This window comes from Heterodontus francisci, unplaced genomic scaffold (assembly GCF_036365525.1).
Source record: "Heterodontus francisci isolate sHetFra1 unplaced genomic scaffold, sHetFra1.hap1 HAP1_SCAFFOLD_124, whole genome shotgun sequence".
In the NCBI taxonomy this organism is placed as follows: domain Eukaryota; kingdom Metazoa; phylum Chordata; class Chondrichthyes; order Heterodontiformes; family Heterodontidae; genus Heterodontus; species Heterodontus francisci.
Window position 1 is genome coordinate 3,702,290 of NW_027140322.1, and position 72,089 is coordinate 3,774,378.

General features: G+C 43.9%; 2 protein-coding genes across 2 annotated transcripts; both read right to left on the reverse strand.

The window, feature by feature from the left end:
• Positions 1–14,388: 14,388 nt before the first annotated feature.
• On the reverse strand, positions 14,389–30,110 carry LOC137359231 (deleted in malignant brain tumors 1 protein-like). The gene is made up of 6 exons (XM_068025290.1): positions 29,807–30,110; positions 29,643–29,723; positions 29,303–29,554; positions 29,043–29,084; positions 14,737–14,853; positions 14,389–14,426 (listed from the first exon to the last, which is right to left on the reverse strand). The coding sequence occupies exons 1-6, from the start codon at positions 29,907–29,909 to the stop codon at positions 14,389–14,391; spliced, it is 633 nt and encodes a 210-aa protein (XP_067881391.1). The 5' UTR covers positions 29,910–30,110.
• Positions 30,111–30,629: 519 nt separating this feature from the next.
• On the reverse strand, positions 30,630–58,745 carry LOC137359232 (deleted in malignant brain tumors 1 protein-like). The gene is made up of 7 exons (XM_068025291.1): positions 58,612–58,745; positions 51,138–51,170; positions 49,972–50,286; positions 41,981–42,295; positions 37,275–37,589; positions 31,270–31,578; positions 30,630–30,670 (listed from the first exon to the last, which is right to left on the reverse strand). Exons 1-7 carry the CDS (start codon positions 58,655–58,657, stop codon positions 30,630–30,632), a joined length of 1,374 nt encoding a protein of 457 aa, XP_067881392.1. The 5' UTR covers positions 58,658–58,745.
• Between the last annotated feature and the right edge of the window lie 13,344 nt (positions 58,746–72,089).

A 72,089-nucleotide genomic window follows, 5' to 3' on the forward strand; every position in this document is an offset into this window, starting at 1 on the left:
ATCAGTCGGAAGAACGACGACACCGTGAATTACTCTCCAGCAGATTGTGATTTTTGTGATTGGTTGGCTTACTGAAGCACCCGTATCCACCAGCAGAGGGCGACCATTACTAGATTTGAAAACAGATTCTGCTGGAAACACTACTGGAAAAACAGGTCAGATGTCATCTGTGGAGAGAGACACAGAACGAACTTTGCATGTTAATACGATTTCTTCAGAAACATATAATATTAGAGACGAACTACATTTAGCAAATACAGAACCGGGAAAAGGGGGCATGAAGAGAGTTAAATAATTAAGGTTTGTGTTCAGATGGAAGCAGGTGTGATTAAATGAATCCCGCCCGCTTTACGCTCTCTGATCTATGTCCCTTTGCTCTGCAACACTTCATTCTCTCAACCCTGAAATTATCATTAAACTTGCTCACAATTGTTTTCTGAAAAGAACCCTGGGAGCCTAAGCTCTAACCCTCTGACATACCTTCCCACTTTCCCCTGGACTATGACCACACCAGCGAACATCAAGTCATCCTTTCCCATACTATCACTGCATATGGAGAGTAGACCTGCGTGAGAAGGGCAGCGGCGGCATGAGATAAAAATCGTTAACAGAGAGCCCCTTCTACCTCTCTCGACCTGGAAGAGCTGAGGTGTGACAGCTCAGGAAAACAGGTAGGTGATTGGTAGGTATCTCATCCGGGCCTTTTTTGATTAGCCAAGTGGTTTAAATCACGAGACGTTATTACAGATGATGAGTGCAGTTAAGAAATTCACTTTTAAAGTTTTTAGCATCCAAATTAATTAATTAAGTCGAATAGAGACGGCTGGGCAGGCGATGTGTTGCAGCTGTAGTATGTGGGAGCTGAGGGACGCCGGTGCGACCCACAGTGACCACATCTGCAGCAAGTGTTGGCTGCTCGAGGACCTTTGGCTCAGTGTTGATGAGCTGGAGTCCGAGTGGCGGACGGTGCAACAGATCAGGGAGCGGGGAGAGTTATCTGGACACTGTATTTCAGGAAATGGTCGCACCCCTTATATTAATTACATCAAAGTTTGAACATGGTTAGGGAAAGCAGGTGTGACTGCGAGTGAGGCAGTTATGGGGATCTGGAATTTAGCTTTGGAGGAGCCTCAGCCAATCCCCTTGTCCAATAGGTACGAGGTTCTTGCTCCCAGTGTGGACGAGGGCACAGACTGCTTGGAGGATGAGCGAACTGACCACTGCACCGTGGTTGAGTGTGTCATTCAAGTGCGGGGAGAAATGTAGTCGTAAAAGAGGATAGCATAGTTAAGGGAATAGATACTGTTCTCTGCAGCAAAGACAGGAAGTCCCGAAGGCTGTGTTGCCTACCTGATGCCAAGTTAAGGAGATCTCTTCTGGGCTAGAGAGAAACATGAAGTGGGAGGGGAATGATCCAATTGTTTTCGCCCACGTAGGTACCAATGACATAGATAGGAATCAGAAAGAGGTTCTGCTGAGGGACCATGAGCAGTTCGGGGCTAAATTAAAAAGCAGAACCACAAAGGTAATAATCTCCACATTACGACCTGAGCCACGTGCAAATTGGCGTAGGGTAAATAAGATTAGAGAGGTAAATGCGTGGCTCAAAGATTGGTGTGGGAGAAATGGGTTCCGATTCATGGGGCACTGACACCAGTACTGGGGAAGAAGAGAGCTGTTCCTTTGTAACGGGCTTCATTTGAACCAAGCTGGGACCAGTGTCATGCTGCAACGTATAACTAGGGTTGTAGATAGACTTTAAACTAATTGAAGGGAAGTTAAAAAAATCAAAAGGAAACGAGAGATCAGAGGTGCAGGGTAGTGAAGAGGCGAAAAGTAATCAAAGTGTGACAGGAAGGGGCAGAAAATATAAGCCGAAGATTGCAGCAGAAATTAGAAGCCAAATGAGTAATAATGGTAAAAAGTCTAAGCTTAAGGCTCTTTATCTGAATGGGCACACATTTATAACAAGATAGATGGTTTGATGGCACAAATAGAAATAAATGAATATAATTTTATAACAACTACAGAGACAATTTTGCAGAATGACAAAGACTGGAAACTCAAAATTCAAGGATTTCTGACATTCCGGATAAAAAAGGCAAAGCGGGAAAGGAGTTGAGGTAACTTTGTAAATAATGAAAGGTATCAGTGCAATATGTTGGGCTTGTTGACGCTTATTCAGACTGAACAAGCTCGGCATGGTGATCAGAATCCTGGGCTGATTGAACCACATTCAGATTGTACCAGCACGGCATGGCGATCAGTATCTGGGGCTGGCTGTCCCATATTCACACTGTACCAGCCGGGTAAAGTGATCAGTATCCTGGACTGGTTGACCCATATTCACACTGTACCAGCTCGGCATGGTGATCAGTATCCTGGGCTGGTTGACCCATATTCACACTGTACCAGCTCGGCATGGTGATCAGTATCCTGGGCTTGTTGACCCATATTCACACTGTACCAGCTCAGCATGGTGATCAGTATCCTATACTGGTTGACCCATATTCACACTGTAACAGCTCGGCATGGTGATTTGTATCTGGGGCTGGTTGAGCCATATTCACACTGTACCAGCTTGGCATGGTGATCAGAATCCTGTGCTGCTTGACCCATATTCACACTGTACCAGCTTCGCATGATGATCAGTATCTTGGGCTGTTTGACCCATATTCACACATTTACAGTTCAGCATAGTGATCAGTCTCTTGGGCTGGTTGACCCATGTTCACACACTGCCAGATCGGCATGGTGATCAGTATCTTGGGCTGGTTGACCTACATTTACATTGTACCAGCTCGGCATGGTGATCAGTATCCTGGGCTGGTTGACCCATATTCACACTGTCCCAGCTCAGCCTGGCGATCTGTAAACTGGGTTGGTTGACCATTATATGGGGGGAAAGCGGGAACAGGTTACTGAGTTGTATGATTAGCCATGATCATAATGAATGTTGAAGCATGCTCGAACGGCCGAATGGCCTTCTCCGCTCCTATTTTCGATGTTTCTATGTTCTATGCAGGGGTCTAACACTGCATTCTTAAAGGCAGGAGGATAGGACGATGCACAGGGATCTTCCTTTGCATTCTGAATGGGATGCGGCCTGGGATTACTGGGGGGAAAGTTGTGCTGGCATGAAGCGAATTAACATGTGCCAGCCCTCCGTTAACAGTGTGCTCTCTGTGTTTGTGAGGGGCCTATGGCACACTAGGCACCCTGTGTGAGTGGAGGGTGCCAGAAAGGGCAGGAGAATTAAGGTTATGTGGATGGTGGGGGCAATCGATTCAGCTGGTAGGATCTTGATGTTGTCATGCTGTGCCACTCTAAGTGTTGGCCAAGTTGGGAAATGCCATGGCACCCCACATAGTTGATCCAGGAAAGCATCTGATGTGCCTACCAACGCCAATCCTTGCCCTATTAGCAGCCTTCGAATCTATGAAGGGTGCAACTTTATTTATCACATGGCAACAGATTTGGCTCGTCCGCCATTGTGTGATCCACTGCACGTGAGGATCCGTATGTGCTGGAAGCAATACCAACAGGCAGGTGCGATCCGTGTAGAGGCCCCTGGTCATGAGCAGCAGCCATCAAGGGGACCTGGCCATTACGTTTGCCGTGCATCTACCAGGTCCCACATGATATACCAACAGATGTCAGATCACCAGTGTCAGAGGAGATTGTGCATATAGAGATGGTGGTGGCATGTCTCTGTGCCCTGCTCAAGGATGACCTGCAGCCCATGGGCTCCTGTGGACATCCCATGCCTTTGTTTCTCATCGTTACAGCGGTTCGCGAGCCTAATCCCTTTGAAGCCTCTTCGGGGCCCACCAGAGACCTTTGTTGGGTCGTGCAGTTAGAAGTGCACCGCTGCATCAGGGAGGTCACCAATGCCCGCACCGGATGGCCAGCGAGGATGTTCACTTCAGGCCGGAGACTCACAGTCAGACCCAGAGGGCTATTGGTTCTGGCATCATTGCCGGAGAACCATACGTTGTAATGTTCATAGACTGCACACAAGTGGTCATCAGGTCTACTGCCACGCTACCACCTGCAGACGCAATATTAAAGGAGCCCACTTAATCCAGGTGAAGCTGGTATGTGAACACCACAGTTGCTTGCAGTGAATGTGTGACCACCTCTCAGGAAACTGTCATGACACCTGGGTCTTGCACCCGTCCCGGCCACCACCACTGTTCACTAAACTGGCCCAGAGGGAGGGGTGGCTTCTTGGAGATAAGGGCTATCCATTGCAGACATGGCTCGCAACACCAGTGAGAGACTCCACCACTGCTGCAGAGGAGAAGTACAACGCCAGCCACTGAGGTACAAGAGCCACCATTGAGCAGCTGATCGGCATGCTGAAAGAACGCCTTCAATGGCTGTATGGATAGGGTAATGCCCTGTACTACAGGCCGAAAAGGCCAACTCTTTTCTTTGCTGGTCTGCACAAGTATGCACCCAATAGGGGCCAGGCCTGGTATGATGAGGAGAGACGTCAACAGATTCCTCCTCGGAATATGAGGACGCTGAGGACCGACAACATGAAAGATACATTGGAGGGCAGATGACACCCAGGCTCTGCACACAGGGCTAGCAGTGAGCGAGGGACGTACAGTGGTGTCATATCAGACAAAGGCTGTCTGCTCCATAGGAACCACCATGAGCTCTGCAAGCCACACTGATGCAATGTCCATGTCACTGAGTCCCTGGAGACGCTCATGAGTAGTCATGGCATGGTAATGATGTTATTGCATACGTTGGCTCTCCTGAAGTGCCAAAGGTGCAAAGGGATGTGACGTTGCCGCTACATGCTGGCACATATCACTCCCACAGAGAAAACGACACACATGTTGGTGAGGAACATTTAGTGAAAGGAGTCTTTACATTGCTGTGACACACGTGCATTCCCATTTGTATCAGTGTGTTCTCTGCAAACCTCTGTAATACATTTAATGGTCTATTTAAGTCTCACGTACTGGAATGTGCAAAATTAAGATTATTCACCCAGGTGCAGCTCGTCTACAAGAGGGAATGTTACACTTAAGTGGGTGAAGAGAATCACGACTTCACAGGACATTGGGACGCAGCAGGGTAAGTATGTGACAGCAACGCGGAATGTGTTAGGGTAACTGAGCAGGTCAGGCAGCATCTGCAGAGAGAGAAGCAGAGTTAACTTTCAGGTCTGTGAACTTGGACAAGTTAACTCTGCTTCTGTCTCCACAGATGCTGCCTGGCCTGCTGGACTTCTGCAGTACTTTCTGCTTTGCTGCCAGATTGACAGCAGCCCCACTCCGCAACAGTCATGTAAGTATTTCTCGGACGGCTGTCAGGAAACAGGTGCTACAGCGCTCTATATTAGTTATCAAGCGTAATTTAACAATTAACCAGAACAATAAACCCTGTGTATTCGGGATAACATCTAAGTTAGCAATTAACTGAAACGTTTTACACTCTACTTTAGTTATCAAGTCTAATTTTACAATTACCAAGAATTTTATACCCTGTGCATTAGGGATGAGATCTTATTTAACAATTAACTGGAACAATTCATGTTATGTATTAGATATCATGCCTAATTTAACAACTAACCGGAATATTATGCCTTGTGTATTATTGGTGACATCTAATTTAACAACCAACTGGAGCGTTTTACACTCCGTATTAGATACCATGTCTAAAAAAGCAATTAACCAGTATATTATTCCCTGTGCATTAGAGATGACATTTAACTTGATAATTTATTAGAATTTGAAGCACGCTATACTAGTTATCATGTATAATTTAACAATTAACTAGAATATTATAACTTGTGTGTTAGGGATGACATCTAATTTAACAATTAACTGGAACATTTTACAAACTATATTAGTTAGTTTGTCTAATTTAACAATTAGCAAGAATATTATACCCTGTGTTTTCGTGATGACATCTGATTTAACAAGTGGAACGATTTACGCTCTTTATTAGTTATACTGTCTAATTTAACCATTAACCAGAAGATCATTCCTTTTGTATTTGGGATGGCATCTAATTTGACAATATATTGGAATTTTATACACTCTTATTAATTACCATTACCCATTTAACAATTAACCAGAATATCATTCCTTTTGTATTAGGGATGGCATCTGACTTGACAATATATTGAAATTTTATACACTCTTATTAATTACCATGACCCATTTAACAATTAACCAGAATATTATACCCTGTGTATTCAGGATGACAGCTAATTTAACAATTCACTGAAACATTTTACACTCTACATTTATCATCATGCCCAATTTAACAATTAACCAGAATATTACACCCTGTGTATTCGCGATGACAACTAATGTAACAAATGCCTGGACGTTCTATACTCCGTATTAATCATCATGCCCCATTTCGCAATTAACCAGAATTTTATACCCTTTGTATTCGGGATGACATCTAATTCAACACCTAATGGGAACATTTTGCACTCTGTATTAGATATGATGTCTAATTTAACAATTAACCAAAATATTATCCACTACTTAATATGAATGACATCTGATTGAACAATGCCCGGAACGTTTTCGTCTCTATATTATTTTGTATGTCCATTCAAACAATTAACCTTAATATTATCCCCTGTGTGTTATGGATGGCATCGAATATAACAAATGCCTGGAACGTTTTACGCTCTATATTAGTTATCATGTCCATTTTAATAATTAACCAGAATATTATCCCCTGTGTATTATGGATGACATTTAATTTAGCTATTAATTGGAACATTTGCACTCTCTATCGGTTATTTTGATTTGATTTAGAGATACAGCATTGAAACAGACCATTCGGCCCACCGAGTCTGTGCAGACCATTAACCACCCATTTATACTAATCATACACTAATCCCATATTCCTACCACATCCTCACCTGTCCCGATATTCCCCTACCACCTACCTATACTAGAGGCAATTTATAATGGCCACTTTACCTATCAACCTGCAAGACTTTTGGCTGTGGGAGGAAACCGGAGCACCCGGAGGAAACCCACGCAGACACAGGGAGAACTTACAAACTCCACACAGGCAGTACCCAAAATTGAACCCGGGTCGCTGGAGCTGTGAGGCTGCAGTGCTAACCACTGCGCCACTGTGTGGAGTTTGCAAGTTTCCCCTGTGTCTGTGTGGGTTTTCTCCGGGTGCTCCGGTTTCCTCCCACAAGCCAAAAGACTTGAAGGATGGTAGGTAAATTGGCCATTATAAATTGCCCCTAGTATAGGTAGGTGGTAGGGAAATATAGGGACAGGTGGAGATGTGGTAGGAATATGGGATTAGTGTAGGATTAGTATAAATGGGTGGTTGATGGTCGGCATCTCGAAACTAAACTAAACTAATGTAACAATTAACCAGATTATCCCCTGTGTATTAGAGATGATATCTAATTTAAAAATTAACTGGAAAGTTTTACACTCTGTATTAGTTAGCTTGTCGAAGTTAACAATTAATCAGAATATTTTACACTGTGTATTAGACATGACATCAAATTTAACAATTAACTGGAACATTTTACACACTCTATTAGTTGTAATGTCTAATTTAACAAGGAACAAGAATATCATCACCTGTGTCTTAGGGATGACATTAAATTTGACAATATATTAGAATTTTAAGCACTCTACACTAGTTATCCTGTGTAATTTAACCATAAACCAGAATATTACAACTTGTGAATTAGGGATGATATCAAATTTGACAATTAGCTGGAACATTTTACACTTTATATTTGTTATGATGCCTAATTTAACAGTTAACAGGAATATTCTACCCTGTGTATTAGGGATGGTGTCCTATCTAACAATTAACAGGAACAATTCATGTCCTATATTAGTTAACATTCCTCCTTTTACAACTAACTAGGATATTCACCCTCTGTATTAGGGATGACATCTAATTTAACAATTAGCTGCGACGTTGTACTCTCTAAATTAGATATCATGCATAATTTAACACTTAATCAGAATATTATAGCCTGTGTATTAGTGATGGCATTTAATCTAACAATTAACTGGAACGATTTATGCTCTATATTAGTTGTCTTTCCCATTTGAGAATTAACCAGACTATAAGCTGTGTAATGGTGAGTTCATGTTGTTTAACAATTTGCTGGCATGTTTTATACTCTATATTAATCAAGTCTCTGTTGGAAGCTGCAGACGGAAGATCTCCAGAGGAGATGAGGTCAGTGACAGTCCCGGGGGAATCGGAAGAAGTGTCTGAGTGTTGGCACTGAGCGTCTGCAAGGTGGAGGTCGGTACACCGGACAATAACAGCACCACCCTTATCTGCAGGTTTGATGACAATGTCGGGGTTAGAACTGAGACCGGCATGTTCAGAGCAGGGATAGTTTAGAGTGAGTGTGGGAGGCAGAGAAATTATGATGACGCGCTGACAGTTTTTAATGAAAAGATAAAGAGCTGTTAAGAGGCCAGAGGGAAGGGTCCAGGTAGAGGGTGCATGCTGGAGGCGGGTGAATGGGTCTTCTGGCCGGGGAAGGACTCCTGTGCAAAGAAGTGAGCATGGACGTCAAGGCAATGGAAGAAGAAGTTAATGTCGTGCCAAGCACGGAATTCATTGATGTGGGGGTGTAAGGTGATTAAACTGAATCCTTTGCTGAGTACCAAAAGTTCAGCACCAGAGAGGGGAAGGTCAGAGGGTATAGTGAATACATGGAAAGGGGTCAGATCAGAAGGGGTTGGGTCAGAGGGAAGAGAAACGGAAGGAGGATCTGCAGGGGCATTAGTTCCCATCAGCTGTTGGAACTTGCATTCCATAGCACATGAAAGGAAGAAAAAAGACTAATATTAATGCGTAGGATAAGACGAAGGATGAAATGAAACTGAGGAATAGAACAGCTTTGAGATAACGTGAGGTGGTGCTTCTTGGTGGAGAGAGAGGTCCAGTGTGTACATGCGGAGGGCACATGCAGAAATCCAGAGTAGATCTCAGGATGCGGCAAGAACAGCTGTCCGACGAACGTTGTATTTCGTAGAGATGCCTGTAATCCTGCTGGATTAAAAAAAAGGATGCAAATTCAGTTGGAATCCACGTGGAATAAGTCGGAGTTGGAGACAGTCACTGAGGAAGGAAATGTTAATGTGAAAACATGTTTTGGTAGACACTTCAGCAAGCAGCACGACGGAAATAGAAAGCAATGAAAGTGAACAAGGTAAAAGAGGCAAACGAAAATCCCGTCGGAGAGAAGAGCAGAACTTCTTCAATGTAATTACTGGAAGAGAAGTGGCAGTGAATTAAACACTAAGATAAAAGCAAAATGCATCAGATGCTGGAAATCTGAAATAAAAGCAAGAAATTCTGGAAATACTCAGTGGGCCTGGCAGCAGTGAGAAGCAGCGTTATTGTTTCAGGTCAGTGACCGATTTTCAGAACTGACAGATATTAGAAATGTAAAAGGTTTTAAGCAACTAAAACGGGGTGGGCAAGAGATAACAAAGGAGAAGATGTTGATAGGACAGGGTCAGAGACTAATTGACCATATTGTCATGGAACAAAGGCAAATAATGTGCTAATGGTGTGCTGACATACAAAGCGTGAGGACAAAGAGGGTGAGAATTGACTGTTGAGCAGAACGCACTCCAGTCACTCACATTAAAAAAACAGTAGGTAAGCATAGTAGAAACAAACTGAAAAACCTAAAATAAAGTAAACAAATAAAAAAGGAAAAAGAAAACAAAAGAAAATATAACCAAAAATACAAAGGGGGGCGTCATGCTCTGAAATGATTTAACTCCGTGTTCAAGCCGTCAGGCTGTAGTGTGCCGAATAGGTAAATGAGATGTTGTTCCACGATGTTCTTGTGTTGATGTTCGCTGGAACACTGCAGCAATCCCAGGACAGAGATGTGAGCATGAGGGCAGGGGTGATGTACTGAAATGACCAGCAACCGGAAGCTCGGGGTCATTCTTATGGACTGACTGGAGATGATCACCATGCCGAGCTGGTACAATGTGAATATGCTTGAACGAGCTCAGGATGCTGATCGCCCAGTCAAGCTGGGGCAGTGTGAATATGGGTCAACCAAGCCAGGATACTGTTCACCATGTCGAGCTGGTGCAGTGTGAATATGGGTCAACCAGCCCAGGATATTGATCACTATGCCGAGCTGGTACAGTGTGAATATTGGTCAACCATCCCAGCATACTGATCACCATGCTGAGCTGGTACAGTGTGCATATGGGTCAACCAGCCCAGGATACTGATCACCATGTCGAGCTGGTGCAGTGTGAATATGGGTCAACCAGACCAGCATACTGATCACTATGCCGACCTGGTACAGTGTGAATATTGGTGAACCATCCCAGCATACTGAACACCATGCTGAGCTGGTACAGTGTTTATATGGGTCACCCAGCCCAGGATACTGATCACCATGTCAAGCTGGTGCAGTGTGAATATGGCTCAACCATCCCAGCATACTGATCACCATGCTGAGCTGGTACAGTGTGTATATGGGTCAACCAGCCCAGGATACTGATCACCATGCTGCGCTAGTACAGTGTGTATATGGGTCAACCAGTATTGGATCCTGATCACCATGCTGAGCTGGTACAGTGTTAACATGGGTCAACCAGCCCAGGATACTGATCACATGCAGAGCTGGTACAATGTGAATATGGGTCAACCATACCCAGGATACTGATCACTATGCCGAGCTGGTACAGTGTGAATATGGGTCAACCAGCCCAGGATACTGATCACTATGCCGAGCTGGTACAGTGTGAATATGGGTCAACCAGCCCAGGATACTGATCACATGCCGAACTGGTACAATATGAATATGGGTCAGCCATCCCAGGATATTGAGCACCATGTCGAGCTAGTGCAGTGTGGATATGGGTCAAACAGCCCAGCATTCTGATCGCTATGCCGAGCTGGTACAGTGTGAATATTGGTCAACCATCCCAGAATACTGATCACCATGCTGAGCTGGTACAGTGTGGAAATGGGTCAACCAGCCCAGAATACTGATCACCATGCCGAGCTGGTTCAGTGTGAATAAGCATCAACAAGCCCAGGATATCGCACTGATACCTTCCTTTATTAACAAAGTTCCAATTTTGCCTTTTTTCCCCGAATGTCAGATATCCTTGAATTTTGAATTCCAAGTCTTGGTCAGTCTGCAACCATCTCTCTGTGATTTCTCTCAAATCACATTCATTTATTTCTATTTGTGCTGGCAAATCATCTATCTTGTTGTAGATGCTGCGTCCATTCAGATAAAGAGCCTTAAGCTTAGACTTTTTTCCCATTACTACTCATTTTGTTTCTAATTTCTGCTGCAATATTTTGCTTATATTTTCTGCTCCTTCCTGTCACACCTTGATTACTGTTCACCTCTTCACTACCCTGCATCTCTGATCTCTCATTTCCTTTTGATTGTTTTTAAAACTTCCCTTGAATTGAAACCCCCCCACCCCCGTCCCCCGCACTAATTAGTTTGAAATCGAATCTACAACCCTAGTTATACGTATGGGCATATGGGCAGGACACTGGTCCCAGCATTGTTCAAATGAACCCCGTCCCAACGGAACAACTCTCTCCTTCCCTAGAACTGGTACCAGAGCACCATGAATCGGAACCCATTTCTTCCACACCAATCTTTGAGCCATGCATTTACCTCTGTAATCTTATTTACCCTGCGCTATTTTCCACGTTGCTCAGGTAGTATTGCGGAGATTATTGACTTTGTGGTTCTGCTTTTTAATTTAGCACGAGCTGCTCATAGTCCCTCAGCGGAACCTCTTTCCGAATCCTTCCTCTGTCGTTGGTACCTACATGGGCTACAATAACTGGATCCTTCCCCTTCCATTCCAAGTTCGTCTGAAGCCAAGAAGAGGTCTCCTCAACCTTGGCACCAGGTAGGCAACGCAGCCTTCAGGACTCTCTATCTTTGCTGCAGAGAACAGTACCTATTCCCCTAACTATCCTAACCCCTATTTGTACATTTGTCTTTTCTTACCCACTTGAATGGCGCTCTGAACCATGGTGCTGTGGTCAGTTCGCTCATCCTCCCTTCAGCCTGTGCCTTCGTCCACACTGGGAGCAGGAGCCTCATAACTATTGGATATGTCTCCTCCAAAGCTAAATTATAGATCCCCATACTTGCCTCACTCGCAATCACACCCTCCTGTCCCTAACTGCAGTCCAAAGTTGATGTAATTAATATAAGGGGCGCGACTGTCTCCGGAAGCACAGTGTCCAGGTAACTCTAACCCTCCGTGCTGTGTCACATTGTCCGCAACTCGGACTCCAGCTCATCAACTCTGAGCCGAATGTCCTCGAGCAGCCAACACTTGTTACAGATGTGGTCACCGTGGATCGCACTAGTGTCCACCAGCTCCCACATAATACAGCTACAACACATCGCCTCCCCAGCTATCTCTATTCTAATTAATTAATTTGGATGTTAAATACTTTAAATGTGAATTTCTTATCTGTACTCATCATCTGTAATCACGTCTCATCATTTAAACCACTTGGCTAATCAAAACAGGCACGGATGAGATACCCACCAATCACCTACCTGTTTTTCTGAGATGACACACCTCAGCTCTGACAGGTGGAGAGAGATAGAAGGGATTCTCTGCCACAGCTTTTTATCTCATGCCGCCGCTGCCCTTCTCATGCAGGTCCACTCTCCATGTGCAGTGATAGCATACGAAAGGATGACTTGATGTTCGCTGGTGTGATCATGGTCCAGGGAAATTGGGAAGATACGCCAGAGAGTTAGAGCTTAGGCGCCCCAAGGTTCTTTTCAGAAAACAACAACAGAGATTCCATTGTCAGCAGGTTTAATGACAATGTCATGGTTGAGAGAATGAAGTGTTGCAGATCACAGGGACATCGATCAGAGAGAGTAAAGGCGACGGGATTCATTTAATCATACCTGCCTCCATATTAACATAAACCTTAACTATTTTATTCCCTCCATGCCTCCTTAGATTAGATTTAGATTAGAGACGCAGCACTGAAACAGGCCCTTCGGCCCACCGAGTCTGTGCCGAACATCAACGACCTATTTATACTAATCCTACACTAATCGCATATTCCTACCAACCATCCCCACCTGTCCCGACATTTCCCTACCACCTACCTGTCCTAGTGACAATTTATAATGGCCAATTTACCTATCAACCTGCAAGTCTTTTGGCTTGTGGGAGGAAACCGGAGCACCCGGAGGAAACCCACGCAGACACAGGGAGAACTTGCAAACTCCGCTCAGGCAGTACCCGTAATCGAACCCGGGTCCCTGGAGCTGTGAGGCTGCGGTGCTCACCACTGCGCCACTATGCCGCTTTTCCCTGGTTCTGTCTTTGCTAAAAGTAATAATCTCAAGCATTACATGGTTCTGAAGAAATCGCATTAACGTGCAAAGCTGGTGCTCTTTCTCTCTCCACAGATGATACCAGACCTGCTCAGTGTTTCCAGCATTATCTGATTTCAAGTCTGATAATGCTCGCCTTCTGCTGGTGGTTACAGGTGTTTCAGTCAGCCGACCAAAAACAAAAATCACCATCAGCTGGAGAGTCAGCACGATGTAGTCGTTCTCCCGACTGAGTAACAATTGCACACCACTGATGACGAACTAAAATACTTAGAATTAAATTGCAAAAACACATTAATTTCTGATCAGATTCTCCTGCTCTACCGCCATACTCCGGGATAGTGCAGCACAGTAAAACAACATTGTATTGTATCTAGGAATTGGTGTATATTTAGAACTTGAATCATAATATTGGAATTAATATTGACAAAGACACACATTACAGCTAAAACATGAAATCAATGTTTTTATTAATTTTGCATTATTTCCATTGTACATCAACACTTACATTATAAACTGCAGTAATTTGTCCACATCGAGTAGATGGCGGTGGAGCAAGCCGATACAATAAATGCAGATAAAAGAGACAGAACATTTATTCTTCGACAGACGTATTCTAAACATTCCTTAATAGGATATGAACATGTGAAACGGTTACAGAACGAATTGCATACCAACTCTTTATTGATAAGCAATGGATTTAATCTCTGTGTCAGTGTTGGTAATTACATGTGGAGGAATGTATCTCAGTATTTGTACAGACAGAGAAATGATCCGAAATCAATTCTGTTTGGTATTTTAATTAAACAGATTACACACACTTTCAGAGAAAATATGGAGAAAAGCCAAATCTTGTTATTCCAACACCAAGTAATCTGGTGACTGATGAACGCAAAGTGATGCTTATATCGTGAAGTAAAGCACATTCAGCATGTTCACACTGTTGGAAATGTTCATGCCATTGTTTCAGATTTAACACAGAATATTTTCCACCAGTCTGTGATACACCTTTAGACATCATTTGCTGGATTTGAGGCTGACTTTTCAGCTGAAAGGATAACAGAAACGACTTGAGAGGGTTACAGCAATGCCAACCATCAAATAAACACATCAAATACAGTATATGTTCTCTACTCAGAATATTTCTGTTTCAATAATCCTCCTATTTCAATAGTAAGTACACAGAATGTTCTCTGCGATACTTTAGAATCACTGACTGCTGAAAACATCATTCATTATCATATTAATATAAGAACCAGCCGGGACTGTACACTGTCAGCACAAATAAATGGAACAAATAATACAGCATTGGTCTTACCGGGTTTATGCAGATGTAAGATGTTGAACCGCACAGTCACTGCCCGTCATTGGTGGAATGTCTGCTGCTGTGAACGTGTCACAGTGAACATCCTCATTGTTTTCAGGATTGGAGGGAACCAGCAAAGCTGTTTCAGTGCGGGTCTGGGAGTTGCATACTATGGAGAGAAAGATGATGGATTAATTATTGAACTAAAAGTGAGTTCAGTGCGGGTCATCTGTATAAGTGTCAATGAGGTGATGGGGACTGGAATTTGAATGGTTTCCAGCTCCATTCACCGTGTTGTTATTTTCCCGCTGGGTGATAGCAGATGAAGTGGATCTGCTGAGCCCGAATCAGGGTGTTTAGATTGAGCACCTGAAGGATTTCCAGTGAATGTGTTCATAACAGAGATAACGTCAGGATGTATTTTCTAAAATAAGTCCAGCATTTACTTTTGTTCAGAGATACAGCACTGAAACAAGCCCTTTGGCCCACCATCAACCACCCATTTTCGAGTAATCCTACACTAATCCCATATTTCTACCACATCCCCACTTGTCCCTATATTTCCCTACCACCTACCCATACTCGGAGCAATTTATAATGGCCAATTTACCGACCAGCCTGCAAGTCTTTTGGCTGTGGGAGGAAACCGGAGCACCCGGAGAAAACCCACGCAGACACAAGGAAAACTTGCAAACGCCACACAGACAGTACCCAGAATTGAACCCGGGTTGTTGGAGCTGTGGCTGCGGTGCTAACCACTGCACCACTGTGCAGCCCCATTGAGGAGACTAATTTGCTTTAATCACAACATGAATTTAAATCAATCAGCAGTCTGTGAGATCGCCGATTGGAATGAAATTCAAAGTAGAAACAGAGAGATGGTGACTGTGGGAGTTTAACTCACAGATAGTGGAGAGATCACCGCCGGCACTTGTCAGTGTGAAGAGATCATCAGGAACACTGTCCAGCAACAAGTGACCATCCTGAGTGTCAATGGCTCCAGTCTGAACATCATCATAATCACCGGGGACCAGACCTGAGAGGAAATAATGATTTTCACAAAAATCACATGGTAACACTGAATATTTAGAATGATATTGTTAGACGCCAATCTACTCAGGCTTGCCAGGTTTGACTGTGATCTTCAGCTGGAATGAGATTTGAGGCTGACGAATGGTAGGACCATGTCGTGCCGCGGCAGTTGAGTCATCATAGGCCCGTCATATATTTTAAACGGCAGCCAGCAATCGATTGAAAGACAGGAGCACTGTGGGACATTGGGTGGGAGGACTGACAACTGATCTGTTTGTAAGATGGCAGCAGTCAGAGCAAGGGTGGAGCCCATGTTTTCTCATGTCTCCCTGTACGTGTTCCTCCAAGCGGCAATGGCAGGAGGGAAGCGCTTTTCCCATCGGAACGGGTGGAGGAGGCCGGCTAGGCTGGCAGGCAGGGCCTGGCAGGAGATTGAGGAGGAGTTGAGCAGACGTGAGGTAGTCCCATGTAAGAGGCTTCAGTGCAGGAACAGGATCAATGCCCTGATGTAGTATGGCAAGGTGAGTGCAGTGCCTTACATTAAGCTGACAGCCTTAAATGTCACACAATATGAAAATGAAATTGGAGGAAGGGTGCCCCCACTCATTGGTTCAGATCCTCCTCCATCAGATCCTCCTCCAGCTCAGTGACCACCTCCCTGATATGGCACAATCTTCAGTGACACTGCTGCTCTGACATTTGCAGGAAGCAGAGCCTCTGATGGTAAACCCACTCGTGGGTAGCATCATCTGCACTCAAGAAGCTGCTTGCGTGCTACTGTGCTGCCCTGCTAATCCACACTCTGTTCCAGCCTCACGATTCCTGTCCCTCGCTGGGTGCAGCAGACCAACCCTGGGGACTGCTGTTCTCTCCATCTCTGATGCTCCTCCACAATGGGAGATCTCAAAACAGGAGTGGATGACACCTATTGTAAATTGCTGCACTCACTTCTCAAACCCTTCATTGTTTTCATTTTTTATACCTATCTTATAAGTCAGAGAGGATGCTCATTCTGAATACCTCTGTTGTGATCGCCAAGATCGGTCAGCCTCCAGATTGCCAATACCGTGATTCAATATCTCTCCCCCTCCCTCCAGTGCCACAATGCTTTTCACAGCCAAAACTGACCTTCCTCTGAACTTCCCCTTGGTTATCGATGGCGAGTCTCTGAAACTGTTAGTCTCGCCCGCCTTTCACTAAATTGTGAATAGTTTGGAAAATTGCCATGAATTTCCTGTTTTCTTTGCTCCGTTATCTGCCCAGTGTCTTAAAGTGGAGCCTCCACCCACGAGATCGGTCGACTCGGGGAATATCACCTAACCGTGTAAGGACGTCAGGTTTCCTTTGCACCGCTATCCAGCGGCATTTTCACTCCCAGACTGTGGTCACTGTGCAACAAAATTCTGCCCTCCATTTAAAAGTCACGTGTATCCCATTGAATCACCCATCCAACATACACGCAAATTTCACATTGCACCGCCAAGACAACAGTGTCAGAAAACATCATGAACTGAAAGTTTCATTCCATTATACTACTGGATACAATCGGGATGATTTTGTAGAAATCCAAATTATTTCTCAATTTTTTAAAACTAAACTCACTCAGCAAATCTCCATGTCTTCAGCAGCATCATTTTCGGGCGAGTGAGTTCTGATTGATTTAATTGTTGATTTTAGATATCAGACAGAGTGATGGATTAAAAAACGTGATGGTAACAAGTAAAAATGTACCCACCCCGAATTCTAGAGATGTTCCCTTCAGGATATTCTGATCCAGGATCCGTGTCACCCAAACTGTAACTGGTGTAATATTCAATCTGATTGAGGGACTCAATGGAATCAGTAACTGTTAAACACAAACATGGATGGTTATTGGAGAGATTGATTGGCACGTTCGAATAAATAACATAATACCGTCATCATCTGGTGACAACGTCCTGGGACTTTGTATCTGACGTGATTGTGGAAAATTCATCACAGGGACTGCAGTGGTTCAAGAGCAACTAGGGTTGGACCTTAAATGTTGGCTCATACAGCGAGCCGTTAAAACAATACGCAGTACAGCCGGTCGGTCAGATTTCAGACATCAGAGCAGAGACAATAGTGTAAAACATAGTCAGTGAGCACAGTTTCTTAATCCAAAATCCCTCCACCCTGTCTCTTTCCCTTTCAGAGTCTCAAACGGCAGGTGGTGGGGCTCCAAAACCGAGCCCCACCCCGGATAATGGGGTAGAAAAGTGTGCAAGGAGGGCAATAACGGATTTGAAATTCGAGTCATAGAGTCGCACAGCATAGAAACAGGCCCTTCGGCCCACAGCGTCCATGCCCACCATAATGCCTATCTATACTATTCCCCCTGCCTGCATTAATTCCACATCCCTCTATGCCTTGCTCATTCAAGTACCTGTCCAGATGCCTCTTAAATGTTACTACTGTTACACTCTCCACCACCTCCTCTGGCAGCTCATTCCAGATAAACACTATTCCTTGTGTGAAAAATTTTATCCCCTTTAAACCTCCTCCCTCTCACCTTAAATCAATGCCCTATAGTTTTAGTCATCCTTAACATGTAACTTCAAGATGGCTCCTGGGCTGGAAGCTCCCTAGGAAGCTCCCTTGCTGTTCAACTCTATCCATGGCCATCTGCTCCCATCCCTAACGTTTTCTCCCCCAATCTGCCCTCTTAAACTGTTTAAATTCCCCTGGCTCTTTAAATCAGTTCATTTTAGCCCTATCTAAAAGTTAACAGTTAGTTTAGTGTATGTTACCTGGGCCCACTGCCCTCCCCCAGCCACACCTGCTCTTTGTTTTCTCAATGAAATTGATCCGGATGAAACTGACGAGAACAGCTGCCGATACTTTAATCTCCGATCCTGCTGTCTTCACAGTCCAGAGTGTCTGCAGCCACGGCATGCGGTAAGTCCATTGAGGTGAAGAAGGAGCTGCGGGACCCGAGAGAAGTCCTGTGAAAAGGTGCCCCGAACACCCAAAACATCCACGAACGGCCCCCCCGGCCGCAACTTCAAAGCGCCCGCGGGAGATGGCTCGGAGAGCATCTGCAGCGCACTGTCGGCAATGCTGCATGCCTTTATTTAAACCACTGCAAAAAAAAAAAAAAACCCTTAGCAAATGTAATCACCTCTAAGTCTGCCAAATGATGCTTCACCTCCCGAAGGACGTGGATGAGCTTTCCGGACGTCGATGGTGGGCACTGAGGAAATGGCTTATTACCTGCACCAGATTCCACCCCCCCTCCCCCCCCCTTTACCCCCCTTCCACCCCCCCCACCCCCGTCCCCTTCCCTGCTCCACCCTCTCAGCTCACCCCCTCACAACCCCGTCCCAGCCCGCCCCCCCCCGCACCATCTTCACCCCGCACCCCCTTCCCCTGCACCCCCCCCACCCCCTCCCTCTACCCCTCCCCCTTGCATCCCCTCCTCCCACCGGCACCATCCTACACCTGTGTAGGGGCCCCAACAACCCCACTGCCTTGTGGGCGTCTCGGGAGAGACCAAGGCTAAGGGAGTAAACCCTAACAGAAAATCCGGAGCGGAACCCCGTAGGCGGTCATGTGTCACCTTTGGCATGTTTCCGGCAGTTCCTGCAGCCATACTGGTGCCAAACGTCGTGTCCTGCACTCCTTTGGACCCCACCAGAAAGGCCGAGAGGGGGGTTTTGACGACTGGGCAACTCTCAACCTCCATAAATTTGCCCAGGCATGCGCCATGGAGAGGTCACTCCATAGTTGCCTCACAGCGACTGAAACAACACGGAAGGCAGCAGTTACGGGTTATAAGTCCAGATAAATTGGCGTAGAAACTGGGCGCCACGGGTTGCCTTTGTCGGTGGGAGAGGTCATTGCACCTCACTGGACAGCTACCGCCCGCCTCAAACCGGGCAGCCCCCGGTCAATAAGGTTCTGTCCCGCCACAGTCTGCCTGCTTCAATGGGTGCTTGGAGCTCAGGGTCATTGCCCGAAAGGTGGACTGACACACCGCACCAAACAACATGAAAAAAGGAAAGAAGGTACCAGCCCTTCGCTTTGCAAGCTGGAACGTCAGAACTATGTGTCCTGGCCTGTCGGAAGACCTTACACAAATCAACGATTCTCGGAAGACCGCCATCATTAACAACGAGCTCAGTAGACTCAATGTGGGCATTGCAGCACTTCAGGAGACTCGCCTCCCCGCGAGTGGCTCTCTAGCAGAGCAAGACTACACCTTCTTCTGGCAGGGCAGGGATCCTGAAGAACCAAGACAGCATGGAGTGGGCTTCGCCATCAGAAACTCCTTGCTCAGCATGATAGAGCCTCCCTCAAATGGCTCGGAACGCATACTGTCCATCCGACTGCTCACCACCTCTGGTCCAGTACACCTACTCAGCATCTATGCTCCAACACTCTGTTCCGCACCTGAAGCTAAAGACCAGTTCTATGAACAACTCCATAACATCATTAGCAGCATCCCCAACACCGAACACCTATTCCTGCTGGGGGACTTTAATGCCAGGGTTGGGGCCGACCATGACTCATGGCCCTCCTGCCTTGGGCGCTATGGCGTTGGAAGGATGAATGAGAACGGGCAGAGACTGCTTGAGTTGTGTACCTATCATAACCTCTGCATCACCAACTCGTTCTTTCACACTAAACCCTGTCACCAGGTTTCATGGAGGCACCCAAGATCACGTCGTTGGCACCAGCTAGACCTCATTGTCACAAGGCGAGCCGCCTTAAACAGTGTTCAAATCACACGCAGCTTCCACAGTGCGGACTGCGACACCGACCACTCCCTGGTGTGCAGCAAGGTTAGACTCAGACCAAAGAAGTTGCATCATTCCAAGCAGAAGGGCCACCCGCGCATCAACACGAGCAGAATTTCTCACCCACAGCTGTTACAAAAATTTCTAAATTCACTTGTAACAGCCCTTCAAAACACTCCCACAGGGGATGCTGAGACCAAGTGGGCCCACATCAGAGACGCCATCTATGAGTCAGCTTTGACCACCTACGGCAAAAGTGCGAAGAGAAATGCAGACTGGTTTCAATCTCATAATGAAGAGCTGGAACCTGTCATAGCCGCTAAGCGCATTGCACTTTTGAACTACAAGAAAGCCCCCAGCGATTTAACATCCGCAGCACTTAAAGCAGCCAGAAGTACTGCACAAAGAACAGCTAGGCGTTGCGCAAACGACTACTGGCAACACCTATGCAGTCATATTCAGCTGGCCTCAGACACCGGAAACATCAGAGGAATGTATGATGGCATGAAGAGAGCTCTTGGGCCAACCATCAAGAAGATCACCCCCCTCAAATCTAAATCGGGGGACATAATCACTGACCAACGCAAACAGATGGACCGCTGGGTTGAGCACTACCTAGAACTGTACTCCAGGGAGAATGCTGTCACTGAGACTGCCCTCAATGCAGCCCAGCCTCTACCAGTCATGGATGAGCTGGACATACAGCCAACCAAATCGGAACTCAGTGATGCCATTGATTCCCTAGCCAGCGGAAAAGCCCCTGGGAAGGACAGCATTACCCCTGAAATAATCAAGAGTGCCAAGCCTGCTATACTCTCAGCACTACATGAACTGCTATGCCTGTGCTGGGACGAGGGAGCAGTACCCCAGGACATGCGCGATGCCAACATCATCACCCTCTATAAAAACAAAGGTGACCGCGGTGACTGCAACAACTACCGTGGAATCTCCCTGCTCAGCATAGTGGGGAAAGTCTTTGCTCGAGTCGCTCTGAACAGGCTCCAGAAGCTGGCCGAGCGCGTCTACCCTGAGGCACAGTGTGGCTTTCGTGCAGAGAGATCGACTATTGACATGCTGTTCTCCCTTCGTCAGATACAGGAGAAATGCCGTGAACAACAGATGCCCCTCTACATTGCTTTCATTGATCTCACCAAAGCCTTTGACCTCGTCAGCAGACGTGGTCTCTTCAGACTACTAGAAAAGATCGGATGTCCACCAAAGCTACTAAGTATCATCACCTCATTCCATGACAATATGAAAGGCACAATTCAACATGGTGGCTCCTCATCAGAGCCCTTTCCTATCCTGAGTGGTGTGAAACAGGGCTGTGTTCTCGCACCCACACTTTTTGGGATTTTCTTCTCCCTGCTGCTTTCACATGCGTTCAAATCCTCTGAAGAAGGAATTTTCCTCCACACAAGATCAGGGGGCAGGTTGTTCAACCTTGCCCGTCTAAGAGCGAAGTCCAAAGTACGGAAAGTCCTCATCAGAGAACTCCTCTTTGCTGACGATGCTGCTTTAACATCTCACACTGAAGAATGCCTGCAGAGTCTCATCGACAGGTTTGCGTCTGCCTGCAATGAATTTGGCCTAACCATCAGCCTCAAGAAAACGAACATCATGGGGCAGGATGTCAGAAATGCTCCATCCATCAATATTGGCGACCACGCTCTGGAAGTGGTTCAAGAGTTCACCTACCTAGGCTCAACTATCACCAGTAACCTGTCTCTAGATGCAGAAATCAACAAGCGCATGGGTAAGGCTTCCACTGCTATGTTCAGACTGGCCAAGAGAGTGTGGGAAAATGGCGCACTGACACGGAACACAAAAGTCCGAGTGTATCAGGCCTGTGTCCTCAGTACCTTGCTCTACGGCAGCGAGGCCTGGACAACGTATGCCAGCCAAGAGCGACGTCTCAATTCATTCCATCTTCGCTGCCTTCGGAGAATACTTGGCATCAGGTGGCAGGACTATATCTCCAACACAGAAGTCCTTGAAGCGGCCAACATCCCCAGCTTATACACACTACTGAGTCAGCGGCGCTTGAGATGGCTTGGCCATGTGAGCCGCATGGAAGATGGCAGGATCCCCAAAGACACATTGTACAGCGAGCTCGCCACTGGTATCAGACCCACCGGCCGTCCATGTCTCCGTTATAAAGACGTCTGCAAACGCGACATGAAATCGTGTGACATTGATCACAAGTCGTGGGAGTCAGTTGCCAGCATTCGCCAGAGCTGGCGGGCAGCCATAAAGACAGGGCTAAATTGTGGCGAGTCGAAGAGACTTAGTAGTTGGCAGGAAAAAAGACAGAGGCGCAAGGGGAGAGCCAACTGTGCAACAGCCCCAACAAACAAATTTCTCTGCAGCACCTGTGGAAGAGCCTGTCACTCCAGAATTGGCCTTTATAGCCACTCCAGGCGCTGCTTCACAAACCACTGACCACCTCCAGGCGCGTATCCATTGTCTCTCGAGATAAGGAGGCCCAAAAGAAAACATGGGAAGCAGACTCTGGCCAGTTAACCTATCTATGCCTCTCATCATTTTATATACCTCTATCATGTCCCCTCTCAGTGTCCTTCGGTCCAGGGAAAACAGACCCAGCCTATCCAATCTCTCTTTATTAATCAAGCGCTCCAAGCCAGGCAACAGCTTTGTGAATCTTTTCTGAACCCTCTCTAGCTTAATCACATCTTCCCTGTAGTGCAGCGACCAGAACTGCACACAGTACTCCTAGTGCAGCCTAACCAACGTTATGTGCAACTGTAACATGACGTCCCAACTTTTGTACTCAATGCCTCGGCCGATGAAGGCAAGCATGCCATTCGCCTTCTTCACCACCCTGTCTAACTGTATTGCTACTTTCAGAGAACTATGTACATGCACCCCAAGGTCTCTCTGCTCAACAACACTCCCAGGGCCCTGCCATTCACTGTTTATCTCCTTCCCTGGTTCAACTTTCCAAAATCCATCATTTCGCACTTGCCTGCGTTAAATATACCATTTGCCAATCCCTTGCTCACTTTTCCAGTTGATCTATATCCTGTTGTAGCTTTAGATAACCTTCTTCACTGTCCACTATACCACCAATTTTGGTATCATCTGCAAACTTACTAATCATGCCCCCTGCATTCTCATCCAAGTCACCAATATGTATGACAGACAACAGAAGGCCCAGCACCGATCCCTGCGGCGCACCACTGGTCACAGGCCTCCAATCTGAAGAACAACAATCCACTACCACCCTCTGCCTCCTATCACTAAGCCAATTTTGTATCCAATGTGCTACCACACCCTGGATCCCATGTGTTCGAACCTTCCGGAACAACCTACCATGCAGGACCTTGTCAAAAGCCTTGCTAAGGTCCATGTAGACAACGTCCACCGCCCTGCCCTCGTCAATCCTCTTGGTCACCTCCTCAAAAAACTCAATCAAATTCGTAAGATATGTTTTCCCACGCAGAAAGCCATGCTGACTATCCCTAATCAGACCTTGCCTTTCCAAATGCATATAAATTCTGTCTCTCAGAATCCCTTCCAATAAATTTCTCACCACTGATGTAATGCTCACCGGCCTGTAGTTCCCTGGCTTATTCCTGCTACCCTTCTTAAATAAAGGCACAACATTAGCTCTCCTCCAGTCTTCCGGTACCTCACCCATTGCTAATGATGATACAAAACTCTCTGCCAGGTCCCAGCAATCTCTTCCCATAGCCTCCTAGGATACACCTGGTCAGGCCCCGGAGATTTATCCAACTGAATGTGCTTCAAAACCTCCAACACCTCCTCCCTTGTAATGTTGATATGCTCCAGGATATCGCTGGTCCCTCCCTTGAACGCATTAGCTTCCGTGACGTTCTGCACGGTAAATACAGACGAAAAGTATTCATTTACGACCTACCCCATTTCCCGTGGCTCCACACATCGATTACCACACTGATCCTTAAGGGGACCTACTCTCTCCCTAGCTACCCATTTACTCTTAATATACTTATTGAATCGTTTAGGATTCTCATTTATCTACCAGGGAAATCGTCTTTGTGTGTTTTGTTGTAACCTCAGAAATTTATCTCAATGGTTAAATCGCTCCCTAAATATATCACAGGACAAAGCTTTCATCGATTTTCTAGTGTTGTTGCCCCAGTATCATGAAGTGGAATTTGTAGATATTATGTTAAGCATCAGAATACAAAGTGTCAGAATAAGTTTTTTTGTAGAAACCACTGATTTCAGGTAAGGAGTTCCTGATGGGAACGTGTTTCTGATCCAGAAATCCAGTCACCTCGAGAAATAAAATCTGAGTCAATGTGACTGTCTCCTCCTGAGAGCAGTGATTATTTATGGTCTTGTTTAAATGGAATAAAATTACATGAAAGTTACAAACAAACTGAAATAACGTTCTTTAACCATTCGCGATGGGTGGGAATTTTCCCAAACCCATTGCTCATCTTACTATACACACTGATATAGACACACTCGCACTGTGATAGGCCACCTTCACAGGGTGATAGTGAACGGATTTCTGACAGTGTTCAGTCAGTAAACTGACCATTAAAATGGGGTATTTAAGTGGAAGTGACATTTGTCTAGACAAAATTCGGTATGAAATATAAAACACAGACCTGAACGCCGGATCTGATAGGAATCCTTGCCAGGTGGAATATTCTCAATCTCTTCATAAATTGCTTGGTATAAACCAGCCGGTGAACCCTTGCCACCAGTGACAGAACCTGTCAGATGAAGAGTAGGGAGATTAAAGTTTAGTTGCAAACCACGAGCGTTTAACAGTAAATTATCTGCGAACACATCCAAATCACAGAGATGCCGATAGTAAAGAGACAAAGCCAGGTATTGTGAATGCAGAGTAGTTTTGTTGTGCATATTTTCGGATAAGTCTATGTATCTATTTTTTTTGCATTCTCATATATTTACCTGCAGCAGACTGGGGACAAATTCAATCAAGTTTGTTAGAAACGATCTCCCCCTGACAAAGCCATGCTGAGTTCCCCGATTAATGCCTGCCTGTCCAAGTGGAGATTAATCTTGTTCCTCAGGATTTTTTCCAATAGTTTCCGTACCACTGATGTTAGATTCACCAACCAGTAATTATCTGGTTTATCCCTGCTACCCCTCTTGAATAATGGTACCACATTCACTGTCCTCAGTCCTCTGGTACATCTCCTGTGATCAGACAGGATTTGAAAATCTGTGTCAAAGCCCCTGCTATCTCTTCCCTTGTCTCACGTAACAGTATGTGGCACATCCTCCCAGGGCAGTACTGTGGCGCAGTGGTTAGCACCGCAGCAACCCGGGTTCAATTCTGCGTACTGCCTGCGTGGAGTTTGCAAGTGCTCCCTGTGTCAGCGTGTGATTCCTCTGGGTGCTCCGGTTTCCTCCCACATGCCAAAGAATTTCAGGTTGACAGGTAAATTGGCCATTGTAAATTGCTCCTAGTTTAGGTAGGTGGCTGGGAAATATAGGGACAGGTGGGTATGTGGTAGGAATATGAAATTAGTGTAGGATTAGTATAAATGGGTGGTTGATGGTCGGCACAGACTTGGTGGGCCGAAGGGCCTGTTTCAGTGCTGTATTTCTAAACTAAGCTATCTCATCTGGGCCTGAGGATTTATCCATTTTAAGCCCACTAAAACATCTAATACTTCCTACCTTTCAATGTTAATTTATTCAAGTATATCACAATTCCCTTCCCTGATCTCTACACCAGCATCATCCATCTCCATGGTGAACACAGATGAAAAGTAATAATTTAAAACCTAATCTATGTCATCCGGCTCCACACAGATGGCTACTTTGGTCCCTAATCGGCCCTACTCTTTCCCTGGTTATCCTCTTTCCGTGAATATACTTTAAAAACTCCTTGGTATTGTCCTTTATCTTGCTCACAAGTGTTTTTGCATGCCCCCTCTTCGCTCTCCAAAGTCATTTTTTAAGTACGGCCTGTGCTTTCTATACTTTTTTAGGGCTTGCGCTATTTTCAGCGCTCTGAATCTGTCATAAACCTCCTTTTTATTCCTTATCTAATCCCCCATAACCCTTGACATCCAGGGTTCCCTTGGACTTGTTGCTCCTACCCTTCAACTTTACGGGAATATGTTGGCCCTGATCTCTCCTATTTCCTTTTTGAAGGTAAGAGCCCATGGGATCCAGGGCAATTTGGAAAATTGGATCCAAAGTTGGCTTAGTGCCGGAGGCAGAGGGTGACGGTCAAGGGTTATTTTTGCGATTGGAAGCCAGGGACCAGTGGTGTACTGCAGGGATCGGTGCTGGGGCCATTACTGTTTGTAATGTACATTAATGATTTAGACGTGGATATAGGAGGTATGTCAGTAAGACCGCAGATGACACGAACACTACTGGTGTCATAAACAGTGAGGAGGAAAGCCTTAGATTGCAGGACGATATAGATGGGCTGGTAAGATGGGCGAGGGAGTAGCAAATGGACTTTAATCCAAAGAAGTGTGAGGTGATACACTTTGGGAGGACTAACAAGGCAAGGGAGTATACAATGGATGGTAGGACCCTAGGAAGTACAAAGGGTCAGAGGGACCTTGGCGTACTTGTCCATAGATCACTTAAGGCAGCAGCACAGGGAGATAAGTTGGTTAGGAAGGCATATGGGATACTTGTATGTATTAGCCGAGTCATATAATATAAGAGCGGGGAGGTTATGATGGAGCTGTATAAAATTATAGTTAAGCCACAGCTGGAGTACTGTGTACAGTTCTGGTCACCACTCCAAAGGAAGGATGTGATTGCACTGGAGAGAGTGCAGAGGCGATTCACCAGGATGTTGCCTGGGCTGGAGCATTTCAGCAATGAAGAGTGACTGGATTGGCTAGAGTTGTTTTCTTTAGAGCAGAGAAGGCTGAGGTGGGACCTGATTGAGGTATACAAAATTGTGAAGGGCATTGATATGATAGATAGGAAGAAACATGCTCCCTTAGCGGCGGGGTCAGTAACCAGGGGGGATAGATTTCATGTAAGGGGCAGGTGTTTGAGAGGGGTATTGAGGAAGAAACTATTCACAAAGAGGATGATTGGAGACTGGAACACACTGCCAGAAGGGGTGGTAGAGGCAGTACCCCTCACAAAATTTAAGGTATTTAGATGAGCATTTGAAATGGGATAGCATGCAAAGCTAAGGGCCAAGTGCTGGGTAACGGGATTAGAATAGATAGGTGCTTGATGGCTGGCACAGACACGTTGGGCCGAAGGGAGTGTTTCTCTGCTGCATAACTCTATGACTCCATGACCTGATCTCGTGCTTGTGATCGTTTGCAAACTACTTCCAGTCTAGTCAAGTTACAAGGCTCGATCTTTTCAGCTTTATGATTGTCTTGTTACAGAGGCTGTTCTGGCCGGGTCCTTGGCAGAGATAACAGGTCTATGCTGTCCTAGCTATGGACTTTTTCTTATTCAGAGAGAGAAAGAGAGATTTTTCTATAAGAACTCTATATTATTATGAAAAGTGCTTTTTATTAAGAGGTCCATTTCTTATAATAAATCAGGAGTGGGTTAGATGGGTGAAATATGAGTGCAAGCGTTGTTTTGGAATGTCGAATCACCGCTGGTGAATACAGGAGGTCCTATACAAGTATCACTTGTCAAAATAACCGACAGGCCCGGTTAGACAACTCGCGATTGGATGCCCAGAGCCCGAATCTGAAGGGCAGGAATTGATACCCAATGGATGAAGAAAGATGAACAGTCAAATAAATAGCTGAATGCACAGCCCAAAAAATCAAATTATCTTCCTGATCCATTGTTACAATAAGTAAATTCTTCCAGAGTTTCATGTATTATGTGATGAACTCTCACAGTGAATGTGAACACTTCAAATCACTATCCGTTTTGAATGTCACATTTTATTCATTCTGGAGCACCTTGAATGGAGAAAACCAGCAAAAACGACTGCAATGTATTTCTAACAAGGTCACCTGACAGTCCATAGAAAGCTGCATTGACCGAAAGTCTTGCAAGTATATGACATGAAATCTGCGATTTTCTGTTTGTTCCACGGTAAGATATGAGCCTCACCTCTTCTGATTGACTTTTTCTGTATAACCACCATCAGTGAGACCAACACACAGATTAGCAGGACTCCGAAGCAGACTGCAACTAGGATGGAAGTAGTTTTATATCCCTGTTCTTAATGACAAAAATAAAGAAAGGTTTAGCACAGACACAGTCCATCTTGTGTGATAAAATATTTGCAAGAAGTATTTAATAATTATATCCACTGCTTCCAGGCAATGAGTTGGGCTGAACATTCCCCATTATGTGGTGCACATTGCACCAGAGGAAAGTGTGAAACAATCTAAATTACAGAGACAGTGCCCCCATGTTTCTGATCAGTGCAGGACAGTTCAGGTACAGCCAGAAACTGGGATTAGCGGAATTTAAACTGGACCATTTGAAATATGCGGTGAGGCAACAAAATGTTCCAGTCAATGAGAACGTGCACATAGCATCTTCAGAAAATGACAACAATACCAATTCAACTAATACAAACTCTAATGCTAGCTGGACTATTAATAATGGTAAGTACCTGCAGATGTGGATGGGAAAGCAATTGGAGGCACATCGAACCCTATGGAATATATTGTACAAAAAGTTCAGGAGGATGAAATTTCAGCACTTTCCATTTAAACGATAAATACTGTTCTTAATTTCCCGAACTAATGAGTCAATTTAACAAAACAAGGTACCCTAACCCCACTCTCCAAACCCTGCCACCCTCACCGGAACAAATCGCACTGGCATCTTCCTTGTGATCACAGTCAGATTGAGCCGGCGATGAGGAAGGACAGTCGGCCAGAGAAGATTCGCTTCCAGTGCACTTCACCTCATCCAGCCAGATAACACCGACACCCTGAGAAAAAGTAGCTCCTCCAGGGGCCAATAGAGCGTGACCACAACCCAGCTGTCTGCAGACAACATTGGCATCGGACAAATCCCAGGAGTCATCACAAACCGTGCCCCAGCTGTTATTGCACAATATCTCCACTCTCCCAGAGCAGTTGGTGTTACCTCCAAACAGGCGCAACCAATGTCCAGAATCTGGCAAAGAGAATCAATTATTATTATTGATGTAGTATAAGACAGGAGTACAAGTCAGATAGTTGGTATAATAAAGAGGAAGTAGCACCTGGTGAAAGTACATGTTTACAATCATATTCTCGAATGCAGTCCTCTGATCGATGGAGCTGCTCCTCAGTTACTTTTGCTTCTGTTGAGAAGAGAAACATGCTGACTGTATCAGCCACCAATGTTTGAAATGACACTCACAGATTGAGACGTTTGTTGTGTTACCTGAACAAATAACACCAGCATCCTCCCTGTGTTCACAGTTGTGTTTCCCCCACGGTTCTGTTTGACACTGCCAAAGGAACGATTCGTGTGAAATACACTCCATCCCATCGAGCCAAATGGGTCCAGATCCTTCTCCGAATGACAGAGTGTAATAATCGATAGAACTGAGGGGACCGCACTGTAACTGTTTACAGATCACTTCTGCATCAGGTCCATCAAGTGTATCCGAGCACACTGTTCCCCAGGTGCCATTGTAGAACACTTCCACTCTCCCCTCACAGCGATGCTTCCCATTCACCAGCCGCAGCTCTTTGTGCTCTGTCAATGACACAAGAAATATCCAGATAGTTAGATTGATAACTCGTTGTATGTTCATACTGCACAGCTCAACACATGCTGCACCAGTTGTGTTCACTGATTTCCGGTAAGTATTCAAGAAAAGCGATAGAAAAACACCGGCAGCCCATAATGTATTAAAGAATAATCAACACGGATTGAACAACAGAAAGACAAACAACGTTACTGAATTGTTTTCAGACGTTACAGAAAGATAACGGGGATAATGCAGTCGACGCAACATGCATGTTTTTTTCAGAAGGCCTCCGACAAGGAACCACATCGTGAGATCATGACTGGGGTCAGAGCATGTGAAGTCAAGAGATCAGTGGAAGAATAGTATAAGACGAGCTACAAAGCACACTGTCGGGTTTAAATGTGGTAACCCAGAATGGCGGAAAGTGGGAAGTCGTGTTCCACAGGTCTGGGGTCACTGCTGCTCAATATTTACAAAAACGATTTTGACTTAGACAAGGGAGACATGATTTCAAAATTTCAGATGACAGCAATTTGGGGATATAGTTAACACTAAGAACAACAAATACGAAATACGGAAGACGTTAGTAAAAGAGCCGAATGGGCAAACAATTGCCAAATGAGTTGAATACAGATACGTCTAAGGTGGTCAGTGTTGATAGGAAGAATAAAGAGGCAACGTACTTCTTGTAAAATAAGGATTAAAATGATGTATAACAGCAAAGAGACCTCGGGATATAGGGGCACTAATCACTTATAAAGTGACAGAAACCGAAGCTAGTGATCATAAATATAGGATGATCATGAACAAATCTAATAAGATATTCAGGAGAATTATTTTTTTTAGCTCGGAGTGGTTTGAATTTTGAATTCCGAACACATGCAATTGTTGAAGTGATGAGCGTCGATGCCTTCAAGGTAAAGCTGTATAGGTACATGAAGAAGAAAGAAGTAGGCGGATATGCAAAGAGGGTTAGATGCAGTGATATGGGGCGATACTCGTGGGCAGCATAAACACCACATTGACCAGTAAGGCCGAATGGCCAGATTCTGTGCTGTCCATTGTATGTAATTCGATGTCATATCTTCCCTGTGAAGCCATGTGCACAACACTACGGAAAATGGGCACATGGAAGCACCCTTACCTGAACACAAGATCCTCACATCTTCTTTATGAGAACAGTCGTGGTTACCCCACGATGCTGAGGGACATTCCCAGAGAAATGATTCGTTACCGAAACACTTCAGTTCATCCAACCAAACTGGCCCTGAGCCTCGTTCACAAGATGCCGGAAGTGCCAGGTCCAAGGCCTTTCCACAACCCAGCTGTTTGCAAACCACGTCAGCGTCCGCCAGATCCCAGGAATCATCACAGACTGAACCCCATATCCCATTGTAATAAATCTCCACTCGGCCAGTACATGGGCTTCCACCGTCAGACAGCCTTACCTGCACGTGGTCTGTTGGACAACAGTACAGGAGGATTATACTTTCAATAGACATTCACCTCATCACTCAATGCAACTCATTGCACCATCACCAGCTTTAAAACAAGACATGTTAAATGCGCCTGCGACAGGTAAATAAAGCTATAAAACAGAATATCTGTTTACACATGCTTCTTACACAGAATGTAATGAACAGAAATGTTTCAGATATCCTACTACATCTGGCTTTGACATGTTATGTTCTCCAGTTCCCATTTTATGTTTTGAACGCTGTGTACGTTGTTGTACAGGCGATCACTCACACGAATAACAATTAATTTATACCCATGTTTTATTACTGTATATGTTCGTTGTCCATGTATGTTACCCTTATCTGTTATCTTGGTCAGACATTTACTGTCATCTCCTATTGCCTTTATCTTGAATTGCAAGTGACTTGCATTTATCTAGCGCCATTAACGTAATGCAACATCCCAAGGCGCAGTGCAGGAGTGATATCAAAGAAAATTTAACACAGAGCACCAAAGAATATATTAGGTCACATGACCAAAAGCGAAGTCAAAGAGTTTGCTTGTTATGGAGTATCTTGAAGCAGGGAAGAGAGGTTGACAGGCAGAGAGATTTAAGGAAGCAATTCTGGAGCGTGTGACCTTTGCAGCTTAAGGCACGGCCGCCATGGTGCGCAATTGAAATCAGGAATGCTCAAGAAGCCAGAACTGGGAGCTGTCAAACTGGAGCCGATTGCAAAGAGAGGAGCTGCGAGGCCAAGAAGGGATTTGAAAACAAGGATGAGAAATTTAAAACCGCGCATTGCTGGGAAAAGTAGGTCAGTGAGCAGAGGGCAGATGCCTGAGTGGCAATTGGTCGAGACAGCAGAATTTGCAGAGGTTGGAACTAAGGAAGCCAGCCAGGAGTACATTAGAATTATCGAGTCTGGAGGGAAAAGGGCAATCGACAAGAATAGATCACGGCAAATTCGGGTGATGTCATGGAGGTGAAAATAGACAGTGTTAATGAAGATATGGAGATTTGGTAGGAGGCTCACCCCGGGATCAAATGTAACACCAAGATTACAAGCAGTCTGCCTGAGTCACAGACAGTTGGTGTGGCGAGAAATGGAGTTGGCAGCAAGGAAACATGCGATGGGGACTGATGGTTTCTATCTTTTCAATACTGAGTTGGAGGAATTTTCTGCTGATGCAGTACTGAATGTCAGACTGGAATTCTGACAGTGTACAGGCTGTGGAGGGCTCAAGAGAGCTGAATGTGAGGTAGAGTTGGATACAGTGAGATACATGTGGAAACTGAGGCTCAGTTTGTGGATATCACTGAAAGGCAGCATGTAAATGAGAAATGAGGTATCAATGGATAGATCCTTTGGTGACACTGTAGGTGACTTTGCAGGAGCGGGAAGAGAAGACATTGCCGGTAACTTTCTGACTATGACTGCACAGATAAGACTAGAACCAGCTGAGTGCAGTCCCACCCAGCCAGGGGATAATGGAGAGGGGTTGGAGAGGAATTTCATGATCAATCATATCAACATTTGTAGACAAGTCAAGAAATAGGAGGAGGAAACGTTTAGATTTGTTACAATCACTTAGGATGACATTTGTGACTTTGATAAAAGTTATTCTGGTCTTGTGGTGTGGATAGAAATCGGATTTGAGGAATTGGAACATGCAGTCCATAAAAGATGAGCATGGATTTGGGAGGCGACAACACATTCAAGGACGTTGGCGAGCAACGAACAGTTGGAGCTGGGGCAATAATTTGCATGGACAGGTGGTCAATGGTTTCTTTCTGAGGAGAGGCATGATGACTGCCGATTTGAAGGAGAGTGGGCTGAACATGAAGAGAGAAAGAGAGAATCGTTAATATTGTCAGCTGTCATGGGACCCAGGAAGGGAATGTCTCTGTTCAGTATCTTAGTAGAAATAAGGCGCACACAGCAAGACGTGGATTTCATCAACAGCATAGGTTCAGAGAGAGCGTGAAGGACTCTAGGAGAGAAACAAGAAAAGCGAATTCAGGGTGATGGTGCGGGGTGGGGTTGAACAACTGATAGGAAGTTAGGCCCGGTGGATTGGGGAAGAAAGGTAAGTTGTGGAGGCGACTGAACAGATATTTTTGAACTTTGTGACAAAAAGTCTAGGAGTCCTCTCATTTATTTTTGGAGTTCAGGGTGGACGAGGCAGGGGAGTGGTTCAGGGGGAAGATTTATGATGGAGAAGATATGCTGCGCGTTTCCTTTGCCTTCCTGGATGATCATTGTCTAACGGGTGGTTTTAGCAAAGAAGAGCAGGAACCGATGATGCTTTATGTGATTGATCCATTCAGGATTATATTACCAGATTGTTGGCCAGATGTCACCCAGCCTTTCTGTTTTTTTTAAATTCTTTCATGGGGTGTGGGTGTTACTGGCAAGGCCAGAATTTCTTTTATCCACCCTATATATTACTTCCAATTCATACTGGAGAATGTAACGTCCACAAGTTCTACCCTTGAACATCAGTCTTGCAATATACAGTATCTTCGTGTAGAACTATGTTCCAGGGTCGTGTTGATTATAACATTATCATAAATAGATGTAATATTAATTGCATAACAGAATCACTTACTTTTGTAAGGATGGGACTCTGTATTTGACAATGAAGACATTTGAGTAATTTTAGAGATAAACCATACGTCTGAACAGAGAATATGCAGACCTCTCTGTCCAGACAGGCTGCTGCTATTATGTTCAATGAGCAGACGAAACTTGTGAGGCATATTATCAATTGCTATTGTCTGTAAAATATCAATGATCTAAACTACCAATTATATCAATATATGACTGTTGGAGTGAACAAAGAGGGCAGAAAACAGGATCTCTCTGCAAAATGTTGGACAGGATCAGGAAGTGTCATTGGACAATTGAACTCCAGATGTGTAGACCTCCTGGCTGAGCAGGAAACCAGTATTTAATCTGGACGAGACAAAAATGATTGGACTAATTGCGTCAGGCACTTTGGGGAATAAGAATCAGGATGTGACCCATCAGATAGAGAAGTAGAAGACAAGGAGAAGACACATGGCTTCTGTAGGCGGACATAAATGTTGGGTGGAGCTGAACATCTACCTAACTAAAGAACAAGATGACATACTCTACTCTGTCCAGTGACTGAGTGTGTAAGAACCATTCGGCACTGTAAACTTCTGACGTGAAACGATGGAATGTATTGAATGCCGCTGTGTCCGAAAAAATACTTACTGTAACCAATCGGTATTAAATCTGAATCATTAACTATCTCATATGTTGTAAGTTCCACTCTGTCATATTTAAATAAATGTTCGTTGGAACAACCCCAAACTATCATTAGCGAAATATCAGCACGGTTTTGTGAAGGGTAGGTCGTACCTCACAAACCTTATTGAGTTTTTCTAGAAGGTGACCAAACAGGTGGATGAGGGTAAAGCAGTGGATGTGGTGTATATGGATTTCAGTAAGGCGTTTGATAAGGTTCCCCACGGTAGGCTATTGCAGAAAATACGGAAGTATGGGGTTGAAGGTGATTTAGAGCTTTCGATCAGAAATTGGCTAGCTGAAAGAAGACAGAGTGTGGTGGTTGATGGCAAATGTTCATCCTGGAGTTTAGTGATTAGTGGTGTACCGCAAGGATCTGTTTTGGTGCCACTGTTGTTTGTCATTTTTATAAATGACCTGGAAGAGGGTGCAGAAGGGTGGGTTAGTAAATTTCCGGATGACACGAAGGTCGGTGGAGTTGTGGATAGTGCCGAAGGATGTTGTCGGGTACAGAGGGACATAGATAGGCTGCAGAGCTGGGCTGAGAGATGGCAAATGGAGTTTAATGCGGAAAAGTGTGAGGTGATTCACTTTGGAAGGAGTAACAGGAATGCAGAGTACTGGGCTAATGGGAAGATTCTTGGTAGTGTAGATGAACAGAGAGATCTTGGTGTCCAGGTACATAAATCCCTGAAGGTTGCTACCCAGGTTAATAGGGCTGTTAAGAAGGCATATGGTGTGTTAGCTTTTATTAGTAGGGGGATCGAGTTTCGGAGCCACGAGGTCATGCTGCAGCTGTACAAAACTCTGGTGAGACCGCACCTGGAGTATTGCGTGCAGTTCTGGTCACCGCATTATGGGAAGGATGTCGAAGCTTTGGAAAGTGTGCAGAGGAGATTTACTAGGATGTTGCCTGGTATGGAGGGAAGGTCTTACGAGGAAAGGCTGAGGGACTTGAGGTTGTTTTGGTTGGAGAGAAGGAGGAGGAGAGGTGACTTAATAGAGACATATAAGATAATCAGAGGGTTAGATAGGGTGGATAGTGAGAGTCTTTTTCCTCAGATGGTGATGGCAAACACGAGGGGACATAGCTTTAAGTTGAGGGGTGATAGATATAGGACAGATGCCAGAGGTAGTTTCTTTACTCAGAGAGTAGTATGGGCGTGGAACGCTCTGCCTGCAGCAGTGGTAGACTCGCCAACTTTAAGGGCATTTAAGTGGTCATTGGATAGACATATGGATGAAAATGGAATAGTGTAGGTCAGATGGTTTCACAGGTCGGCGCAACATCGAGGGCCGAAGGGCCTGTACTGCGCTGAAATATTCTGATTCTAATTCTAAAAAACAAACATCGGTCGAGGCTTTCATTCTGCACAATACAACTTCCCCAGAACATATGCCTGCATTGACATGCTGCACAATGGAACTTTCAAGCATCTGGTCCAAAACATCTGTCTACTTTTATACACAGCCTAATGAAACTTACACCAGAACAACTCCCACACAGCTACCTGCTCTTATATACTGTACAATGGAACTGATTGCAAGCTCGACGCCGGATTTGATACCACAGCTGAGAGTCCAATTCTGTATTCTATTTATCACAAAATAGAGATCTTTCACGTCTATCATCATTCACCTCCCTTCCTGCCGCAGCCCATCTGCTGCTGAAATGCTCACCCATGCTTTGCTGTCTGTGGAACAGCATATTTCAATGTTCTCCCGGGTGATAACCCATCCTGCATCCTCCAGAAACATCAGCTCATCCAAAGCTTTGTCGCCTGCCCTCCATTAAGCCCCTCTCAGGAACGCCACTGCACTCACTGGTATCCCTGCTGCCAATGCATCGAGTTTTCAATTATGATCTTCATGTTCAGACACCTTCATGCTCTCCCCCTGCCATCAGTATAACCTCCTCCAGCCTGAATCATTTCGAGAGCTCTGCATTTATCTGAATCCAGCTTCTTGTACATCTCCCACTTCCATCCCCCACAACTTTCAGTCTAGCCTTTAACCATCTAACCACCCAGATGAGAATTTCCACCCCAAACATCTCCGTGTCTCCGCCTCTTCAAATCCAACCATCTGACTAAAAGTTTAGTCACCCACTCGAACATCTCTTTGACTGGCTCTGTGTCAGTTTTCTGTCCGATTACATTCCTGATAAACTCTTTGTGATGTATGTGTTTATTGAAAGTTCTGTGAGAAAAAAGTTCTTGTTGTTTAATTGTGTCCGTGTTCTCTCTCCCTGAACACCACCCCATCCATCCCCAGCTCCCCCACCGCCCACCCTGCTCATCCCCTACCCCCAAATGAAATTACTGATTTGAGACACCCAGGAACAACCTGTATTATCACTTTTCTCAGCAGATTAGACATTTCACTTCTTTGTTATTGTAAAAGCAGTGAAGAATTTGTTTACCTGAACACAGGACCCCAACATCCATACTGTCAGTGAGAGACGAATTCAATGTGAACAAACTGCAGTTCTGGAGCTGCAATTCATTTCCTCCACATTGGACATCATTCACCCAGATGGGTCCTTCACTCTTTCCGTCCTTTGAATAGTTATAAGCGGCTGTCGCTTCACCGCAGCCCAGCTGTGTACAGACCACGTTGGCATCATTCAGGGTCCAGAGTCTGTCCTGCAATCTCCTCCAGCTGCCGGTGTAGTAAATCTCCACTCGCCCATCACACCAGCTTCCCCCGTTAGTCAGCCTTAGTGACCAATTTTCATCTACAATATGAAACACAATGGTGAAATTGAAGCATAATTCACTGCCACCAGAAAAGTTATTAATTTTGATGGTTACTATTTCTGTCATCATTGTTCAGAAGGCGTGTCGGCAGATGTTGCTCACCATCATCTTTTCTCAGTAAATACATTTTGGAGACATACCGAGTCGCTTCCACTGTTTAAACTGGGGGCCAAGGGTAAAATGAACTGGAGGTGAGCGCGGCACATACCGGCAATTGATAAGTGATGAGACCGAAGGGTGGGGCAGGGGCTTTAAATGGCTCCTGACAGATGACAGTTCCTTTCATCCCATATGGAGAGAAACAGACCAGTTTACGTTGCCACAATGCTTCCGATGACATCTCAAGTCGCCTCACAGGCAATGAAGCACTTTTGATTCGTGGTCACTAATGCAATAGGTGACAGACCCGAGGGACTGAAGGTTGTCCTCCTGTCCACATGTACTGATATTTCCTGCTCTCGCCCTGTACTTGAAGCAGCATCAACGTTTCTTCCAATTTCTCCCCCTCATTTTCACATAGTCCATCTTCAACTCTTCCATTCCCTTCCACAACATCTGTGTCTCTGATTCTGGGGACTCTCACAGTTATCTTGTCTATGATTCCTCACACCACGAATACTAGAATGACTCTATCACATTCTTCCACTTTCTCCATCTGCATTGTATCTGGTGATGCAACCGATCATACCAGTGCTTCCAGATATGTCTTCCTTTTTCCACAACCGAGGACTCTCCTCACCTCCTCATCCACCCACCATGGTTGACAGGGCCCCATCACGCCCATTCCATTTCCCATACCTCTGCTTTCACCCTTTCCCCCCTCGCAGAACCATGATAGGATTCTGCTTCTCCTCATCTTCCGCTCCATCAGCTTCCATATTCAACAGATGATCTTCCACTATTTCCACCACCTTTAATGTGATACCACTACCAAGCACATCTTCCCCTTCCCTCCACTTTTAACATTCTAAAGGGACCATTCCCTCTGTGACACCCTGATGCACTCTTCAATCATTCTCAGCAACCCTTCCCACAGGAACTTCCCAGGCAAGCGCAGAAGATGCAACCACTGCCCTTTTACCTCCACCTTTCTCACCGTCCAAGCCGGCAAATACTGCTTCCAAGTAAAACAACGATTTGCTCGTACTGCTTTCTCTTCAGTATACTGTATTTGCTGTATTGACTGATTATGATGCGTCTCCTTTACATTGGCACAGCAAACACAGTCGAGTGATTAATTTGCAGAACACCTTTGTTTAGTCTGCAAACTTCACCTTTATCTTCCTGGTATTCATTGTATACTCCACTCCCACTCTGACCTCTCCCTCCTCTTTCTCATACACAGTTCCAATGAAGGTTAACATAAGTTTGAGAAATAGCAAATTAAAAGCAAAATTCAGCGCGTGCTGGAAATCTGAAATAAAAACAAGAAATGCTGGAAATACTCAGCAGGTCTGGCAGCATCTGTGGAGAGAGAAGCAGAGTGAACGTTTCAGATCAGTGACCCGCCTTCACAACTGACAAATATTAGAAACCTAACAGGTTATAAGCAAGTTAAGTGGGTGTGGGGCAAGAGATAACAAAGGAGAAGGTGTACATAGGATGAGGTTACAGAATAGCTGACCAGAATGACTTGGAGCAAAGATGTGTTAGTGGTGTGTTGAAAGACAAAACGTTAGAACAGAAAGGGTGTTAACAGACTGAAAATTGAACAGCCACAAGTACAAACATAATAAAACAGTGGGTAACCCAACTGACCAAACTCAGATGAAACAATATAAAAACAAAAAAAAAATTAAAATTGGAAAAGAAAAAATAACTCAAAATAAAAGTAAAATGGAGGGCCCATCATGCTCTGAAATTATTGAACTCAAAGTTCAGTCCGGCAGGCTGTGGGGTTCCTGATCGGAAAATGAGATGCTGTTCCTCGAGCTTGCGTTGATGTTCACTGGAACATTGCAGCAATCCCAGGACAGAGATGTGAGCATGAGAGCAGGGGGAGTGATAAAATGGCAAGCAACCAGAAGCTCAGGGTCCTGCTTGAGGACTGTTGGAGGTGTTCACAAATCAGTCATGCAGTCTGCGTTTGGTCTCCCCAATGTTGAGGAAACCACATTGTGAGCAGCGAATACAATGTACTACATTAAAAGAAATACAAGTAAATCGCTGTTTCATCTGCAAGGGGTGTTTGGGGTCTGGAATAGTGAGGGGAGAGGAGATAAATGGGCAGGTATTACACCTCCTGCGATTGCAGGTGAAGGTTCTGTGGGAAGGGGATGAGGTGGTGGGGTAGCGGAGGAGTGGACCAGGGTGTCACGGAGGGAACGATCCCTTCAGAATGCTGACAGGGGTAGGGAGGGGAAGATGCATTTGGTAGTGGCATCACGCTGGAGGTGGCGGAAATGGCGGAGGATGATCCTTTGGATATGGTGGCTGATGGGGTGGAAAGTGAGGACAAGGGGAACCCTGTCACGGTTTTGGGAGGGAGGGGAAGGGGAGAGGGTAGAGGTGCAGGAAATGTGCCAGGCACGGTTGAGGGCCCTGTAAGCCACTGTGGTTGTAAGGACCTCCTATAAGGACTCCATTCCATTCTCCCAGTTTCTCCGTCTCCGACGCATCTGCTCTGATGATGCTACCTTCCATGACAGCGTTTCTGATATGTCTTCCTTTTTCCTCAACCGAGGATCCCCCCCCCCCACCCCCACTGCGATTTAATTGTACTTCTTTCAATGTAATGCACTGCATTCGCAACAAAAACGACTTGAGAGGGTTACAGCAATGCTAACCATCAAACAAATACTCCAAATGGATGATCTCTTCAGAATATTCCTGCTTCAATAAGCCTCCTATTTCTTTATTAAATATAGAAAATGTACCCTGATACTCCCTTTTAATCATTCTCAACACCCCTTCCCACAGGAACTTCCCATGAAAGCGCAGGAGTTCCAACCACTGCCCTGTTACCTCCACCTTTCTCACCATCCAAGCCCCAAAACACTGCTTCCAAGTGAAACAACGAATTACTTGTACTGCTTAATCTTTAGTATAATGTATTTACTGCATTGACTGATCATGATGCGTCTCCTTTACATTGGCAGACCAAACACAGTGGAGGGATTACTTTGCAGAACACCTTTTTCAAGTCTGCAAGCTTTACCTTTCGCTTCCAGTTGCCTGTCATTTTCATTGTCTACTGCACTACCACTCTGACCTCTCCCTCCTCTTTCTCCTGGACAGTTCCAATGCAGGATAACATAAGTTTGAGAAACATCACTTCCTCTTTCCACTAGACTCTTTACAGCATTTTAGAATGAACACTGAGTTCAGCAATTTCAGATCAGATTCCCTCCCCCTTTTTTTCTTTTTTGGACGATATTTGACTTCCAATTTGCACCTCCTCCAGAAATGTGCTTTTTACTTGGCTCTTTCTAACATACTTTTGCTCTGCATTGTTCGTTTTACCATTTCATCTCTCCTGTCTTTCACCACATCACGGAGCGTTCCTTTCATTCTTTCCTTGTTTCCCCCTTTCTTTAAAAAAAACTGTTAAATCTCTAAGTTCTGATGAAAGATCCACAATCTGAAAGGTTGATACTCTTTCTGTCACCACAGATGCTGCCAGAACTGCTGAGTATTTCCAGCACTTCCTGTTTTTATTACCTATATTGTAAATTGTGAAACGTGGGAGCACTTTTGCATTGAGCAATGTCCCACATACAGTGATCAGATAACTGAGCAGATAATCTGTTATATGAGGGTGCTGGCTGAGAGATAAGTATAATCCTGCAAATTGGGAGAATTTAAATTTACATCATGTTTGTGAAATTTTCAAAGACATAGCACATTGGTGAAATAACGAATTATGCCATTCACTATCATTTTATTGCAACCGGTGTGGTGGAACTTAAAATATATCTCACACTATGTATCTTACAACAAGTTCACAGTGTTTTCTATTAAACAGCTGATCTTTGCAGAGAATTCCATGATCATTCATATTTGAACTGCCTACATTGATAACAGTTTCAATGCTCGAGCAACATATCCATTCCATGGCAGTGGTCCTGGGAGCATCTTGCTGATTCTATAGCCCTTGAAAAATGCTCCAGATTTACCCGGAAATAGATATTATATGACGAGAAGTACGACCAACGAGTCATTGTATGTATAAATGTTTACTGGAGTGAAGCTTTGATTCATTTGTAATTTAATTCAGACCAATAAGCCCACAAACACATCTCAGAATCTTAGTGACAAAGGAAGCATGGGATCAGCAAAACGAGTGAATCAGAGACCTGTGGAAATAGTCAATGATGCTTGACAGCAGAGCGGTTGCTGTATTTCAGTTCAATTGACTGAGATGACTCACCCGTACAGATGACACCTGCATCGTTTTCATGGGAGAAGCTAAACTGTTCCCAGGATGAAACAGGACAATCCCACAATCGCGTCTCGTTCCCCATACACCTGTAATTTTCCTTCCACACTGCACCAGTACCCTTTCCAAAGCGGGCTCCTCCCGGGATTGAGTTTACTGCCCCACACTGTAAGTGCTCACAGACCACTTTGGCGTCTTCCATATCAAAGTAAAGGTCACACAGCGTCCCCCACTGGTGGCCATGCAGCACCTCCACCCGACCGGAGCATCTGTCCATCCCACCAACCAATCGAAGTTCAGGTTTTCCTGTATTGAAAACAAATACAAATCCAAATGATTTCTAAATCATCCTCTGCATAGAAACAGCAAAATAGAAAATGGGTAAAAAAAAGGAGAATTTTATCAACACGATTATCCAACCATACTTTACACAAATTATCTATCAAAAAACAATTAGAATTACTACAGCAACACAAAAGTAAAATACTGCGGCTGTTGGTGATCTGAAATGAAACAGAAAATGCTGGAAATACTGAGCAGGGCGAGCAGCATCTGTGGAGAGAACAAGAGAGTTATGTTTCAGGTCTGTGTACTTTCCTCACAATAATTATTACAGGACCTCTTTAAGAAGTTGGCTGAATACTCAAAAGTTAACAGTTCTTCTTTCAAACGTTAATCGACAGTTGGACTTTATCTCTTGGTACTTGGAATATAAAACTCAGAAGGATGTGATGTTTCTATTGTATCTGTTGTCGCTTTTGGGCACGGCACTTCACAAAACCATCGGCTTTGGAGTAGGTGCTGGACAGAGTCACTAGAATGACAACTATGCTTAAAGCGTTACATTATTGAAGACAAGTTGCATAAACCTTGTTTGCAGTAGATTGCGTTTAGAAGGATTAGACATTATCGAGTTGACGTGTTTAAAATGTTTAAGGGGTTTGATAGATGCGCTAGAGAAGATCAAAAGAATAAATACAAAACAAGGCCATTTAGGAGCTGCTTTTCTTCATGAGGGATGTGGACATCTCTGGCAGTTATTGCTCAAATTTATTTGCCATTGAAACCGTTGTCAGGACCTTCTTCTTGAACTTAATTTGATTGCCTGGGCAATGTTCTTCTGCAAGTTCTGAGCTAGGTAGAGTTCAGTCAAAGGTTTTAAGCATAGTGTGTACCTTTAGCTGCATATGTTACAAACAGAGTGGGAAGTGTAGAATTTGGTAATTAGTGTGAAAGACTGAAATCTAGCCTTAACATTTAGAATTTAACTTGCAATATAAAAAAGCTGCAAGGCAGTTCATGTTAGCAGTTAATCGTGCAAGTCAAGTTAGCAGTAAGCAGTCAATCAGCTGTGATAGTCCGATCTGGGGTAATTACTGTCTGCTGGAAACGGTCTAAACTGTTGCAACTTGAATGTGCCTGCAAAGGCAAAGAACATTAGACTTAATTGCAAGTGGGTTTGAGTGCAGGAACAGGGATGTCTTACTTCAGGGCCTTGGTGAGACCACATCTGGAGTAATGTGTGCAGTTTTGGTCTCCTTATCTGAGAAAGGATGACCTTGCCATGGACAGAGTGCAAAGAAGATTTACTGGGCTGGTTTCCAGGCTGGCAGGATTTACGTATGAGGAGAGATTGGGTCTACTAGGCCTACCTTCACCAGAGTTTAGAAGAACGAGATAGGATCTCATAGAACCCTATAAAATTCGAACAGGACGAGGCCGGCTCGATGCAGGGAGGATGTTCCCGATGGCTGGGGAGTCACAGTCTCAGGATATGGGGTATGCTATTTAGAACCGAGATGAGGAGAAATGTCTTCACTCATTGGGTGGTGAACCTGCGGAATTCTCTACTGCAGAAGGCAGGGGAGGCCAAACCATTACATATTTTCAAGAAGGAGATGGATATCTTTCTTAATGCCAAAGGGATCAAGGGGTATGGGGACGAAACGGATCAAGGTACTGAATTAGATGATCAGACATGATTATTTTTTATTGCTTGGCAGGCCCGAAGGGCCGACTGGCCTACTCCTACTCCTATTTTCCATGTTTCTATTTTTAGACTTCTAGTAAGGCAGAGTGTAACCACAGATTGCAATGTTAACTGAATAAATAATGAACACAATGGGAAGTTAGAGTTTGCTCAGAGTAAGAATTCGGTGCAGAGGGGGAAAAGGATGTTTTTTTTTAATTCTTTCACAGGGAGTGGAGGTTTTTGGCAAGGCCAGCATTTATTACCCAACCCGAATTGCCCTTGCAACGATGGTGGTGAGCCGCCTTCTTGTACTGCTGCAGTGCATGCACTCTCAGTACACCCACAGTGCTGTTAGGAAGGGAGTTCCAGGATTTGACCCAGCGACGGTGAAGAAACATTGATATTGTTCCAAATCAGGATGGTGTGCGTCTTTGATGGGAACTTGCATATGGCGCTGTTACCATCCATCTGCTGTGCTTGTCCTTCCAAGTGGCCGAGGGCTTGGGTTTACAAGGAGGTGCTTTGTTTTGTCTGTTCAGCTTGAGTAAGTGTGTGGAGTCACCGATTTAAGACAGCACCACATCCAGCAGCAGCAGAGCCTATTGGGAGAGGCAGGCACCAGACAAATAGAGGGGAAGCAATTGTCAAGTCAGAGTATGAGGGGATGTGGATAAGTTTCAAATAAGTATTACGTTAATTGGTGAGTGCTCAGTGTTTCGGCATTAGCTAACCAGTAAAATAGCTTTAAAGCTAAAATGCATCGACAAATAATTTTAACTCTAAAATAAAGACAGACTAAGTTATGGCAGATCAGTTATTTTTTTCTGGATATAGGATTTTGTGGATGACGCAATTATCCCGAGGGAACATGTCCATAGCAGATGTATCCACCTGCAAACTCTCTGGCTCTGGGTCATAAAGCTGGAGGGGGAATTGGAGATACCCCAACACATACAGCAGCAAGAGGAATATTGGACAGTTTGCTGCAGATTTCAGTCACAACAGAACAATTATTTAATATCCTAGTACAAGTGGTGGGTACCACCACTTGTTGAAGGTGCGGGATCAGAATGAGGTTGTTGCAGCTTATAGTGCACAGTAATGGAAATCCAGATTTGTTGGTGAACGAGGATATGCAGAAAGTGAATCTATCCAACAGGAACAATGTACTGGCTATTTGTGAGGATAAGGATGAAGACTGTCAGAAGGACAGCCAGAATGTTGACCGTGATACGTTGGAACAGGAAGCTGTGGAAAAGGTGGAGGAGTGGATCATAATGTGATACTTTTAAGTAGTTCAATAGTTAGGGTTTTAGGAGTCCCAAACAGTATTTCCCCAACTTGTGCGAAGTGAGGGATATCCCAAATCAGATTGGGAGAATGCAGGGGAAATATCCTGTCGTTGTGAACCATGTAAGGACCAACAGCATAGGAAAGATGAGGAAAGAGGTTCTTTTCAGAGAGCACCAGGAGCTGAACTAAAAAAGAAGATCTCAAGGATTATAATCTCTGGATTATTATACAAGCCGCTTGCACATTTGTATGGGGTGTGGGTGGGGGTGGATTAGGGTGGTCAACACGTGGTTGAAGGTGTTGATGTTGGAAAGAGGTGTTACTTTTCATGGCACCCACCACTTGTACTGGGATATTAAATAATTGTTCTGTTGGAATGCGCTTCACCAGAACCGGGTTGGGATCAGGGTCCTAGAATGAAGGATAAATAAGGTTGTTACAGGAATGATAAACTAGTTAGTGGGTGAAGGGAGGCTGGTGGGGGGGCGGGGTGAGGGGGTAGAGCACAGTTGGAAATGTAAAATAAATAGGCACCACCGGGAGAGGAAAAACAGAAAGATGCTACATTTGCGTAAGGCAATTTTACGGGTTTTCACCACGTGAATTTGCTCTTAAAACAGCAGTTCTTTCTTGAAAAAGGAGTTGTTAGAAATATTGGCAGACCTCGACATTTTGAGCAGTGTACTGTGCCCATTGTCTGGAGAAACAACTGGAACTAGTGGAAGTTATCGGTTTATATGTAGTGGAGAAAGGGAATATGGACAGGATCTTACTAGTGATAGGTTATTACATGTTCTTGTTCTGGCTGCTATTGGTCTGTTAATTATTTTCTATGATAGGTCGGTATATGCAATTGTCCTTGCTGCTTTTTGTCAGCTACTCTGTATCGTGGCAAGTCATTCCATACTATTGTTCTGGTCGTGTTATGTTGGCTGCAGATCAGGTGATGGTGTGTCTCTTGAGGATAGACAACCAGATATCCACTGAGGAACAGGCCACTGTTAGGGGGACAGTATGGTGTTTTTAGATCTCCATAGCTTCCCTGATGCAATGAATGAGACATGTCTGCCACCGTCAAGTAAGCTCAACTCAATGACCACAGCATTAAATGGTCCAATTCCAAACTCACCTCATCTATTATGGACTGCCGTGCAAGACACAGTAACATGATCAGCATAAAAGAAAACAAAAACATGGAAAAATGGGGAAAAGAGCCCAGATTCTCGTGAATGGCAGATGTAGAAAGAATAGCAAAGGGTGACAAAATAGATCGCAAAAGCTACACAACTTTTACAATCACTTCTAAAATAGGTTGTAAGTAAGAGCAATGTAGCCTCATTAAAATGACAATGGTGATATTATAAATGAAAATAAGGAAATGGCGGGAATTATACATAATTACTTTGCATTAGTATGGACATGGACGTCACTTTTCTTAAGGTTCCTTGTTGCCACAGTTGACCAAAAGCCGCCTTGACGTCGAGGACAGTCACTTTCATCCCACATCTGGAATTCAGCTCTTTTTTCCATTTTTGGACAAACGGTTTAATGAGGCCTGAAGCTGAGTTGTCCGACAAACCCAAACTGAGCATCAGTGAGTAGTTTATTGGTAAGTACTGCTTGATAGCGCTGCAAACAACACCTTCCATCACTTTGTTAATGATTGAGAGCAAACTGCTGGGTCAGTAATTAGAAAATTGCAATTGTTACACGGCTATTTAAAGAATGTTATCGAGGGAATCGAGGGAATTATAGATTGGTTCGCCTAACAGCTGTTGTCAGGAAATTACTAGAGTGTACATTTAAAGATGGAGTGTCTGATCACCTTGAAAAGTTACAACCAATCAGAGAGAGAGCCAGCATGGATTTGTAAAAGGTAGATCATGCCTGATTAACCTGATCAATTGTTTTGTGGAGGTAACTAAAGTAGAGGGCAGGGGAAGCTCAATGGATGTTAATCAGATGGACTTCCAGAAAGCAAACAACAAAATCCCTCAAAACTGATTGTTGGCTAAAGTTGCAGCTCATCGGATTTAGGGCAAATTATTGACTACTTAGGACGTGAGCTAAGTGGCAGGAGACAGACAGCAGGGATAATGGGCAGATCATATAACTGGCAGGATGTGATAGCGCCGTCCCACAGGAACCTCTACTATTTATTAATGATTTAGATGGCTGGACAGAAAGCCGTATATAATTGACATACTCAATATTGCCATTGAAAAATATCAACGATATTGTAATCATGCATATTTTAAGCATAAATTTGCAACAACAAAAAAAATAGATTAAGTGACTGTGTAAAACTATTACAATATTGGCAAGTGTGAGGTGTCCAATTTGGAATTTAAAATGTTCCAGTATTTTCGAAATGGTGAAAAAACGGAAAATAGACTTCAGGGTCATGGGCAAGGACAGGAAAAAAAACAGCAAATGGAATGCTGGGCTTTATATCTAGAGGAACGGAATACAAGGGGCTGGAAATGATGCTACAGCTAAAAAAAAATCCTGGTCAGGTCACATCTACAGTAGTGTTCGGCTGTGTGCAAACAAAAAGTATTTTGGGCAGTTAGAACTGTGCAAGAAGTATTGTGCGACAAGAACTGATGCTAGGAGTACTATTGATCATATTTTGCATAAATGATTTCGACTCAGGGAGGGACATACAATTACAATATTCATTAATGACATGTACTTGGGACAATGGTTAATACTAAGGCAGATTGTGATAAAATACATGACGTTAACGAAATTGTAAATTAATTCTAATGCAGATAAATGTACACTTACAGATTAGGGTAGGAAGAATGAGAACACATTTTCCTTGGACAATGATAATCTAAATTGTGTCGAGGAGCAATGGGATTCAGGGGTGCAGATAGAAAAATGAATACAACAGCAATACGGGTTAACAAAGCTGCAGAAAATACAAAAACATTGAGGATTATTTTCAGAGAGATACGTTGAAAGGGGAGTCATACCCAGCACAAGGAAAGATTTGCTGTTGATTGGAGTCGGTTGATTGGGTGCGAACTGGTCAGTGTTTCCCTGCTTTTCTAGGCAGTATGCAACTGGGCAATTTTCCACCGGATCAGTTGGATCCTAGTGCTGTAACTGTACTGGATCAGCTAGGCTCCAGTTGTTGCTAGTTTTAGAGCACTGATCTTCAGCACTGCAGCTGGAGTGTTATCGGGCCCCTAGTCTTTGTTATGTGCAGTGTGCTCAGCCGCTTCTTAATGTTGTGCACTGTCAATTTTAGAATGGACCGAAAAATAGAAAGCATTTGCACAGCAGTAGCTCATTGGCATGGATTGTCACGCACTACTTCTCAACTTTTGCCAGTCTGAATAACTACCTTTAACCCACACTTTGTTGACTGTTTTGCAGCCAGTTTTCTACAGTCTGTCATGATCACCCTTCACATTATGCAATTAATTACCTTGAAACCACATTCACAGTTTTAGGTTTAAAAACTGGACAGACAGCTTCTGACCAGCAAGATGCAACAGTCAGCATATAATCATAGAATGTTTACAACACAGAAGGAGGACATTCAGCCCGTTGTGTCCATGCTGGTTATCGGCAAGAGATCCTCAGCTGGTCCTATGCTTCTGCCCTTTCCCCATAGCCATGCAAAGATTTTCTCTTCAGGTGCTTGTCCAATTCCACATTGAAAGCCACAATTGAACCTGTCTCCATCAGACTCGTAGGTAGAACATTCCAGATCCTAACCACTCGCTGTGTAAATAACTTATTCCTCATGTCACGGTTGGTTCTTTTCCCATCCACCTTATAACAGTGTTCTCTGGTTATTGACCTTTCTGCCAAGAGGAACACTTTCTCTCTCTCTACTCTGTCTATTCCCCTCATGATTTTGAACACCTCCATCAAATTTCCTCGCAGCCTTCTCTGTTCTCAGGAGAGCGACCACAGTTTCTCCAAACGATCATTGTAACTGAAGTCTTTCATCCCTTGAACCTTCCTTGTCAATCCTTTCTGCACCCATTCTATAGCATTCACATTCTTCTAATGTGCCGTGCCCAGAATTGTACACAATACGCCAGTTGAGGTGAAGCCAGTATTCCACAAAAGTTCATAATAACTTCCTTACTTTTTTACACTATACCGCTACTTAAAAAGGCCATGCGCAGGCAACTGCGGGATCTTACAGAGCAGTTATCTTTGTGATTCCCACAATAACTGTGGACCCATTACTTCAGCTCCCCGAGGCTGAGGAAACTCCCTCCCTCCCTCCCTCCCTTCCCTGCTCCCCAGTCTCAGCTTCACAATCTGTGTGATATATCAGATCTGAAGCCAAGCGATCATTGCAGGTTGGCAGCCGGGCGGACAGTACATGCCCGGCAGCGGCTGTTGGGTTGATGAATGGAGATTTGGATTGAGATTGTGACATTTCCAGCGGTTCAGATCATTCACTGCGGATCTGGGGAAAATCTCAATAGAAACTGCTCTGTCTGCATTGTAAATGTGCTGAGTATCAGGTATTGGCTGCTCCCGGTGGAAAATGTTTCTTAAATATAATACTAATAATATAATTTTAAACAGTGATCCTAATATTAACAATAATTCTAACCAGAGATAACTGGAATTATTATCATCTGACTTTCTGGGTACGGACCATCGCGGATTGTTTTACTTTCACTTCTTCACAGAATCTAACAGCCGCGGTGGGAGATGAGAGACTGAGAAAGATTTTTACCTGAGCAGATGACGCCGGCATCATAGAAGTGTGACCAGGTATAGTGACCCCATTGAGCTGACTTACAGTCCCGCAGAGAGGCTTCGGTCCCGCCGCACTTTACATTCACCTTCACAACGGGTCCGGACCCTTCCCCAAAGTGAGCCCGGCCCGGTGCAGAGACTGCGGTCCCGCAGTCCAGCTCCCGACACACAACAGCGGCGTCCTGCAGGTCCCAATCATTGCCATACACAGTCCCCCACTGCCCCCGGTAGTGAATCTCCACTCTCCCAGTGCACCGACTGCCCCCATTCACCAGTCTCAGCTTCACCGTCTCTGTAAAATATCAGAAATATCATCAAGCGGTTCTTGTGTGTTAAACCCACAGGTTCCCAGTGCACAGACCCTCCCCATTCACCAGGTATGAATTGACAGGAATATCAGTCTGCACTCAGAACCCTAATAAAACCCGGAGTATATATTGCACATGAAAAAAGGAAAGGGAAATATTAATACACGGTGCAAACGAGCAGGGAACCCGGAGACAGCCGAATATTCCCACCAGCACAGCGGCTCGAAGGAGAACTGGATGGGGACAGGCTCAGAATAGTTTTAACCTGCAGAAGTGGGGAGATGGGCGTGGCTGTAATGATCACATGTTTACGTACTCAGAACTCATTGGACGAACACAGTGAGACCCCAGCACCAGGAAAGAGCAGAGGAAATTGCACCCACACCCAGTACAGCCAATGAAGACAGGGCTGGATGGTGATGTGATCTTGATGTCAGCGCAGATTGGTTAGCTGGACCGTTGGGCCGGCAGCGGTGTCAGTGGAGCTGATCCTTCACACTCTGCTCTTCAGAGACCCTCAGTTATTGTCCCTCTGCATGAAGACAGCAGTCATCTCTCAGCTAGGTAACAGTGTGAGTGGAGCTGATCCTTCACACTTTGCTTTTCAGAGACCCTCAGTTATTGTCCTTCTGCATGAAGGCAGCACTCATCTCTCAGCTAAAATTAAAGATCTTCAGTCACAGTATGAGGGACACCCTCCCTTTCTGACTCTCAACTGGGCAGCGGGTTAATCCGTGATCAAAGAAAATGCTGAGATTTTCGCCCAAGCTTCATATTTAATGGGATGGATTAGAGCAGAGAGATAGCAGATAGTGTGAAAATAAAGGGCGATTACCTGACGGGTCAGCCTTACTGTTCCCAGGTCTGCCTGAAATGAGAAGTTAACAATTAGAGTTCACTGGGGCAAGAAATGAATGAAACTGTCAGAAAGAAAAAACACAAATACAACTAACTGCAGGGTCATTATTCCCGTGCCTTGCAGAAGAAATTATATCGGGATCTGTGATTTCATTCCTTAAAACAGAAAATACAGTTTCTGCACAACATTAATATTGGTAATGGGATAAAATATATCCAGAATTGTTTTCACATATACACACACTGACATCCGGATACACTCTCTCCTTGTGCTGACGGTGGGTGGGCTTCATGTATTACCAGTGTGAAGGTGCCTGAGAAGGCGATGGTGATGGTCCTCTCCCTTATAGAATCTTACAATGAAACAGCACAGAGGGACGCCATTCGGCCCATGGTGCCTATGCTGTCTCTTCGTCAGAGCAGTCTAATTAGTGCCACTCCCATTCCCAATCGCCCTGTAAATTTGTGCTGATGGTGCTCTGATCATTGATGACCCGTATGTAGATACCCTGAGAAGAGGGTAGTGATGGATACCCTTTTAAACCCACACTGATGGCACTGTCAGTGAATTCAGCTTTCCGATCTAAAGTTCGAGAAGGGATGGCAACACAAGTTAAAGATTTTCCGATCCTGCGGTAGATTTCAATGCCTTTCAATTTACTGCAAATTCTTCCACCTGTAACTTTCAAAGTATCTGTAAACGTGTAATTGGGCTATTCTGTCGTTCAATAAATTACATAGCTTCCTCAAACGAAACAAAACAAGATTAACGGTCTGTCAGCCTCCTAACTCCGTGCTGACTGTTTCTCAGTAAGCTCCTGCAGTTCTGATTCTCTTGTAACCTGCCATCACCGACGTGCCCTGTTCTTTTACCCATTAATAATGTTCGATCAATGGTCCCCCCGTTTACTGGTTAAGCGTTTCTGCTTTTCAAAAATTCAGTTACTCGGTTGACCTGAACCCAATCCCCCTGATCACAATGTGTCTCACAGATCTCCAGGTGTTTTTCTATTCTCAACATTATATACTACAGACGGTGTGTTGACCTGATCCCAATCCCACTGATCACAATGTGTCTCACAGATCTCCAGGTGTTTTTCTATTCGCAACATGGGGTGGCACAGTGATGCAGTGGTTTGCACCGCAGCCTCACAGCTCCAGCAACCCGGGTTCAATTCTGGGTACTGCCTGTGTGGCGTTTGCAATTTCTCCCTGTGTCTGTGTGAGTTTTCTCCGGGTGCTCCGGTTTCCTGCCAGAAGACTTGCAGGTTGGTAGGTAAATTGAGCATTATAAATTGCCCCTAGTATAGGTAGGTGGTAGGGGAATGTAGGGATAGGTGAGGATGTGGTAGGAATATGGGATTAGAGTCGGATTCGTATAAATGGGTGGTTGATGGTCGGCACAGACTCGGTGGGCCGAAGGGCCTGTTTCAGTGCTGTATCTCTAAACTAAACTAAAATTATATACTACAGGCGGTGTGTTGACCTGTTCCCCAACTCCCTGGTGAAATTATATCTCCCATGTATTATTGTCTCTTTGTATACTCTGGTGATATATTATAGACAACGGGACACCGATTCCTGTCCTCAGCTGTGCTTCCCGAGTAATTTTGAATGTGTTACTGTTTCCCAACTATATCTCACTGGTCTCTTAATGATCCTAATTCTGGAATGTAAAGAGTGTGTGATTTCCTCCCAGTCCTGGAGCCTGAGCATTCCTACTAACTTTCCCTGATAATAGTCAGTTCCCACAAATTCCCCTTTTCCAGTCACCCAATGACAGACGTGGGGGAGGGGGGGAATAATCTTTCAGTATTTACTGAAAAACGGTTCCAGTCTCAGTGTTTCTGTAGAGTCCGTGAATCGTCTTCAATCCACTCATTCATTTCCCCTACTCTTCATGCATTTATCATTTCAGCCTGTAACCATCCATGTCACGTGGGATTTTTTCTCCAAATAATCCAGTGGTTCAAGGAGAAAGCCCACGAACACCCTCTTAGGGAAACTAGGGATAGACAATACATGGGTGGAGGACAACGTCGCCAACATGACGACAGTGGTTCAAGAAAACACCCCGTCATCCTGTCTGGATAACTAGGGTTGTTCAGTAAATTCTGCCTGGCCAGCGAACTCATATCCCGAAAATGATTTTAAACAATTATAACCGAGATACCCATACTTGTCTATTCGGCCTGTTTATCTCTTGCTGTCTCAGAGAAATGTTCAGTCAATCCCCTTTCTCAATCAATACTATTTTTCCATTTATCTGCACTACTCCTCATTTCTGCTGATTCCTCCATTTTGCTCTCAGATCCTTCCTCGCAGTTTCTAACTGCTCTCATTATTGTTCTTGAAAAAGTTTGAATGCATTTCTGTGTACCGTTTTTCAAATCTCCGATATATGCAGAGGATATACTCACTATTCCAACACTCTTCTGGTCGGCCTCCTACCCTAGGTAAACTTCAGCTGATCTAAAACTCTGCTGCTGTTCTCCTGGCATGGACAGTCCCGCTGTCACTGACTCCCGGATCCCAACGCCTTAGATTTCAGTGTTCACACCGTTACCTTCCTGATGTTTAGACTAATGGGTTTAGTGCAAAACTGTTAGGTTATTTTAACATTTTATACATATGTTAAATTACTATGGTACCGTATTACTGCAAACAGTAATATAGAAATATTAATTATTAATAACAATAAACTCAAAGGAGGTGAACAGAAATGGGACAAACGTTGGATATTCAAATCCCAAAATTTAAACTCTTGAATGTGTTACAAAACCAGGGACAGCGGTGGTTTAGGGGATACAAAATACAGTCAATGCAGAGAGTTTATGAGTACATGCTTCGAATGGCAGATTATTAGATGGGTCAATAATCAAAATAATTATATTATATCAAACTATTTTACTTGAAATTTGAGCTACTTCCACAAATAAATGAGGTATTTTGGATTTCAGAAGCAAATTAATTGATAGAATTACAGTTATTGTAGCTTACACTCACAAGCAAAGCACTGGACAGAAGGAAGTCATATCAAACAATCCGGATTCTGTGTGTCAATACTATTATCAGTAACGTTTAGCATCTATCTCCATAACACATCAACGAGTGTCTGAAGAAACGTTACCACGGTTCGAAATAACCAAACACGCATCGAACCTTTACAGTACCGAGAAAAAATGTTCTGTGCACTGTCTGTTGAATTTCTATATGCAAACAAATTCAGGATTTGTTCCACAAGGTGACCAGAGTATGGCACATGTAGAAGGAGATAAAAGAATTTAATAGGAGTAGGATTAGGCCATACTGCCTACCCAGACTACTCCGCCATTCAGTAAGATCATGGCTGATCTATTGCCCCAGATCAACTTTCCACCTTTTCCCAGAGATTGGGAAACAACTCTGGATCTTTCATTAAACACTGCATCGCACCATATATAAAGTTTGGGATATGTGGAAAGAGATTCCAAAATACGTCTGGATATTAAATACTACATCAAATGTATGAATCATGTAGAAAGAGACTGAGAAACACTAATTATTACACAACACCGTGCATATAAATGTATGAAATAGAAATCATGATTTAATGTCAAAAGACATAGTTTTGAAGATTGTCAGTGACGAAATAAAACTGTTCATCCGCCAAATCGCCTGAAAACAGCAGCATACTTTCTGGAGGGTATAATCGATAATCAGTAAAAATGAAGCAATATGTATTCCACCTCCAGCTAATATATTGTACAATATTTATTGTCCTTTCTGAATATTCCAAATGCTGTACAAACTATTTAATCTAATTCTCTCCAGCACATGGCACTTCACTGAGACATTCCGGGGACAGAAATCTCAATGTGCGATGAGTCAACTGGATGCAGATCCCGGTATTCTACAGTTCTGACTCCCATACACTCGATTGTAACACTGACTACTTTCTACTTCCAGGAGTCTCCGTTTTAAACGTCTGATTAGAATTTTAACTCCAGTCTGCTGCGTCCGTACGAGAGCCATAGGAAACAATATAAAACCAACTCTTGCCGCACTTCTGTTTGATTTTGGTAATAAAACAAAATTTAACTCAAATTATCTCTGGAAATGCAATTAAATATTCATCAGATGACAAATATTAGATCCGTTTTTGCTTTTTGCGACAAAAATGAATAACAGTTCCTTATTTGAATTTGATGAACTTAAAATCAAACAGGACAGAATGTGTTCAATGACAAATTTATAAATTAAGGAAACTGTTTCAATATTCACTTGTACGATTTCAATAAATGACAAATCAAAATAAATATGCACATGCCCCATAAATTGATTTTGATCTGGGGCTAATAGCTAAAAAAAAGTTTCAGGGAGTCAGATAGATTTCATACTTTCTCTCTGTCCTATGGCTTGCAGAAAATATTCTTAAATTACCTTAAAAATCAGAATTTTAGAATGCAATCCCTTTCACAAAACCAAAAGAAAATTAATCATGGAAGTCTGTAATAACATTAAGGGAGCGTTTCCCTGTCGTGAACCTGCATTTGCTGTCGATAGGCATTAACAAATGTCACCAAACCCGCACTGGAAACAGTGAGAAACTGTCATATTAATTATTACTTGACGCTGTTCATATGAATATGTGAAATAAGTTGAGAATTTATAATACAAAGTTCTAAAGTTCAAGGTCATCATTAAGTAAACAATAACAAATGGAAAATCGTCCGGAGATTTTGGAATATTCATTAACATTATCTTTGGGAACGGCACTTCACAATGACAGTAATAACTAATGCTAATTGAAATAATATTGGTTCTGCTACAGTTAATACATTATACAATATTTATAGATCATGTACAACACTCGAACGTGGAACAAACTATTTAAATCATTTCAGTTCCACTCAGTATATCACACAGGGTCAGACAGCACTTCTACTGTGAAATAACTGGGACAGAAATGCCCGCGTGGCTTCGGTCAGCAGTAGATTTAGCTTTGACTGCTGTTCTATAATCCCTGCATTACCATCGACCCCACACCCCGAGACCTTCTATTCTCACTGTGATCACTTTCTACTGCTAGATTGCTGTTGTTAAATAATCTGCTTAGAATTTCAACTTCAGTCAGTTGTGTCGGTACGAGTGCCGCAGAGGACCAAATAACACAAATTGCCACGATATTTGTTTTCAATTTTGCATTTAAATCAAAATTCTGCACATGTCCCACTTGGGAATTTAGAAGACGTGTTAATAAGATGCAAGATATTATAAAAACAATGTTTTTTGATCGCAAAAGAATGGATAATTGTTCCCTATTTAATATTGATGGAATGTAAAATCAAACCAACAGCCCAAGATTCGTATTCAACGTGAATTCTACAAATGAGATAAACTATTTCAATATTCGCTTCATATGATCGCAATGAATCACAGTGTTTTTTGTCATAAAGCATGCCTGCTTTTTAAAAATGATTCTGAGCAACTAGCGATTGGAGAAACGGATACAGGGAGTCATGTGCAATTCATTGTTTATCTTTTCTGTGGCTTGAATACAATTTTCTTTAAATAATCCACAGAACAGGCTTTTACAATCCAATTAGTTAATATTCACGGAAATACAATTCGTTAAACACATCAAGTATCTGACAACACTGGGACTAAGCTGGCCTGTCAGTAAACCAATAAAGTTTGTAACAGACAGAGATTGATAAATGTAACCAAACACACACGGGAAATAGTGAGAAACAGAATGGAATCATCAATGGAATAAAACAACAAATATCGAGCCGTTGGAACAATCATAAAGAACAATATCGCTAACTCTTTACACACAACATGTCACTGTGTGAAAATATGTGATTGGGAAAACTTAACTATCTTCAGGCACTGTACAAAAAAATGGAGGCAATAGAATAATTAATTTAATATAAAAGATACTAATTTTGAAGATCATCACTAACTGATCAATAATACAGAGCAAATTCCCCAATGATTTAGGAACTTACAGTGACATCATTTTTTGCAGAGTGCTCTTGATAATTATACTAATCATGAAAACGAATTGAAAAATATTGGTTCCACCTCCAGTTGAGTGGTTATTATAGATTGAAGGTAACACTTCAACATTGAACAAATTATTTTAAAATATTTAGTTTCATGAACTGTATCACTAGGAGAGCAGACAACACTTGTGTTGAGAAACATCTGTTTCAGAAATGTGTGTGGCGGTTCATGGTGGCAGTAGATGTAGTTTTGACTGGTGATCTGCACTCAGTGAGATAACTTACACCTGACTCTGATACACTCTATTCAAACAAAGACGGCGCTCTACTTCTATCAGACTCGCTTTAAATACTCAGATTAGAATTTCAATTCCAGCTGGCTGTGTCAGTATAAGAAACACAGGGGGAAATATAAAACAAACTCCCGCAGTCTTTGTGTTCGATACAAATTCAACTGGGAATTTAAAATACCTGTTAATTAGATGTAGAATATTCCAAACTCGTTTACTGTAACCAAAACAATATTACTGTCAGCAATAGCTCAATTGCTAGCACTCTCGCCTCTGAGTCAGGAGATGGTGGGTTCAAGTCTAATTCCAGAGACTTGAGCACAGAATCTAGGCTGCCACTCCAATGCAGTGCTGAGGGTGTGCTGCACTGCCCAAATTCTTTCCATCGGAGGAGACGTTAAAGCGAAGCTCCGTCGGCCCTTTCAGGTACACTATTTGGAGGAAGGGTAGGGGTATTATCCCCAGTGCTCTGGCGAATGTTGATCCCTCAATCAACATGTCACACACAAAAAAAGTATTCTGGTCATTATCACATTGCTGTTTGTCGGCGCTTGCTGTGTGTAAATTAGCAGCCACGTTTCCTATATTACAGTATGGACAACACTACAAAACAATATCGAATTGACAGCAAAGCCCTTTGGGACGTCCTGACGGCGTAAAATGCGCTATGTAAGCGCAAGGCATTTTTATATAAATGGGGGTTTATTCCTATTTGTAGTTGAAAGAACTTAAAATTGAAACATTCAATCCAAAATTTGTAGTAAATGAAACTACTACAAATTATATTACACAGTATCCATTTCATACCATCCCAATGAATGACAACTGAAAATAAAATAGATCCGTTTTACGTAAATTGATCTCAGACACTGACATATTCTATTCTAACAGCGAAGTGTCTCTTTTTCTAACAGACCCTGCTTAAATCGACCCATGAGATTTTCAACGCCAGTCTGCTCTGTACGAGCGGCTGGTAGAAGGCAATAAACAAGTGCCAATATTTCATTAAACTCTACACAAGAAAATTAAAATGTATAAAGCATTATTTACTTTCTACATCTCCTGAATGGGTTCTGTATTAAAGATGATAATTAGATTAATAATATACATCTTGTAATAATAATCAGTGTATCAGTAAATAACATAATGCATTCAAAAATCTGTAACTTACAGTTCAAAAGCTGCAGTAGAGACAGGGTCAGGAAGGTTTGCATCATGGTTCTGGCGCTGGGTACAGCGATGAGAACAGAACATTACCCGAACGCAGTTCTCAGACACTAAGAGCTCCTTGCAGCAGCTTCTGAAACTCTGGCTGTTGTGGAAATTAATTCTTTGACAGAAGTTTCTGCAGAAAAAATGTTTTCTTCCAAATAACCAATAGATTTTGACTTGTGTGAACCGTGAATTACAAGCTGGTAAAATACACCAATGAGACGAAATGTGACCATAAATGGATAAAATGAACCCAGGTTCCAACTACCAGCCTATCCTGCGAGGATAATGACGTGTGACAGTTTGAAAAGTAAATGAATCACTGATCTGGCGTCCAGATCATAGATTCATAGATGCACAGGAAAGGCCATTCGGCTACTTTAGTCAGAGTCGTCCCTTTGAAAGAGCTGTCTAATTTATTGTCACATATGTAGCTTTTTCACGTAACCTGGAAATTATTCCATTGCAAGCACTTGTTTAATTGTCTTTATAAATTCCTCTGGAATCTGATTTCATCACTCTTTCGGGTCGTGCTTTCCAGATCTAAACAAGCCTTAGTGTGAAGAAATGTCTCTTCACTACCTTTCTAGTTATTCTTCCGGTTCGACAGAAGGTCTCGGACCCAGGCCCATCTCTGGAACCGCAGAGAAGAGGTAGGTGAGGCGGTGTCACCAGAGCCAGTACGCAAGGCCCCGGCGAGAGGGCCTGGGCGGTTTTCTTGTGCTGCAGGTGGAGGGAGGTCCCAGGGAATGAACTGGTTCCTGGTGGGGGTGCTCTGTGCGTCACAAATTGGCCATGAAGGAGGCAACGCCCCACCGCACCCACAAGGCCACAGGGAGAATGCTTCGTTTTACAAGGTGTCCTCTCTATATGGTGGAGGACATCGCTGCTGGTAAGATCCCAGCGGCGGTGGAATGATCCCATAATTGTCCCTTAATTGGCCACTGAAGATCCTCAATCTGCCATTGGGCGAGAAGGCTCTTGTCGGTCTATGCTGCCTCCAGGATCACTGGACGATGGGGAGGCGCTGGGATCCCCATCCTGCCAAGTCCCTTGTCACACACCGCTTTTCTCCGTGCCCCCTCCCCACCCCTCCCGGCTTCCAATCACGCCTCTGGGGGCCAGTAAAATCCTGGCCATGATCTCTGATGACAAACGTATTCATGAGAGGAAATAAGTTCGCATTCTTACTCTACCATAACCCCTCATTATTTTGAACTCTGTTAGATCTGGGATGGCGGGACTGGCGTATGAGGAGAGATTGAGTCGGTTAGAATTATATTTGTTGGAGTTCAGAAGAGTGAGGGGGAATCTCATTGAAGCCTACAAAATTCTAACAGGACTTGACAGGGTAGATGCAGCAAGGATGTTCCCGATGTTGGGGGAGTCCAGAACCAGGGGTCACAGTCTAAGGATGCAGGTAAACCTTTCAGGACAGAGTGAAGGAGAAATTGCTTCACCCAGAGTGGTGAGCCTGTGGAATTCGCTACCACTGAAAGCAGTTGAGGCCAAAACATTATATGTTTTCAGGAAGGAGTGAGATACAGCTCTTGGGTCCAAAGGGTTCAAAGGGTATGGGGCGAAAGCGGGAACAGGTTACTGAGTTGGATGATCATCCATGATCATAATGAATGGCGGAGCAGGTTCGAAGGGCCGAATGGCCTACTCCTGCTCCTATTTTCTATGTTTCTATCCCACTGAACTTTCCCTGCTCCAATTCGAAAAATCCAAGCTCCTGAATTCTGTTTAGTTTTTTTTAGTTTAGAGATAAAGCACTGAAACAGGCCCTTCGGCCCACCGAGTCTGTGCCGACCATCAACCACCCGTTTACACTAATCCTACACTAATCCCATCACATCCCCACCTATCCCTATATATTTCCCTACCACCTACCTATACTAGGGGCAATTTCTAATGGCCAATTTACCTATCAACCTGCAAGTCTTTGGCATGTGGGAGGAAACCGGAGCACCCGGCGAAAACCCACGCAGACACAGGGAGAACTTGCAAACTCCACACAGGCAGTACCCGGAATTGAACCCGGGTCGCTGGAGCTGTGAGGCTGCGGTGCTAACCACTGCGCCACTGTTCTCTCCCTGTAAATGAATTCCCTCACCCGTGGTGCCTTCTTGATAATCCTCCTTTGTACGTTTTGCAGGGCCTTGAAATTCTTCCAAGGTATTCGTGCCCGGAATTGCACACAGGACGACAGCTGAGTCATAACAATTGATCTATTAAGTAGCAGCTTGATGCCCTTTATGTTTGAATTCAATAACCCCATTTTCAAATCAAATATCTCGTACACTTTCTCAATCAGCTTCTCTACTTGCCCTGCAATCCTTAAAGATTTATGAACATGCATTCCCCTGTCCCTCTGTTCTTGCACCTCCTGCAAATGGTACTATTTATGTTATATTGACATGATGCTGTCACAATGAACATCACTTCTGACTTGACCACAATAAATTGCATCTACCGTTGATCTTCCCATTTCAGCAGACTGTCTACCCTGAAGTCTGCGATTATAATATTCACGATTTAATGCAGAGCCATGTTTTTCACCATCCACAAATGTAAAAATTATACATTCTAAACCCAAGTCTATGTAACTTGCATGAAGAAAGTAAGAACAATAATCTTAAGACGAACCCCCGGGCAACAGTCACTCTCGCCTGTCAGAAGAGCATCCATTCACCATTGTTCCCTCCCTCCTATCTCTTACCCAATCGACTACTCGAGCTGACATCTTCCCTTTAATAATATGCATTCCCATTTTCTGAATAAGTCTGTTATGAGGTACTTCGTCAGCATTGGATGCCCAAATACACAAGGCCTACTTCAGTCTCTGACTTGATTAAAGAACTCAATCAGTTAAGTTACACGCGATTGGCCTTTTATAAATCCGAGATGTTTTTCTCATCTTACCTCATGCTTCTGCAAGTGAGAATTAATTTTGTCCTTGATGAAGGCCTCTAGTAGATCTCTCAACTTTCACTGTGGTTAGACAGATTAGCGTGTAGTCACATGGTTTACCCTCTCCTCTCGTTTTGAAAAGGAGTCTAACGTTTGCCAAATTCCAGTTCTTTGGCCCCAGTGCGATGTACAAGGAGTATTGAAACATTGTGGTCAGACCTGATCTTATCTCCAACCCAGATTCCTTTATCTCCCAGAATGCTTCCCATCTGGACCAGGGATGTTGTCGACATTTAGTGACAAACTGTTTAGCAACGCGTTCCCATCTATTTTATCCTATGCAGGATATCTGCATCCCTCTCCTCGATTGGGACATTAATTTCAGCCTCTTCTTTTTTGAAGGCAGTTGCAAATTACTCATTCTGTACCTCAGTCACGCCCTCTGCCTCGACAGGAATATTTATTTGCTTCTCCATAATCGGCTGCACCGTTCCTTTATTTTTACTTGTATATGTTTGACAAGATTTCTGAACCCCTTTACTCTTAGCTGCTAATCTTTTCCATGCTTTCCCTTTGTCCTTCTTGTATTCTTTTCCAATTCTCCCTGTGCACTCTGCTTTCTATTTGTTTTGAGATTATATTCTTGATTTGGAATTTGTAATGAATCTCTTCTTTCTCTTTTCCTTTAACTGACAATTCATTTTTCATCCAGAGAGTGCAGCATTTAATTCCCCATCTTCACCTCCAGATTTGAGTACTCCAATGCATTCGTGGCCAAACTCCCTGTTTGCATCCTCAGTCATCCTGAGGACATCCAAACCTCTGCTGCCTACATACAACTCTCGCAAGGAGACGTTCATCCATCACCTCTACACTCACATTAGCTTCTGGTCACACACCTAAACAATATTGAAATTCCCACGTTTATTTTATAATCTCCCCATGAGCTCTTCTCTCCCTATCTCTGTAATCTCTTTTAGCCCTATAAGATATTTGTCCTCCTTCAATTCCGGATACCTGAGCATTCCCAAATTTAATCGCTCCACCGCTGCCAAGATCCGAAATTCTGGAATTCCCACCATAAACCTCTGCCTCTCTACATATTTTTCCTCCTTTAAGATGCTGCTTAAAACTTACCACCTTGACGAAGCATTTGGTCATCTGACTTAATATCTGTTAACGCTGCTCGCTATCAAATTGTGTTTGATAATATGACTTGGAAATTTTAACTATGTAAGGACACCTCATAAATAAGAAGTTGTTGATCTTGTTTTCCACCTTCTCCTTTACTCTTCTCCAGTTAGAAGTGTGCTTTAGAATGAAGTGTATTTAGCTCTATGCCACCGTGGCTGAAAGGGCCTTTGAACCTCTCCATTCCAGTTCCACTATCATTCCTTCCATCCTTCCTTAACCATAATGAAGTTGCGCTTACCCTCAACTTTCACTCCACCAGACTCTACATTCAATGAAATATCCTCCATCACTTCTGCCAACTTCACCACAATGCTCCCACCAGACATCCTCTGCTCTATTTTCAGCATTCTGAAGGTACAGCTTGACCCACTCTTCCTTCACTCAAAACACCCACTACTCTTCCAATGTCACCTCCCCAGGCAAGTGTTGGTGATGCATGACCTGCCCTTTCACCTTCTCTCCTTCAACTGTCAGGACCACAAACAGTGATTTATTTGTATTTTTGTTTTTGTTTAATCAATGCATTACTTCTTAACAATTGTCCTCAACACCATGGAGATGAAGCATACATTCTGCAATTGCTTTGCTGAGTTCTTCCATTATGCCCAGTAGCTTCCATTCACTTGCCATTACAATTCCCTGTCCCACTCAGAGCTGACCCCTCTGTGTTCAGCCGCCCACATTGTTTCAATTTTTCTGACTCAGCATCAACTTCAAAAATAAACACGTGGGAACTACTGCCCCCATTTGTTTTTGACAGCAGGTTCTGGTAATGATTCTGTTCTTCATTTAATCACGACTGCCTTCCACCCCATCACAGTTTCTCTCTTTATCTCCTTCCTCTGTTCCCATTTTCCCAGCCTCTGTCCTTACTGAAACACTGTTACAGCACAAATCTTTCCTGTTCTGAAGAAAATTCTCTTTCTCAAAATGCTACCTCGCCTACTAAGTAGTTCTAACATTTTCAGTTCATGATTTAGATTTCCAGCATCTGCAATATTTTGACTTTTTAAAGAAGTTGATGTCATAGAGAAATGTGGTTAGGTTGCAATTGAATATAAATACATACACACAATAGATAAATAACTTCGGAGAGAGTGGCAAATGGGAATATGATGGGATCAGGAAAGTAATCTTCTTCGGCAGACACTTGGTCAAATGTTGACTTGTTGCCCAGGGCAGCCACCTCGATTACCATTACCACCATTACCAGCAAAACAGCAATCACTGCTTTTCTGCTCAGTTTTGCTGTATTTGCCCACTGTAGAACAGCAGAGTGTATCTGAGACATTCCTCTCAAAACTGCTGCACTCCATATAAGGACTGTGCAGCTTTATTGGGAAAACTGCCAAATATTTGAGGAAATGTGATCTCTAATTGAGACTGTCGAGAGACGCAGAACACACTGAGACACTGAGTGGTCATCATAAGTTGTGAATGTTCACCATCGTTGAACTATACAGGGAGGGATGTGATGTGTTTCCTCTAAAACAAAGGAATCTGTTTTCTGGAAGGTGATCACTTGGAGTCAGGAACGGCTTTCCATTGCCGAAATATGTGAAAAGCAGCTCACAGTCTGCAGAACCTCAGAACAGCCACTGTGTGTTTTTCTGTTCTGTTGAAATGAGAGGAAGCACCTGGCGTTGTGGTGATTTCTCTGCTTCCGTTTTTCTTGCCTGCTGCTCTGTAATGTCAAGATACTGCAGCAGCATATTAAAACTCGGAATCTGAAATTACGTTGTTTAAAATCCAAAAGGACAAAGTATCGGGGGAAGAATTTCTGGGCAATATCATTAATTCATTGGAAATATTTGACAGCTTAGTGTCTGCAAGTAAACGTACCTCTTATCACAAAAACTGAATCACAGCACAGAATATCTGTAATCTGTGTACAATTTCCAAATGTATAACACACAATATCAACAGGCCATGATAAATCACTCTGAGTCCAATTCAATCAGCAAAGTCAGATACACCAAAGCATCAATTCTCGCTGAGGTTTTAATTTAAAATAGAAGAACCCATGTGATGTTGCCTGTCCAGGTTCATGAAGCAGGAATACTGTTAAGAATCAAATACAGTCAGGAGGATTGAGCCTGTGTTAATGTAAAGTGTTAACTCGCTGCGATCCGATCACTGGAAATGCAGCCTGTGTCAATGTCAGTAGTTAACTTGCTGTGATTCAATTCAAAGAGGGGATCTGAAGGTAGACAGTTGCTTCAATAAATTGTCCACTGTACCTCAATAAATAACATTTAATGTCAGCCTGATTTCTCTGGGAATGAAAGTAAATCTGGGTAATGAAAAGAGTCTGAAGAACTAAAACAGATCAATAAATGAACACAGCTGAGCAGCCACTGTAAAGTTATCACAGGTAGAAAATGTTCAAATGATTAATTCCTCCGGATCTCACATAGAATGAAACAAAAACTCCCCAGAAATGGACATTTAATAAAATAATTCCACAAACTGCATTGTCAATCTGGACAAAAATGATTTGAAACGAGGTAAATCCCCCATAACATTGCCACACACTCTTTGGTTTCTGAGGATGTGTCAGGTACTTTCCCAATCTGATAGACTTGTCCCCCTGAGGTGTGTTTTGCAGATATCACAGACTGACAATTTCAGTATGAGCCATGGGTGTTGACAGCAACTGGTTGTCAGAGAAACTTGAAACACATGCACAGAATGGTGGGGATTGAAGATATTTGGGTCAATATCTTGTATCTGTGAGGAGCTGATCGATCCTGTAAACAGTGGCACTTACACATGAACATACTGAGAAATGGTAGCGCTAACCAAGGAACTTGCAGTAAGCACTGATACTCAGCAAAGAACCTATATAAATTATGTTATACATGCAAGATCTCCTCAGACTTTCTCAAATACTTAAGAGAACGCAGTATGAAAGTAAAGATCTGAGGATCTCTCTGCCAACACTGTCATTTTCTGGGGTCCCTGTTAATAATGTGACACTCAGGCAACCTAATAAACACTGACCTTAAATCAGAAAGTGCTGGAAATACACAGCAGATCTGATAGCATCTGTGGAGACGGAGTTAGCATTTCAGGTCTGAGACCTTTCATCAGAACTGGAAAAGGTTAGAAATGAAATAGTTTTTATTAGAAACTGAAAAGAAGGTGGCAAGAAGAAATAAAATTAAGATGTGTGATAGGACGGAGGGCAGGAGAGATTGTTGTTGTTTTTATTATTATTCATTCATGGGGAGTGAGCGTCCCTGTCTAGACCAGCATTTATTGACCATCCATAATTGCTGCACTCCTTGGGGTGTAGGTACACCTACAGTGCTATAGGAAGGGAGTGCTAGAATTTTAATCCAGCGACAGTGAAGGAACGACTGTCTTGTTATTTTTCTGGATGGTGAGTGGCTTGGAGGGGAATATTAAGGTGGTGGTGTTCATATCCATCTGCTGCCCTTGTTCTTCTAGGTAGTAGGGGTAGCGGCTTTGGTATGTGCTTGGTGTGTTGCCACAGTGTACCTTGTTCTTGATACACACTGCTTCCACTGTGTGTCGGTGGTGGAGGGAGTGAATGCTGGAGGTTGTGAATAGGGTGCCAATCAAACGAGTTGCTTTCCTGGATGGTGTCGAGCTTCTTGTGTGTTGTTGGAACAGCACCCATCCAGGCAAGTCTAGAGTATTCCATCATACTCCTGACATGTGCCTTGTAGATGGTGGACAGGCAATGGGGAGACAGGGTATGAGTTACTCGAGGCAGAATTCCTAACATCTGACCTGCGCCTGTAGCCACAGTGTTTACCTGGCTGGTCCAGTTCAGTTTCTGGTCAACGGTCACCCACTGGATATTGATAGTGGGGGATTCAACAATTCTAATACCAGTGAACATCAAGGGGAGATGCTTAGATTACCTCTTGTTTGAGATGGTCACTGACTAGCACTTGTCTGGTGTGAATGTTACTTGCAACTTATTAGCACAAGGCTTGATGTTCTCCATGTCTTTCTGCATATGAGCACAGGCTGCTTTAGTATATTCTGATTCACAAATGATGTTGAACATTGTGCAATCAGCAGCGAACATCCCCACTTCTGACCAGATAATGGAGGGAAGGTTATTGATGAAGCAGCTGAATATGGCTGTGCCGAGCACACTGCCTTGATGTTCTATGGCTGAGATAATTGAGATCCAACAACAACAACCAACTTCCTTTGTGCGAGGTACTACTCCAACAAGTGGAGAGCTTTCCCTCTGATGTCCTTTGATTCCAGTTTTTCTCGGGCCTCTTAATGCCATGCTCAGTCAAATGTTGCCATGATGTCAAGAGCAGTCACGCTCCCCTCACCTCTAGCGTTGTGCTCTTTTGCCCATGTTTGGACCAAGGCTGTAATGAGGTCAAGAGCTGAGTGCCAGTGAGCAGGTTATTGCTGAACAAGAGCTGCTTGAAAGCATGGTTGATCACCCCTCCCATTACGTTGCTGATGATCGACAGTAGACTGATAAGGCGATAATTGGCCAGGTTAGATTTGTCCTGTTTTTTGTGGACAGGCCATACCTGTGCAATTTCCCACATTTCCATGTAGATGTCAGTGTTGTAGCCGTACTGGAGCAGCCTGGCTCAGCGTATGGTTAGCTCTGGAACACAAGTTATCAGTACTATTGCCGGAATACTGTCAGGGCACAGAGCATTTGTAGTGTCCGGTGCCTTCACTATTTCTTAATATTTCGTGGAATGAATAAGATTGGCTGAAGACTGACATCTGTGATGCTGGGGACCTCAGCAGGAGATCGAGATGGATCATCCACTCTGCACTTCTGGCTGAAGATGAATGTAAATATTGCAGCCTTGTCTTTTGCACTGATGTGCTGGGCTCCACTATTAGTCAGGATGTGGATATTTGTGGAACTTCTTCCTCCTGTTGGTTGATCATTTGTCCACCACCATTCGTGACTGGATGCGGCAGGACTGCAGATCTGTTTCAGTGTTATTAGACCTGCACTCATCCAGGAAAGTGAGTGGGGACAGTATGAAGAAAGATTTTTCAACTGTGAGCTTCTGGGTTTAAGAGAGCACACAAAGCTTGTGGGATGGGAGAGGAGGAGTTTTATATGAATTGTGGGAAAATTGAGTTCATCGACCAAAAGACTTACTTGTTTTTTCTACAAGTTATTTTATCTGGTGTGTCATGTGGCTGGAAGCCTTGCCTGATTCAACAGGCTGAAATTTTCAAGCATTTTGGAGATGGTCTGGGAGTCAGGACGGCTGGCAATACTGGTGGGGAAGACATCGATCTGGGAGCTGATCTGTGTGTTGTGGAATTGTATAACTCTGTCTATCACATGTTGCTTCCACTGTTGGGTATGCAAGTAGTCCTGTGTTGTAACTTCACCAGGCTGACACCTCATTTTTAGGTATGCTTGTTGCTGCTCCTGGGAAGCCTTCCAACACTCTTATTGTACCAGGGTTGATCCCACGGCTTGATGTTAATGGTCGAGTGGGGATATGCCGTGCCATGAAGTTAAACATTATGGCTGAATATAATTCTGCTGTTGCTTCTGTTGCCTATTGAACAAAGCGTCTCGTGGTTACCCAGTTTAGAGTTGCTAGATCTGTTTGCAATCTATGCCATTTAGCGTCGTGACAGTGCCACACACTACAATGGTGAGTATACCTCAATATAAAGACAGGACCTTGGCTCCAGAGGGACTGTGCGGTGGTCAATCAGAGAGCCATAGAGTAATACAGCACAGAAACAGGCCCTTTGGCCCAACGTGTCTGTGCTGGCCATCAAGCACCTAACTATTCGAATTCCATTTTCCAGTACTTGGCTCGGACCATTGTATGCTCGGGCGTTTCAAATACTCATCTACATAATTCCTAAATGTCGTGAGGGTTCCTGCCTCTACCACATCTTCAGGCAGTTCGTTCCAGACACCAACGACCCTCTGGGTTCAAATTCTTTTCCTCAAATCCCCTCTAAACTCCCTGCCCCTTACTTTAAATCTATGCCCCCTGGTTATTGATCCCTCAGCTGAAGGAATACGTTTCTTCCTATCTGACCTATAAATGCCCTCAGAATATTGTTTCCCTCAATCACGTCCCCCCTCAGCCTTCTCTGCTCGATGGAAAACAACCCGAGCCTTTTCAGTCTCTCTTCAAATCTGAAATACTCCAGCACAGGCAACATCCTGGTGAATCCCCTCTGCAATCGCTCAAGTACTATTACATCCTTCATATAAGGTGAAGGCTAGAACTCTACACAGCACCCTAACTGTGGCCTAACTTATATTTTATACAGCTCCATCATAACCTCCCTGCTCTTATATTATATGCTTCGGCTAAAAAAGGCAAGTATCCCATGCGCCTTCCTAACCACCTTATCTAACTTTGCTGCTGCCTTCAATGATCTATGGACAAGTACACCAAGGTCCCTCTGACCCTTTATTTCCTAGGGTCCTACCATCCATTTTGTATTTACTTGCCTTGTTATCCCTCCTATGCATCACCTTTGCAGGGTTAAACTCCATTTGCCACTGCTCCGCCCATCTCACCAGCACATCTATATCGTCCTGTAATCAAAGGCTTTCCTCCTTCACTATTTACAATATCATCAATTTTAATGCCATCTGCAAGCTTACTAATCATACTTCCTATATTCACGTCTGAATCATTAATGGACACTACAAACAGCAAGAGTCCCAGCACCGATCCCTGTGGTACAACACTGGTCACACGTCTGCTCTCCCAAAAACAACCCTCGGCCATCAGCCTTTACCTCCTGCCACTAAGCCAAATTTGGATCCAATTTGCCAAATTACCCTGGATCCCATGGGCTCTTACCTTCTTAACCAATCTCCCATGCGGGGCCTCAGCAAAAGCCTTACTGAAGTTCATGTAGACTACAGAATCCACTTTACCCTCATCTACACATCTAGTCACCTCCTCGAAAAATTGCAATCAAGTTTGTTAGACAGGATCTTCCCCTGACAAAGCAATGCCGATTACCGCTGATTAATCACTGCCTCTCCAAGTGAAGATTAATCCTGACCCTCAGAATGTTTTTCCCAATAGTTTCCATACCACTGATGTAATTATCTGTTAGATCCCTGCTCCCCTTCTTGAATAATGGTACCACATTCAGTGGCCTCCAGTCCTCTGGTAACTCTCCTGTTTCCAGAGAGGATTTTAAAATTTGAGTCAGGGCCCCTGCTATCTCCTCTCTTGCCTCATATAACAGCCTGGGATGCATCTCGTCTGGGCCTGGGGATTTATCCACGTTAAATCCCACTAAAACAGCTAATACTTCCTCCGTTTCAATGCTAATTTGTACAAGTGTATCGCAATCCCCCTGCCTGATATCTATGCCTACATCCTCCTTCTCCATCGTCAAAGCAGATGAAAACTAATCACTTAAAACCGTACCTATATCCTCCGGCTCTACACACAGATTGACACTTTGGTCCCTAATGGGCCCGACTCTTTCCCTCGTTATCCTCTCGCCCTTAATATACTTATAAAACGCCTTGGGCCTTTCCTTTGCCTACACATTCTACAGGCTTGAGGGGCAGAATAGCCTACTCCTGCTCCTATTTTCTATGTTTCTATTCTCCTCCATGGCCGCCACTGTTTTCAGCGCTCGAAATATGCCACAAGCCCCCTTCTTTCCTGATCCAATCCTCGAGATCCTTTGACGTGCAGAGTTCTCTGGGTTTGTTAGACCTCCCTTTCATCTTTACGGGTACGTGCTGGCTCTGAACTCTCACTATTTCCTCCTTGAATGACTCCCAATGGCCTGATGTAGACATTCCTTCTATTAGGTGCTCCCAGTCCACTTTAGCCAGATCCTGTTTTTCATATTGATATTGGCCTTCCCCCAATTCAGTACTTTTATTTCCGGTCCCTCCTGGTCCTTTTCCATAGCTGCCTTGAATCCTACAGATTTATGACCACTAAGCCCGAAATGCTCCCCCACTGATACTTCTATTACTTGTCCAGCTTCATTCCCTCGGATTAGGTCCAGTACTGCCCTTTGTCTTGTCGGACGTTCTACGTACTGGCTCAAAAAACTCTCCTATATGCATTTTAAGAACTCCGCCCCCATTCAGCCATTTCCACAAAGAATATCCCAGTTAATATTGCTGGAACATGAACTCCCCTACTATAGCCCTATCAGTGTTACACCTGCCTGAGATTTGCCTACGTATCTGTTCCTCTATCTCTCCCTGACTGTTTGGAGGCCTGTAGTACACTCCCAGCCAAGTGTTTGCCAGTTTTTTTGTTTTGAAGTTCTACCCATATACCCTCATTTGAGGATCCCTCTAAGATATCATCCCTCCTTACTGCAGTAATTGACTCCTTGATCAACAGTGCAATGCCACCTCCTCTTTTACCCCCTCGTCTGTCTCACCTGAAGATTCTATACCCTTGAATACTGAGCTGCCAGTCCTGCCATTCCCAAAAATATGTTTCTGTGATAGCATTAATATCAAAATCCCATGTAATAATTAATGCCATCAAATCATTTGCCTTGCTAGTAAGACTCCTCGCATTAAAAAAATAGATGCAATCCATCCTTGCATTATTCGCTCGTGCCTTAACAGGTCTGTATTTGCTCTGCCTTCCAAACTGATTTAGATGTTCTTCTTCATTTGACAGTGCATCATCCCGACTGTACCTCCAGTCTTATATCATTGCGCTGCCAAATTATTTCACCCCCAACAGCAACTCCACCCCCCAACCCCAACAGCACTAGCAAATCTACCAGCAAAGAGGTTGATAAAACACACACACAGGCACACACACACCGATCAGACCCCAGGCGCTGAGCGAGACAGCTATATAACCACATACACAGACTGACAAAGAGAATCACACACACACACACACACACACCGACCAGACCCCACGTTCTGAGCCAGACAGATATACAAACACGCATACACAAACAGAGACACACACAAACACACACACACACAAACACACGGAGGGATGGGAACCTTTGCAAAGAGTCAGAGGAGGGACGATCAAAGACAAGGACAAAACACAGTAAGAGGAATAGGAAAAGTGAAAGCCAGAGAAATCAAGGGCCAGAATCAAACATGGCCACAGTGAAAAATAGTGGGAAGGGGCCAACTAATGTTTTAAAACAAGCCTTAAGGCTGTGTGCCTTAACACGTGGAGCATTCACAATAAAGTGGATGAATTAATCGCGCAAATAGATATAAACGAGTATGATGCAGACGGGATTATGGAGACATGGCTGCAAGGTGATCAGGGATGGGAAATGAACATCCAGGGCTATTCAGTATTTTGGAAGGACAGACAAAAGGCAAAAGGCGTTGGAGTTGCA

What these genes read in the sequence shown, in the direction of transcription:
- LOC137359232 (XM_068025291.1), bottom strand. Translation starts at nt 58,657, where the DNA reads ATGATGCAAACCTTCCTGACCCTGTCTCTACTGCAGCTTTTGAACT. An exon ending in TGCAGGTGTCATCTGTACGG is followed by an intron (nt 37,590 to 41,980) that starts GTGAGTCATCTC and finishes TTCATATTGTAG; the next exon opens with ATGAAAATTGGTCACTAAGG. An exon ending in TGTTGGGGTCCTGTGTTCAG is followed by an intron (nt 31,579 to 37,274) that starts GTAAACAAATTC and finishes GTTGTCCAACAG; the next exon opens with ACCACGTGCAGGTAAGGCTG.
- LOC137359231 (XM_068025290.1), bottom strand. Translation starts at nt 29,909, where the DNA reads ATGGAGTGTATTTCACACGAATCGTTCCTTTGGCAGTGTCAAACAGAA. An exon ending in TAAACATGTACTTTCACCAG is followed by an intron (nt 29,555 to 29,642) that starts GTGCTACTTCCT and finishes TCTCTTTGCCAG; the next exon opens with ATTCTGGACATTGGTTGCGC. An exon ending in CGAATCTTCTCTGGCCGACT is followed by an intron (nt 29,085 to 29,302) that starts GTCCTTCCTCAT and finishes TATATTCCATAG; the next exon opens with GGTTCGATGTGCCTCCAATT.